This window comes from Spermophilus citellus (assembly GCF_964194105.1).
Source record: "Spermophilus citellus genome assembly, chromosome: 18".
In the NCBI taxonomy this organism is placed as follows: domain Eukaryota; kingdom Metazoa; phylum Chordata; class Mammalia; order Rodentia; family Sciuridae; genus Spermophilus; species Spermophilus citellus.
In genome coordinates this window covers 3187037-3248670 of record NC_138200.1, presented here as the reverse complement: position 1 = coordinate 3248670, position 61634 = coordinate 3187037, and the positions used below count along the sequence as shown (strand labels likewise).

The 61634-nt window shown below is 54.5% G+C and overlaps 1 protein-coding gene and 2 pseudogenes across 3 annotated transcripts; 1 reads left to right on the top strand and 2 right to left on the bottom strand.

Moving 5' to 3' along the window:
• The first annotated feature begins 24934 nt into the window (after positions 1-24934).
• LOC308637600 (leukocyte-associated immunoglobulin-like receptor 2) lies at positions 24935-30432 on the top strand. The gene is made up of 4 exons (XM_081274140.1): positions 24935-25053; positions 25456-25491; positions 27051-27380; positions 29780-30432. Exons 1-4 carry the CDS (start codon positions 25020-25022, stop codon positions 29896-29898), a joined length of 519 nt encoding a protein of 172 aa, XP_081130266.1. The 5' UTR covers positions 24935-25019; the 3' UTR covers positions 29899-30432.
• A 9104-nt stretch (positions 30433-39536) lies between these two features.
• On the bottom strand, positions 39537-41671 carry LOC308637255 (leukocyte immunoglobulin-like receptor subfamily A member 6; annotated as a pseudogene). The gene is made up of 6 exons (XR_014024353.1): positions 41638-41671; positions 41426-41461; positions 40989-41273; positions 40558-40860; positions 40110-40405; positions 39537-39847 (listed from the first exon to the last, which is right to left on the bottom strand). The product of XR_014024353.1 is annotated as a leukocyte immunoglobulin-like receptor subfamily A member 6 (transcript).
• Positions 41672-53315: 11644 nt separating this feature from the next.
• LOC308637254 (leukocyte immunoglobulin-like receptor subfamily B member 3) lies at positions 53316-57341 on the bottom strand (annotated as a pseudogene). The gene is made up of 6 exons (XR_014024352.1): positions 57230-57341; positions 56798-57100; positions 56353-56646; positions 55794-56086; positions 55115-55175; positions 53316-54542 (listed from the first exon to the last, which is right to left on the bottom strand). The product of XR_014024352.1 is annotated as a leukocyte immunoglobulin-like receptor subfamily B member 3 (transcript).
• Positions 57342-61634: the final 4293 nt, after the last annotated feature.

The window sequence follows — 61634 nt, the reverse complement described above, 5'->3', positions numbered from 1 at the left end:
TGCTGCAGGTGGGCGCAGAGCGGCAGACCCTGAGCACCTGGCTGTGAGCCAGCTGGAGCTCGTGTGGGGGACAGAGGGACGCAGGGGCCAGGGAAGAACTGGCCACTCCTCCTGTAGCTGGTTTGGGTTCCCCTGCTCATGGTCCCCTTCATGGCCCCCCTCCTTAGCCCCAGATCCCACATCTCCCTGGGGAGGAAGCTGAGCCCTTCCTGCCCGGGGAGCCCCTGTCTCCTGGGGCTGAACGCTCCTCCTGGGCCAGCTCTTGCTCTCAGTGCCCGCTCATCTCCACTGCCCTGTCCTCCTGAGCAGGGACTCTGGTCCCGCAGCCACTGCTGCCTGTGTGGAGCTCTTGTCTGCCCCTCACGGCTGGGAGTGTGGGGTCAGCAGGGCCTGGATGTGGACAGGCTCAGCCGGCTTCTCCTCCAGGGCAGGGCAGCCTGGGTTTGGGCCAGGAGAGGTGGGAGCTGGACTTGTGTGGTCCCAGGGAGGCCCCATGTGCTCCGAGCGTTCAGAGACTGTCCCTTAATGTCTGCCACCTGCAGCTCCTCTCCTCATCAGCAGAAAGTGGACTGGAAAGGTCCCCAAATGGAGAAGGAGCCACATGGAAGGGTCCTCTGGGTCTCAGATCAACCAGGGGTCATTGAGGAGGCCCTGCTCCATGTGGGGTGGGAGTGGGCTCCGGGCTCCGGGGAGGGTGGGCGCTGTGCTGTGCTCCAGGCAGGTTCCAGCCAGGCCTGGGCTGGCTCAGTCCCCTGGGCCCAGGGCAGCGCCCAGCCCTCCCTCTGCACCTCCCCTCTCCTGTCCTGTCCTCCCTCCCCTCCACTCCCCCTCTGCCTCCCCTCCCCACCTCTCCTCTCCCCTCTTCTCCTCTCTCTCCCCCACCCCCTGCTGGGGCAGAACCAGGGTCCAGCCTGGACAGTGACCTTCCACCCCAGCTTTATCCCCGTGGTTCTGATGTGTCCTGTTGTCATTTCTGTTTGTCTTGAAGAGCTTTCTGATCCCTCTCAGTGTCCTCTTTGTCCCAAGGATGTTCCAGGAGGCAGGGTCTCCCCTCCAGCCTTGGGGAGCTCTGGTTTCCGTTCAGGACCGGTTCCTAGTTTCACTCCACTGAGGCCTGAACAGACACCTGACGTGGCTTTGGTTTCTTAGGTTGGTGGGGACTTCCCTGCCACCTGCCGAGATGCGCCCTGCGGGGGTCCTGGCTGTGCCCCAGGTTGGCTGGGCTCCTTCTTGCAGCCCACTTCCTCTCTGGGGTTCCCGTCCTCCTGTCCTGTTTGGTCCTGGATGTCCTGCCTGGATGTGGTGTCCAGCATTAAAGTGGGCTGCGGCCATCTCCCGTTACTGCCCTTCTCAGCTATCCCCTGCACATCTGCCTGAATCATTATTATTATTATTATTATTATTATTATTATTATTATTATTATTATTATTATCATCATCATCATCATCATCTTGGTGCCAGGGATTGATGGCAGGGATGCGTCACCACTGAGCCACGTCCCCAGCACTTCTTACTTTTTCTCACACAGTTGCTTAGGGGTCACTAAGTTGCCCAGGCTGCCCTGGAACCTGCCGTCCTCCTGCCCCAGCCTCCCAGGTGCTGGGACCACAGGAGTGGACACTGCACCCAGCTGTGTCTCTTGTTCATCTGAGTGCCTCGTGGGTGGAAGTGTGTCCCTAATGGTCCCAGGAGGGTGATGGATGGGGTTTTCATCACTGCTAATGTCCCTCTCTGGGTCTCTAGGTGCGTGTTGAGGTGCCGTCTGTTTTGCTGATGTGACTGGAGTTTCCCCCGCTCTCTCTCTCGGTTCCTGTTGGCACAGAACATTCTCCTCCGTGCTCACCCTCAGCCTCTGTGTGTCCTTGAGCTGAAGTGTGATTCCCGAGGTGTGCCCAGTGGCAGGACCTGCAGTCCCGGCTGTGTGGGAGGGAGAGGGGAGGATCGCTGGAGCCCAGGAGTTCAAGGACGGCCAGGCAAGACAGGGAGACTCAGTCTGAGAAATAAATGAACAAAGAAAAGAGAAAATGAACCAAACAAACAAAAACACCGGATCAAGGGAATCTCTCGCAGACAGTGTGCAGTAGAACTTGGTTTCCCACATTCCCTGTTGGTGCACGGTCGTTGTACGCCTGGTGGGTGTGCAGTTCACGTTCACACATGCACACAACGCAGCACGTGACTCACCATTGCCACCCGTGTTCCCCTTTCTGTCCCTCCTCCCTCCTCCTGGCCCTGTCCTGTCCTCTGCTGACCTATCTGATTTCCAGGAGACCCCCCGCCATTCTTTTCCTTTCCCTCTCTGGCTTCCACACACACAAGAAAACACGCCACCCTTGACCTTCTGAGTTTGTCTTATTTCACTTAACACAATGGTCTCTAGTTCCATCCATTGTCCTGAAAACGCCATGTGTCCTTCTTCTTAATGTGACTAAATCTCCACTGTGTGGACCCCGCGTTCTCTCTATCAGTCACCCACGGGTCACACCAGGGCTGGTTCCACAGCCTGGCTCCTGGGAGGTGTGCTGCTGTCTGTCAACAGGGTGTGCTGTCTCTGCAGTAAGATGACCCGCACTCTTCAGGACAGACACTGAGGTGGCATAGCTGGGGCGCAGGGAGTTCCGCGCCTCGTCTTTGGAGGAAGCTCAACAGGTTTCCATGGTGGCTGTGCTCATCCTCAGCCCACTGGGGGGTAGAGTGCTCCTTTTCTGCCACCCCCAGCACTTAGTGTCACCTATTCCTGATGACGGGCATGCTGCCTGGTGGGGACGGAATCTCAGTGCAGTTTTCATTCCTTCTCCTTATCTGGTCATGGTGTTGAGTGTGTTTTCATGTGTTTGTGGCCATTTCTATTTCTTCTTTGAGAAATGATGGTTCGTTTGCTGATTCATTGGCTTTTTTCCCTGTTAAGTTTTTGAGCTCTCTCTGTCTTCTGGATATTCACTTTTGTCAGAAGAGCAGCTAGAAGGTTCTCCCCCACTCCCTGGTTCTCTCTTCACATTAAGAGCTTCGTGTCCTGCGAAGCTCTTTAATCTGATCCATCCATTTACTAAGTCTTGACATTGTCCCCGAGTCTTCAACTTGCACGGAGAAGGCCGAGGCCGTCCTGTGTGCTGCAGGGTAGACAGAGGTCTTCCTCTGTGAGTCGCACATTTCTGGTCTAATTCCGAGGTTGGACCCATTTCCAGCTGACGTTGGGCAGGGTGAGTGACAAGGGCCTAGTGTCATTCTTCTCCTGGGGTCTCCTGTTGTCCCAGCCCCGTTTGCTGCAGGCTGTCTTTCCTCCCATGTGGGTTGGCACCTGTGCTGGGCACCAGATGGCTGGGAGCATGTGGGTGCTCCGTGTCCCCTCTCCTGTCCCTCTGTCCCTGGGACTGTGCTATGTCAGGGCCATGCAGCTCTGTCCTGTAGCTCTCTGGTGTAAGGTGAGCTCAGGTGTGTGATCCCGCTAATACTGCTTTTTTTGCTTTAATTGCTTTGACTATTGTGGGTCTTCTATTCTTCCAAACAAATTCTAAGACTTTTTTTCCTAGTTTAACAGAGTCACTGGAATCGGGTGGGGAGTGCAGTGGATTTGCGGATTGTTTTTGGTGGTGGCCATTTTAACAATATCAGTTCTGGCTCTCCACGGACATGGGCAGACTCCACCTTCTTCTTCTTCTTCAGTTTATTTCCTCAGTGTCCTACGGTTTTCACTGTGGAGGCCTTTCACCACCTTGGTTACTTTTATTCCTATTTTTTTCTTCAGCTTATTTGAATGGGACAGGTTTTTTTTTTTTTTGGTGGGGGTCAGTACTGGGGATTGGACTCAGGGGCACTCGACCACTGAGCCACATCCCAGCCGTATTTTGTATTTTATTTAGAAACGGGGTCTCCCTGAGTTGCTTAGTGCCTTACTTTTGCTGAGTCTGGCTTTGAGTTTGTGATCCTCCTGCCTCAGCCTCCCCAGCTGTTGGGAGTACGGGTATGTGCCGCTGCACCTGGCTCCGACCGTGTTTTTATTATGAATGGGTGCTGAATTTTCTCAAAGGCTCTCTCTGCAACTCTTGAGATGACTAAGTGATTTTTTTCTTAATTCTATGATTTGGTAAATTACATTCATTGATTTGAATGTATTAAATCATCCTTGCATTCCTGGGACAAAACAAATTTGGTCATGATACATGTTCTTCTTAATATGTTCTTGAATATAATTCGCCAATATTTTACTAAGAACTTTTGCATCTAAGTTCATGAGAAATAGTCATCTATAGTTTACTTTCCATTATGTGTCCTTATCTGGTTTTATAGGAGTATGATATTGGCTATAGAAGAAATTTGGAAGTGCTCCACCCCTTTCTGGTTCACAAAATAATTTGAGGAGCATTGAAATCAGTTCTTTCTTAAAGGTCTTCTAGAACTCAGCTGGGAATGTATCCTGTGGATTTCTTTGTTTAAGTCTTTTTACTTCTGCTTCTATCTTGTTACTAGTTATAGGTCTGTTTAGGTTTTCTATGATTCAACATTGGCAGGTCAAATTTGACTAGAATAGAACCATTTCTTCTAGGTTTTCCAGTTTATTGGAGCATAAATCTTCAAAACAGTCCCTAATGATCCTCTGAATATCTGTGGTAATTTTTTTTTAATCTTTATTATTTTTTTAAAAATTTGGGACTTTTCTCTTTTTCTTTTGTTTAGGGTTAACTAAGGTCTCATCAATCTTGTTTATGTTTAGGGACAAGTGACTCTTCATTTCATGGATCTTTTGTATCATTATTATTATTTTTTGGTACTAGGAATTGAACTCAGGGGCACTCAACCCCTGGGCTGTTAGACCAGGATGCAAGAAAAGACCACTGACTCCAATTAAAATCAAATTAAAGCAAACTTACTATTTCTACCAGCCAGGCTGCCTCTCCCTCCCAAAACCTCGGGAACAAGACAGCACCCCAGCTTTCCTGCAGCCCAGCTTTATAGCCCAGAAAGTTACACAAAGGGGGGTTACAGATAACAGAACTCTGACAAGCATCACACTAATGGCAGTTTACATTTTTGCTGGCCCCAACATCAGAATTTATGAGGGTCATTAGAGCCTCAGAGAGGGTCGTTGTCTGGCCAGGGAAGGCCAAGATTTGTGAGGTGTCACTAAGTTTCAGAGAGGGCTGCTATCTGGTCAGAGAGCCAGGCAGGGGTGAGTTCAAGGCACGGGCAGGAATTCCAAGCAGGTTCAGAATCTGCAGTAATTTACAGTAAAGCCGAAATTATCTTTTCATGGCTTTGTGGCGAGATGGCTCCCAATTTTTAAGAAAAGATCAGGTTGGGTCTATCAGGGCCACACCCCCAGCCCTATTTTGTATGTTATTTAGAGACAGGGGCTCACTGAGCTGCTTAGGGCCTCTCTTTTGCTGAGGCTGGCTGTGAACTTGTGGTCCTCCTGCCTCAGTCTCCCGAGCTGCTGGGATTTAAGGCCTGCACCACCTCTCCTGGCTCTTTGTATCGTTTTTTAATTCTAAATTTTATTAAATTCAGCTCTGATGATGATCATCTCCCTCTTTCTACTTGCTTTGGAATTGATTTGTTCCTGTGAGTCAGGGGTCCTGAGATGAATGAGCAGGTGGTTTATTTGCTGACTTTCTGATTTTCTTCTGTGGCCATCACAGCCATGAACTCTTGTCTTAGAACCATCTTCCTAGTGGCCTAGAGTTCTGGAATGTTGTGTGGATGTTCTTATTTCATTCTAAAATTATCAAAATTTCTCCCACTTTTTCTTCTATCATCTATTCATTGTTCAAAGGTGTATTCTTCAATCTCCATTTTTATATGATTTCTGTAGGTGTTTGGAAAGGTTGATTTTTCTAAATATAGTTTTTAGTTGTTGATGAACCTTTATTTTATTTATTTGTAAGTGGTGTTGAGAATCGAACCCAGTGCCTCACACATGCTAGGCAAGCGCTCTATCGCTGAGCCACAACCCCAGCACCCCCCACTCAGGTTGATTTTTTAAAAAATATTTATTTTTTAGGTGTAGATGGACACAAGGCCTTTTATTTATTTATTTATTTATTTTTTAAGATGGACACAATATCTTTATTTTATTATTATGTGGTGTTGAGGATCTAACCCAGCGCCCTGTGCATGCCAGGTGAGCGCGCTACTGCTTGAGCCACATCCCCGGCCCCAGTGCCTTTATTTTTATGTGGTGCTCAGGATTGAACCTGGGTCCCGCTCGTGCTAGGCGAGCGCTCTACCTCTGAGCCACAATCTCAGTTCTGTAAAAGGCTGATTTTGGTTGATTTTTAAAAATTTTTCTCATAGCTTTATTGAGATACAATTGAAGTACAATACAATGTGCAGATTTTTAAGTATGCAATTTGATCAGTTCTGACCTGCACGTAAGTCATAGTCAATATATAATGCATTTCCTTACTTTTTTAATATTTGAAATCTTGTAGACCATGTCTCCTGCATGATTTATTATATTAGAAGTCAATCACCTTGAGATATAAGGAACCCCACCCCGACGTCAACTGTTTCAAAATTAAGTGGTGCACTTGTAAATATCTCTGAAGTGAGGGAAGAAAGCACAAGAGAAGTAAATTAAAGGTGCCTTTTCATCCCCAAGATCCTGATATTTTAACTAAGCTTAAAACATAGTTGGGTCTTGTTATTAATCCATTCTTCCAGTCTAAGTCATTTAATGGGAGAGTTGAGACCACTTACATTCAATGTGACTGTAGAGATGTGTTATTAATTCCCACCATTTTGATTTATCTTTAATGTCTAAGTTGGTCTTTTTTTTTATTGGTTGTTCACAACATTACAAAGCTCTTGACATATTATATTTCATACATTAGATTGAAGTGGGTTATGAACTCCCAATTTTACCCCAAATGCAGATTGCAGAATCACGTCAGTTACACATCCACAATTTTACATAATGCCCTATTAGTAATTGTTGTATTCTGCTACCTTTCCTATCCCCTACTATCCCCCTTCCCCTTCCCTCACATCTTCTCTCTGTACCCCATCTACTGTAATTCATTTCTCTCTTTGTTTATTTTCCCATTCCCCTCACAACCTCTTATATGTAATTTTGTTTAGCAATGAGGGTCTCCCTTCATTTCCAAGCAATTTCCCTTTTCTCTCCCTTTCCCTCCCATCTCAAGTCTCTGTTTAATGTTAATCTTTTCTTCTTACTCTTCCTCCCTGCTCTGTTCATACTTGCTCTCATTATATCAAAGAAGACATTTGGTATTTGTTTTTTAGGGTTTGGCTAGCTTCACTAAGCATAATCTGCTCTAATGCCATCCATTTCCCTGAAAATTCTATGATTTTGTCATTTTTTATTGCTGCATAGTACTCCATTGTGTATAGATGCCACATTTTTTTTATCCATTCATCTATTGAAGGGCATCTGGGTTGGTTCCACAGTCTAGCTATTGTGAATTGTGCTGCTATGAACATCGATGTGGCAGTGTCCCTGTAGCATGCTCTTTTAAGGTCTTCAGGGAATAGTCCGAGAAGGGCAATAGCCGGGTCAAATGGTGGTTCCATTCCCAGCTTTCCCAGGAATCTCCAAACTGCTTTCCAAATTGGCCGCACCAATTTGCAGTCCCACCTGCAATGTACAAGTGTACCCTTTTCTCCACATCCTCGCCAGCACTTGTTGTTGTTTGACTTCATAGTGGCTGCCAATCTTACTGGAGTGAGATGGTATCTTAGGGTGGTTTTGATTTGCATTTCTCTGACTGCTAGAGATGGAGAGCATTTTTTCATGTACTTGTTGATTGATTGTATATCCTCCTCTGAGAAGTGTCTGTTCAGGTCCTTGGCCCATTTGTTGATTGGGTTATTTGTTATCTTATTGTCTAATTTTTTGAGTTCTTTGTATACTCTGGATATTAGGGCTCTATCTGAAGTGTGAGGCATAAAAATTAGTTCCCAGGATGTAGGCTCCCTATTTACCTCTCTTATTGTTTCTTTTGCTGTGAAAAAACTTTTAAGTTTAATTAAGTCCCATTTGTTGATTCTAGTTGTTAACTCTTGTGCTATGGGTGTCCTATTAAGGAATTTGGAGCCCGACCCCACAATCTGTAGATCGGAGCCAACTTTATCTTCTATCAGACGCAGAGTTTCTGATTTGATATCAAGCTCCTTGATCCATTTTGAGTTAACTTTTGTGCATGGCGAGAGAAAGGGATTCAGTTTCATTTTGTTGCATATGGATTTCCAGTTTTCCCAACACCATTTGTTGAAGATGCTATCCTTCCTCCATTGCATGCTTATAGCCCCTTTATCAAATATAAGATAGTTGTAACTTTGTGGATTAGTCTCTGTGTCCTCTATTCTATACCATTGGTCCACCCGCCTGTTTTGGTACCAGTACCATGCTGTTTTTGTTACTATTGCTCTGTAATATAGTTTGAAATCTGGTATCGCTATACCGCCTGATTCACACTTTCTGCTTAGAATTGCTTTTGCTATTCTGGGTCTTTTATTTTTCCATATGAATTTCATGATTGCTTTATCTATTTCTACAAGAAATGCCATTGGGATTTTGATTGGCATTGCATTAAATCTATAGAGAACTTTTGGTAATATCGCCATTTTGATGATGTTAGTTCTGCCTATCCATGAACAGGGTATATTTTTCCATCTTCTAAGATCTTCTTCTACTTATCTCTTTAGGGTTCTGTAGTTTTCATTGTATAAATCTTTCACCTCTTTTGTTAGGTTGATTCCCAAGTATCTTATTTTTTTTGAGGATATTGTGAATGGAGTGTTTTTCCTCATTTCCATTTCAGAAGTTTTGTCGCTGATATACAGAAATGCCTTTGATTTATGCGTGTTGATTTTATATCCTGCCACTTTGCTGAATTCGTTTATTAGTTCTAGTAGTTTCTTTGTAGACCCTTTTGGGTCTTCTAGGTATAGAATCATGTAATCTGCAAATAGTGATAATTTAAGTTCTTCTTTTCCAATTTTTATGTCTTTAATTTCTTTCGTCTGTCTAATTGCTCTGGCCAGTGTTTCGAGAACTATATTGAATAGAAGTGGAGATAGAGGGCATCCCTGTCTTGTTCCGGATTTTAGAGGGAATGCCTTCAACTTTTGTCCATTCAGAATGATGCAAGCCTGAGGCTTAGCATAGATAGCTTTTACCATGTCAAGGTAAGTTCCTGTTATCCCTAGTTTTTCTAATGTTTTGAACATAAAGGCATGCTGTACTTTGTCGAATGCTTTCTCTGCGTCTATCGAGATGATCATATGGTTCTTATCTTTAAGTCTATTGATGTGGTGAATAACATTTATTGATTTCCGTATGTTGAACCATCCTTGCATCCCAGGGATGAATCCTACTTGATCATGGTGCACTATTTTTTTGATGTGTTTTTGTATTCGATTCGCCAGAATTTTATTGAGGATTTTTGCATCTAGGTTCATTAGAGATATTGGTCTGTAGTTTTCTTTCTTTGAGGTGTCTTTGTCTGGTTTCGGGATCAGGGTGATGTTGGCCTCATAGAATGAATTTGGAAGAGCTCCCTCTTTTTCTATTTCCTGAAATAACTTGAAAAGTATTGGTATTAATTCTTCTTTAAAGGTTTTGTAAAACTCCGCTGTATACCCATCCGGTCCTGGGCTTTTCTTGGTTGGTAGTCTTTTGATGGCTTCTTCAATTTCATCCATTGATATTGGTCTGTTCAGATTGTGTGTATCCTCCTGACTCAGTCTGGGCAAATCATATGACTTAAGAAATTTATCGATGTCTTCACTATCTTCTATTTTGTTGGAATATAGGTTTTCAAAATAATTTCTAATTGTCTTCTGTATTTCTGTAGCATCTGTTGTAATATTGCCTTTTTCATCCCGTATGTTAGTAATTTGAGTTCTCTCTCTTCTTCTGTTTGTTAGCATGGCTAAAGGTCTGTCGATCTTATTTATTTTTTCGAAGAACCAACTTTTAGTTTTGTTAATTTTTTCAATAGTTTCTTTTGTTTCAATTTCATTAATTTCCCCTCTGATTTTAATTATTTCTTGCCTTCTACTACATTTGCTGTTGTTTTGCTCTTCCTTTTCTAGGGCTTTGAGTTGGAGTGTGAGCTCATTTATTTGTTGGTTTCTTCTTTTTTTGAGGAATGACCACCAGGCGATGAACTTTCCTCTTAAAACTGCTTTCATTGTGTCCCATAGATTCCGATATGTTGTGTCTGTATTTTCGTTTATCTCTAAGAATTTTTTGATTTCCTCCTTTATGTCTTCTGTAACCCACTGATCATTTAGTAACGTATTGTTCATTGTCCATGTGATGTAGGATTTTTCCTTCCTTCTTTTATCATTGATTTCTAGTTTCATTCCATTATGATCAGATAAAATGCATGGTATTATCTCCACCCCTTTATATTTACTGAGGGTTGCCCTATGGCATAATATATGGTCTATTTTTGAGAAGGATCCATGTGCTGCTGAGAAGAAAGTATATCCATTTGATGATGGTTGATATATTCTATATAAGTCAGTTAAGTCTAGGTTATTGATTGTGGTTTTGAGTTCTATAGTTTCTTTATTTAACTTTTGTTTGGAGGATCTGTCCAATGGTGAGAGAGGTGTGTTGAAGTCTCCCATAATTATTGTGTTGTGGTCTATTTGATTCTTGAATTTGAGGAGAATTTTTTTTGTGAATGTCGCAGCACCATTATTTGGTGCGTAAATATTGATAATTGTTATGTCTTGTTGGTGAATGGTTCCTTTTAACAGTATATAATGACCTTCTTTATCCCTTTTGATTAACTTAGTCTTGAAGTCGATTTTATTTGATATGAGGATGGCCACCCCTGCTTGCTTACGAGGACCCTGTGCGTGGTATATTTTTTCCCATCCTTTCACCTTCAGCCTGTGTATGTCTTTTCCAATCAGATGTGTCTCCTGGAGGCAGCATATTGTTGGATTTGTTTTTTTAATCCATGATACCAGCCTATGTCGCTTTATTGGAGAGTTTAAGCCATTAACATTCAGAGTTACTATTGATATGTGGTTTGTACTTCCATCCATGTTTGATTGTTTATCCTTTTTTTAAAAAAATTTTAGTTTGTTTCTCCATGATTGTCTTTCCCCTCGCCCTCTGTCTTTACTGAGGCACTTCCCACTGATGGTTTTGGTTATTGTTTTTCATTTCTTCTTCTTGTAGTGTTTTGCTCAAAATGCTTTGCAATGCTGGTTTTCTGGCTGCAAATTCTTTTAACTTTTGTTTATCGTGAAATATTTTTATTTCGTTGTCATACCTGAAGCTTAATTTTGCTGGATACAGAATTCTTGGTTGGCATCCATTGTCTTTCAGTGTTTGAAATACATTGTTCCATGACCTTCTTGCTTTCAGTGTCTGTGATGAAAAATCCGTGGTTAACCGTATTGGTTTACCCCTAAATGTAATCTGTCTCCTTTCTCTTGTAGCTTTTAATATTTTCTCTTTGTTCTGTATATTGGATATCTTCATAACAATGTGTCTTGGCGTTGGTCTACTGTGATTTTGTGTGCTCGGTGTCCTGTATGCATCTTCAATTTGTATATCTGTTTCCTTTTTTATTTCTGGAAAGTTTTCTGTAATTATTTCATTCAGCAGGTTTCTCATTCCCTTGGTTTGAATCTCTGTACCTTCTTCTATCCCGATGACTCCTAAGTTTGGTTTCTTCATGTTATCCCATAACTCTTGGATGTTTTTCTCGTGATTTTTTACCAGCCTTTCTGAGTTGGCTAGACTCTTTTCAAGATGGTATATTTTGTCTTCATTATCTGATGTTCTGGCTTCTACTTGCTCCACTCTGTTAGTGATACTCTCAATTGAGTTTTTAATTTGGTTTATCGTTTCCTTCATTTCTAGAATTATTGTTTGATTATTTTTTATAATCTCTATCTCCTGATAAAGATGCTTAACTTCTTCTTTTATCTGTTTGTGAAATGCATTCTCAATGTGTTCTTTCGCTGCTTGAATTTGCTGTCTTGTATCCTCTTTAAGGTTCCATTCCATCTGTCTTAGGTGTTCCTTGAGTTCTTTATATGACCATTTTTCTGATGACTCTAGGTCCTCCTGAATATTTAGGCTGTCATGCATTGTTTGTACTCCTTTTCTTCCTTGTTTTTTGAAGCTGCTCATGTTGCTTCTTGTTCTGTTTGACTGCTGAGTTACTGTTTACTCCTATAAATTAGTTTGATGCTTGGGAGGAAAGGTATTTGAAGGGAAGGGAAGAAGTCTCTAAAGAGAATGAGAGTAGGCAGGTAGAATTCAAGGAAAAAGGGGGGATAAGAAAAATGAAAAGACTAAAGAAGAAAAAGAATAGAAACTAAAAAAGAAAAAAAATTAAAAAAAAATAAAATAATAATAATTAAAAAATTTAAATTAAAATTAGTAGAAAAAAAATTAAAAAAATTGTAAAAAAAATTAATAAAACAACAAGAAAGAAAAAAATGAAAATGAAAGAAAAACCCAAATCAAAAAAAAAAAAAAAGAGAAAAGAAAAAGAAAAACAAAAAACAAACAAAAAAACTAATAAATGCCGTCTTAGAGTTTGATTAACTTCTCTTCCAGTAGGTGGCGCTGTGCCCACCAGGCCAAGTTTCTCCTGTCAATACGTGGGAACCAATCACTGTGCAGCAGCTCCTCCCAGACTGGGCGAGTCTCCAATCCTGAGTGTCTAGGGCCTCCTCTTGTGTCTAGTCACTTCCCACTTTTTCTCTAGCCAGGCCCCTCTCACGGGTGCCGCTCACCACAATACTGGCTACACGCCAGGTCTGCTGCTCCCGGGAGCCCTGTTTTCATGAACGACTGGGCACACTCTTCCAGTTTGCCATTCCCTCAGACCCTAAGTTTGTAGAGCTTGGGGCTGAGAATCCTCAGTGGATTTTACTTGCCCTCCGGTAGCCACTTCCCCGTAGCTGGTGCAAGAGACCTCAGCAGTCAGCCCTGGTGGGAGCGGTAGTTCCGCTCGCGGGACTCGCACCACCTCTGATTCCCTCGGGCTGGCTGAAGCACTCACAGGAGAGCTGGGAGGGGCCCTTACGGGAGAGCTGGGAGGGGCTCTTAGGGTTTTCCCGATGTGTGGAGAGGCAAGGCTATGGGATCACACACCTGTTTCAACAAAGTTATCTCCGCAGCAGTCTGATGACACGGTTTCCCTTTGCCGGGCGACTAATTCAACGGGTGGGTCCTTCTCTCCCAAGCCCCGTTTCAAACCTGTGGCCACTACTTATGAAGGCTCGGTAGGCATTTACCTTAGTATGATGAGAAGGGCTGACCAGTTGTTTCAGCCGGATGAATTAATGCCGAGTCATCGCTGTTTGTCTGCGGGAAGCAGGTGACCGGGAGTTTGAATTCAGCGGGTCAGAGCTCAGTGCGTGTTCTCGGATCACTTGGATTTTAAATTGTCGCTCCTCTTATCAGCTGTTTCATATAATTCGGCAGCTCATTCGCGCGGTGAAGAGTCTGCTCTATGGTGCTCTGTGGGAGGCGGCGGCGGCGGCGGCGGCAGCGGCGGCGGCCGTCTGCGGGACCCCCGGGGAGGGGGTGCGGGTTGGGGGAGGGGAGGCGGCGCCTCAGGGCCGCGCGGTCCGGTACCGGACACGCAGGAGAGCGGGCGGGGTGGGGGAAAGAAATTGAGATCTAAATTTAGAGACTGAGCTTGGGAGGAGAGACAGCTGGGGAGAAAGAAGCAAGGCGGAGAGGCGGAGAGGAGAAGGAGAAGGGGCCCAGGGAGCCGGGCAGCTCGGGCTGCGGCCTTAATGCTCGCGCTGAAGTCGTGCTGGACTCCCTTCACCTTGGCTGGATTAGTGGCGGATTCACTCCACCTAGGCCCCTATCTTGACACGGTGCTGGGTTTTTGTCGACAGATCTCCTTTAATGATCTTTACCTCATCTTTTCAGACGCGGCGGCGCGGGGCACAGAGCGGCTTACTCACTTCCCGCCGCCATCTTCCCTCCACTTCCCTAAGTTGGTCTTGTTTCTCATTTGCTTAGCTACTCTTCAGATGAGGCTTACCTGTTTGTGAGCTCTGTGGTTTTTTAATGTGGTTTTTTATTTCTTTTGAGTTAAATATTTTTACAAGTATTTTCTATAGTGCCATTTTAGTAGTCACGGATTCTTTTACTTTCACTTCTCTTGGGAGGTTTTGATTTCTTATTTGATTCTGAAGGATAACATTTCTGGATCCAGCAATAGTTGTTGGCCGTTGTTTTCTTTCAGGGTTTGGGACACATGATTCAAAGTCCTCCTGGATTTTTAGGATTTGTTCTAAGAGATTGGAAGTAATTCTGACAGGGTTGCCTCTAAATGTAAACTGACATTTTTACTTTTGAAACTTTTAAAATAGTATTTGTTTCCTGTATGTTAGGCATTTAAATCACAATATGTCATGGAGAGGTTCTTTTTTTAAAAAGTCTTGGCTATCTGGTGTTCTGAGTGCCTAGTGCCTCTGGATGCTCATTTCAATCTTCATGGATCCTACTCAGGGAAAAAATAACAAAATTATTCAAACCTTAAGAATGAACATCTCTGTGTATCCCCTGTATCTACATCTTGTAAACCAGGGGAAGGCACCCAGACTGTACATATTTGCCCCAACCCACCTGTTTTCTGGTGCTGGGGATAGAATCCAGAGCCTTGTGAATGGAGCTGGCCCTGGGCCTCAGAGCGGCCTGCTCAGCCCCTGGCTCCATCCACTCTAAGGGCACCTTCCTGTGCTCATGGGCCATGGTCAGCACCTGGTTGCTGTTGTGGGTGTCCCCACCTCAGCCTTCCGCAGTGCGTCCCAGGGTCATGTTCTTACTTCCCTGTGGACCTCACGGGTGGCTGGAGTCCTTCCCCTGAAGTGAGTGAGGGGATGCTCCATGTGGATGGAGCAGATGTTGGAGTCCTTGCCCAGGGCAGCTGTGGGCCCCACGCACCCACCCTCAGCTCAGGCTTCAGCCTCAGGGGGCAGGATTTGCTGCTGTCTCCTGCTGGAGTGTGTTCCAGGGAAGGAAGTGGCCTCCAGGTGACTTGCAGGTCTCACAGATGGCACTGCATCCAGACCTCTCTGAATGTGACACGTTAGATGCTCATTCACCGCAGGTCCAAAGTAATCTAGGGACTTGGGTCCCTGTAATATTCCACCCTTGCCCCAGGGCCACTCCCTGTGTGGTCCACCCTGCATGCCTCAGGGCCAGTGCACACAGCTGGGTGAACTCTGCTGGTTGGTCCCGTAGCCCAGCTGGTCTGGTTGCCCTGCTTGGACTGTGCTCAGCTGGTGCTCACTGCTCAGGGATGGCCATGGTGGGTAGCAGGAGTCTGTCTTGCCCTCATGGGCCTCAGTGTTGGGCAGGACCCAGTGCCTGGCTGGAGGGTGGGGCTCATGTTGTGTGCCTCCCCCCTTGGCAGCTACACTTCCTTCCTGTGCTTGGTTGGTGTGGCCAACTTCCTGTTCCTTCTCCAGAGAACGCAGTCTTGACTGGAAACAGGAGGATGTTGGGGGTGCACTGGACAGGAGCTGCGCACCCACCTTTAAGTCCTGAGTAAAGGGGAACTGAAATGGTATAGCACCCATCGCAGTGCAATAGGACTCTACCTCTGCTCCCATAGAAAGGTGCAGCTCTGCGGGTGGGCGTCACCTGATGGGGGGAATCACACCCACCTATTTGTGTAACCCTACCCTTTTCCCTTTTTTGGATAGAATGTTCCGTGGATTGGCCCCCAGTAGTAAAACCTGGGTTTGAGGTGTGCCCTCTCCTTCTTGCCTGCCTTGCCTCCTGTGGGAGCTGTGGCTGAGGAGCCGTCACTGAACCCAAAGAAAAATGTATTTTCTGTGTCTGTGTCTTTATGTAGTCAGCTCAGATTGACAAGGAGTGACCCTGATTGATTTAGTCACATGTCCCTTCAGTAGGACCCTGGGCTAACTGGGGACCTGATCCTGCACCCCTGGGGCAGAGTGGCTTGTCATCTACCCTCTTCCAACCACTGGGCTCCTCACCTGGACCTGCAGGAGTCAGTGACCCTCCCCCAGGGGATTCCGACTGTCCCCAGGGAGGATGTGGCCAGAGCAGACCCCAGGCTGACACAGCAGCACCGTCAGGTGGGCCTCACCTGTGGGCTCTCGGCCCCTCCCACCTTAGTGTGGAGACCCACAGAGGCTCCTGGGCAGGGGCCTGGGCCTGGATGCCCGCTGCCTGGGTCTGACCCCAGGGCTCCTGTCCCCTGAGCTGTGTGCCAACCTCGACCCCAAGGCACCATCCCAGAGGCCGCTGGCCTGTCCCAAGCGTGTGTGGCAGAGGGTCACCCTGCAGTGCTGGTCCAGGTACATCTCACAGGGGGACCACGGGGTCCCTGAGGCCCAGGTTCCTGTGGGTCTCCTGCAAGTGGTGATGAGGGACGGTTGAGCAGCAGATGGCGTCCTCTTCTGTTTAGGTAAAGGTGAGGTGAGGTCTGTCCTTTTGGACACACCTGGAACCTGGGGAAGGCCTCCTGGAGGGGAGCTGGGAAGAGCTGCCTTCAGAACAGGAGCAGGCCCAGGGGACCTGGGGCTCCATGGAGCAGAGACGCTGGTCCCACCCCCCCCAGGTCCCTCAGGCCTGTGCAGTCTCAGAGTCGAGGTGGACGGTGGCAGGTGGCCTCGACCCACACAAGAGCAACCCGACGTCGCCCCAAAGATGGTCGTGAGTGACATCTGCCTGTGGACGGCGACTTTCCCCTGGGAGTGGACCTGTCTAGTTCCTTGTTTTAAACCCCATCAGAACTGTGGGGGCGGTCACTGAGCCCCCTGGAGTCGGCAGCCGTGTTCCCGCCCACCCTGCCCACGACTACATGGACCCTGCTCCATGACTGTGCCGTCTGTAGGGACGGCCATCGCCCTGCGTTCTAGGGACCACCCAGTCTTCCTGTGACCCATGTGTGGTCTCTCTGCCAAAGCCACTGCCTGAGGGTCTGTGGCCTGTCCTGGAGGACCCCACGCAGCATGAAGGAGCCGGTGCTCACCCTGCCCAGGGCCGCAGCGGGCTGCTCACAGGGTCACCCGGGGCCAGCCTGGTGGGTGTGTGAGGCACTCAGTGGCACAGCAGGCTTCCCCATGGAGGTGACCGCAGGGCCACGCTGTCCCTGCTGATGGTGCTGGGGATGCTTCTGAGTGTGCTCGTAAGTTCAGGTGGACAGATTTCCCTGTATAGAGGACACAGTGGGGACAAAGGGAGTCCAGGGACATTGGAGGATCCTACAGTGCGGGCTGGACAGAGCAGGAGGGGTGTTCTGTCCCACTGCCCAGCAGGGCAGCTGAGCCGACAACAATGTCCCCAGACCTCAGCACAGGGGAGAAGGTCACGAGGGTTTACAAAGCAGGGGTGAGTGTCTGCCCCAGGTGACCTCGCACCTGATTCATCACTGCTCAGGGTGAGCGGGCCTGACCCTCACAGTGTCCCCTGAGAGCTGAGCTCATCGTGTGTGGGTTGCAAATGCCAAAGAGCCGTGTGTCCCCCCGTGGCGGAGGGGCCTGAGGAGCAGGCAGGCTGCATCTCCAGCACTGAACCTGGGAGGGAGCAGCCAGGAGGGGCAGGTCCGGCTGCCCCTGATTTCCACCCAGTGACAGTGGCCGTCCTCTGCCCCTAGAGCTGAGTGAACACCAGCTCACAGGCCAGAGCCTCCTGCGTGTGTGCAGCCAGCCAGGGTGTGGGGACCTGGGGCAGCCCAGGAGCAGCTCCCAGAGGGGATGTGGAACACGGCCCCTGCTCCTCCCAATGACCTGCGTCCTGTGTGTCCTTCCTGCCACGTGGACAGCTGTCCTCCTGGACAGGGTGCAGGACCTGCATGAGAGGCGTGAAGCCCTTCTCCTGGGGCAGTGGCTGTGGTTCATGCCATCTGCTCCTCCCTGTCCATGGGACCCTGTGCTGCTCCTGGACATCTCCTGCAGGGTAGGGTCCCCTGTGTGTCCAGCAGCACCTGCCATCTAAGGTCCTGGCTGAGGTCCCCCGTCCTCCCTGCAGGTTACCGTCTCACACCCTGAGTCTCTGCCCACAAGGTCGCAGCCTCACCAAATATTGGAATGAAAGATGGGAATTCCTTACCTGAGACCAGGAGGTCCAGGGGGTCACTGGGTTCTGACCACACCTGGGGTTTGCTCCTGAAATAGCCGTAACATGTGAATGTCCACCTGTCGGTGGGGTTAACAGGCCTCACGGGGAACTCGGCCTGGAACTGCCCACTGGGTTTTCTGTGAGTCCAGGGTCCAGGTGAGGTGGTGTTCTCCTTCCTTCACCAAAATAAAGACGTCAAATTCCTTCCATGAGCCACACTGGAGGGTCACGTTCCCTCCTGAGGTCACCACAGGGCTGGGCAGGGCTGAGAGCCTGGGTTTGCTGTAGAATCCTAGGAGAGAAGGAGGCAGGCGTTCATGGCTCCCTCCTCCCCCATTAATGGGCTGTGAGAGGGACACCTGGGGGCAGACCGCTTTCCTGAGGCAGAGCCGGGGCCGGACCCCTGAGTGTCCACTCACCTGTCACCACCAGCTCTAGGCGTTCACTGTGCTGGGAGGAGCCACCAGGGCTCTGATAGTAGCATTGATACCCTCCTGCATCCTGCGCAGTCATGGTGGGGATGGGGAACGTGGCCCTGTTCCCTGGACCCTGTCTTCTGCATGTGGGCCTCATGGTCCTTTCCATAATGAGACAGTACTCTTGGGCGTCCAGTGATCCCTGACACCAGAGGGTCAGTGAGCTTCCACAGGGAATGACAGGGCCTGGTTCTGCCCACAGGTTGGGCTTGGGGATGGTCCCTGCAAGAAAACCAGAGGCTGGGTCCTGGCCTGTCCCTACCCCAGGTCCCACTGCCCTACCTTGTCACCACCCTCGGCCCAGGCTGCTCTCTTCTCTCCTGAGACCCCAGGGGCTGAGCCTGGGCAGGACGTGGGAGGCTGCAGGACACTCACCTGAAGACCCCCGGGGGCTCTGTTGCAGACTCAGCCCTGGAAGAGAGGTCCCCGTGAGGAGCTGGCATCTCAGTGTTGGGGAGGATTATTGTCCCTTGTGGTCACAGCAGCCATTAGGTACCATATGAGACTAAGACCTGAGGGCTCCCTGTGAACAGGCACCTGGGACCCTCCCCACCCAGCCTGTGTCCCTCCCTCCAACACTGACCGAGGCAGAGGAGGACAGGCAGGGTGGACCTCATGCCGCCTGCTCTGAAGACTCCAGCGTCCAGAGGGGAGAGTGCAGGCCCTGCAGGTCAGACAGCACGGAAGTGGTAAGCTGGGGCTGCTGCTGGCCCCTGATCCCCAGAGCTTTGCACCCACCAGATAGGGCAGCCACTCTTGGCCCATATCTGGTTTCCTCAAGACAGGGTTCTGGGGACTTCCGCCCCTTTGGGACATCTCAGGGGAGATCTGAGGTCCCCTGACCCTGAGGCCCTTATACACTGACCTGAATGCTGCCCATCCATGCCATGTCACTTGTTGCTGGCCAGTCCCTGTGACTGCAGCAGGGGCACCCTGACCTCAGTCCCCTGTCTGGTGGAGACCCTCAGGCAGTGCCTGGTCCCCAGGGGTCCCTGTCTCCAGCACCGGAGCTTCCCTGCTCACCAGGTGACCCGCCCACCCTGGAGACCCCAGAACGTGGTCACCTCGGCCTTTTGCAGATCTGGCTGAGGCCAAGGAGGTGTCCAGGCAGGTCTCGGAGGAGAGTGGGAGCGTCAGGGTCCAGATTCCTTTTCCTTTGCTTCCAGAGGACCCAGTGCAGAGGGTCCCAGGTCCCCTCATTGTCCCCACCCCTCCTGCTAATAGAGACCCTCGTGTTTTGCCAAAACCACAATCTGCGCCTGGGAGGATCCTCGTGTGTCCCTAGATCAGGTGGCTTAGATGGAGCACTTGTGACACCACCACACAGAGGTAACCCATGTGGACTCTCTCCCAGGACTCTGCCTGTCCCTAGTGTTGGCCGTGGCAGGTCACCCTGGGCTCCTCAGTGCATGACCTCAGCTTCCCAGGGCTCCCCCCTCCAGCCTGGGCTCTGGAGGCCCAATGTCTTCAGGAGGGACTTTCCACCATGTCCTCTGCTGCCTCCCCTTCCAGGGCCCAGCAGGGACAGGAGGTGGGTGAATTGGGGCCACATTGGGGCCAGGATGCAGGAGCTGAGCAATGAGCAGGATGTGGTCACAGGACCTTCACACCCTGCAGGTTTCTTGCCTCCTCCCCACAGCAAGGTGACCAGCTCCTCACCCCAGGAAGGGCCAGGGGTGGGCAGCTGCAGAGGAGACCTGGGTGCAACCCCAGCCCTGCAAGGCCCCGCTCCCCCTCCTGCTGCCTGCCCCTGTGTGCACACTGCAGGCTCCACGTGGCCACTTACGTCCTAGGAGACATTTCAATATGTCTCAGCACCTCTCTTGGTCTGTGGGATCAATGGATTCCCTGCCTCAGCCCAAGGTGATGAGGGTGCTCCCATGGAGCATGAACGGGTCCCTGGGTGCTCTGTGCTCCTGCTCCTGTCGTGTCCCACAAGGTGTCCAGGTCAGCAGAGGTGGGGGACTTGACCTGCTTTGCATCCTGGGCGTTCACTGTCCCAGGTCCTTCCTTTCCCATAACCTGGGAGCACGTCCCTGTTCAAGTGCCTCTGCCTTCTTGACCTCATATCCTCTCATTCCTCTCATATCTTTTGTTTGTTTGTTCTGATTCCTTTGAGGCCCTGAGGATAGAACCCAGGTCCTGGGGGTGCTCTGCAGGCCTCTCCCATGAGCTATGTCCTGTCCAGTCCTTTTTAGTTTTTACCTTGAGTCATGAGGTTCCTCAGTTCCCCAGGTGGCCTTGAACTTGCCATCCTCCTGCCTTGGCCTCCAGAGTCATTGGAGTTAAAGCCCTGAGCCCCTGTGCTGGGCTGGTCTCTGTAATACCTTTTAAGGGTTCACTGTTTCCATCCATCTCCTCCGTCTCCTACTATAATTGAAATGAGTAAAACACCCTCTTCTAACTCACAGTACTTTTCAGGTTTTGATGCTCAGTTGCTGTGTCGTCTTTGAGAGAGACTCAGGTGCATCTAGAGCTCAGAGACCATGGTACCTATTTGTCTGCATCAGCTCTGAACAATTTCTCTCCGTGTCACAGGTGCTTCATGGTGGTGCGTTCCCTGTTTCTTTCTGGAGATGCTGCGGAAGTCCAACTCTGCTCCGTGCTGAGGGCTCCCTAAGCCTGGAGGGATGAGCCCTCTGCAGAAGGCCACGGGTGCAGGCATGGTCCTGGGTGGGGCCCTTGTGACAGGGGTGGAGGGCACCTCACGTCCCACCAAACCTGCTGCTCCTGGTGCCCAGTGGCCGACTCCTCCCACAGTCCATTATCTCAGAGGAGCACGTGGACAGCACAGAGAGGGAGAAGCTCCCCCTTCAAAGCCCTGTGGGGCCTAGTGAGGCTTTGGGCTCCTGAGGTCCCAGCTACTCAGAGGCTCAGGAGCCCAGGGATGTCTCGAGTCCAGGAGGCCAGTCTGGGCAGCACAAGAGTCCTGCCTCAACAACAAGCAAACCCTCAGCAGATACAGTGTGAAGGGCAGAGACCAGCTGCTGTCCCACTGGGTGGGGCTGGGTGACCGCTCCCCGTGTTGAGGTCCTGGTGTCCACCAAGGCCCTGACAAAGACACGCCTCGAGAACCAAGTGGAACCTGAAGGCCCTGCGAGCTGTGGTCACCAAGGCACGCGCTGACGTCCGGAAGTCCTGCGTCCTGCAGAACCACACTGGGAACCCCGTTTGTCATCTCCTGAGTCACCACCCCAGCCCTGGGGACTGCTGTGCACACACCCACATCATCTACTTGTAATGTGCAGAGGGTGGATCTTCAGTGTTCTCACCACGGAAAGAAAAAACGAGAACGGTAGCTGTGGTGCTGTGGGTGTGTCCATGAGCTCAGTGAGGTGCCCATGTCACACCAGAGTCACATCCCAACACAGGAAATTGTCCACCCCAACCATGATCAATTTTTATTCATCATTAACATGACAATGAGTCAGAAGAATCTTCACCATGACCTTGGTTCCTCCCAGAGTGGACAGGCCTCAGCGTGGGTTGCTCCTTCACTTTCTCCATGGACGGTTACATTAAGGAGGGCTGGGGAGGGGCAGTGGGGAGGCCTGGACCCCACCCAGCACCAGGAGAGAAGCATGAGCCAGGTCAGGCATCTCTGGGGTTTGAGAGAAGCTGCGTGAGGTCTCCCCGTGGCCATTGCTCACCCCCTTTCTCATCCTGGGCTGAGATCAGCATCATCCCCTAGAGGGGGCAGAGGTAGGACGGGGCAGCTGCTGGGTCTGGCAAGTCCTCCTGTCTCCCCTCTAGGGTTTCCAGGTCCCCCTTGATGGCCCGTGTCCCCCTTCCTCCTCATGGCCCTGTGCTGTGGGAGGACCTGGCAGGTGGTGGGCAGCGCCTTCAGGTGTCCACACTGGGGAGAGGACTCAGAAGGAAAATGTTCCTGGAAGAGGAGCATCCATGACAATTCACATGAAAATGTAGCCATGTAGGAAAATGTCATTTTCAATCTTTGGTTCAAAATAGAGAGAAATTGTGTCTCCTTCCTGGGGAGGAAATCCTGGGCCACCTTCAGGCAGCCAGCAGGGCACTGGGTGGACAGGCGGCTGGTTGGGCCTGGGACCATCCCAGAGGCCGAGGGCCAGGTGGGGGCTCCTGTGGGCAGAGCTGTGTGCTGCAGGGGACCAGCCGGGTCAGGGGTTTTCTTGAGAATCCCAATGAGGGGAACAGGGTTTCCAAGGTGGTGTCCTCTCAGGTGTGAGGCCCTCTCTGTCCTGTACCATCTCTGAGCAGCACTGCAGGGGGGCTGCTGTGGAGTCCCCAGGCCGACCTCACCCAGGACGTGGCTGCAGCTGGCTGTCCCCTTCCTCAGGGCGTCTCAGCTCCTGCGCTCAGACTCTCCACTGTCCTGCTCACGTGGGCAGCAGGGCCACCCCGTCCTGAGTTTCCACCTTGGCAGCTGATGGGGGCACAGGACCCGCCAGCCACGCCCCCTGGATGAGGTCCCACAGGGTCACCTGGATGGTGTGGCCTGTGGGCAGGACAGAAGGTCCCTTGGGGCTGGACAGGTCACAGGGGCCCTTTAAGCCCAGCTGGGTGTTGGTCCTCTGCAGCCTGAGAGGGAATCTCCTGATGCTCCTCTCTCCGGGGCTCTGGCTGGTGGCGATGGCCCAGAATCAGGAGCTGCTAAGAACAGGGAGGGCAGAGGGAGGGGCAGCTGGGGGTGGGGACCCCTCTGTCCTGCTCGTCAGGTGACCTCGGCGCCTTCTCAGGAGGGCCTGTGTGGCCTGGCTGACCTCACGCCCCCCTGAGGCTGGGCAGCCGTGGCCCCTGCCCTTGGTTCTTCTTAGGACAGTCTCGGGGACACTATGAAGGTGGTGCTAGGAGGGAAGATCAGGGCATGAAGTGCCCACATGAACAACCAGAGAGATCCCAAATGAAAACCTAATGATTCATCAAATACCCCTCGAAGCTCAGGGACAGACTACTTCCAACGTCAGTATGAGACAGGAAACAATAAGGTTTGACCCAAAATGAAGGAAATAGACAATTAAACAAATTCAAAGCATCAATGCAACAAAGAGTCAGTTCTTCCTAAAGGTCAGCAAGACTGAGAAACCCCTAGCCAGACTGACCAAAAGAAGGACAAGGCAGACCAAAGGACACTGAAGGAAAAGGAGGTGTCACCACAGACATAGCTGGAATCCAGGGGTCACTGGAGATGACTGAGACCTTGTATTCTAATAAGTTGGAAAAGACAGAAGGTCATACGTATTTCTAAACACATTTGACCTATCAAAATGGATCCCAATGATACGGAAATCTTAAAAAACAAATATATGGTGAAGCAATTTAGCAAAAACCTTCCAACAAAGAAAAGGCCAGGAACAAATAGATTATCACCTGATTTTCCACCAGACCTTTAAAGAGAAATCAATGCAAAATTCCTCAAATTTTCTGTGAAACAGAGAGAAAGAGAGCACTCCCAAACTCATTCAGGAGCCAGTATCACCCTGATAACAAAACCAGATAAAGACACATGAAGAAAACAAAATTACAGACCAATATCCCTGATGACCATAGATGACAAACCTCATAATAAAATAATAGCAACCCACCTTCAAAACACTTTAGGAAGACTGCATACCATGATCAAGTTAGAGTCGCCCCAGGGATGCAAGGTTGGTTCAACATACACAAATCAGAAAATGAAATTCATAACACAAATAAAACCAAGGGAAAAATCACACAATTCTCCAGATAGAGCAGAAAATGCCCTGGACGAAATTCAGCCACATGTTCATGTTAGAAACAGTGAAGGGGGCTGGGCGTGGGGCTCAGTGGTAGAGCACTTGCCTAGCAGGCACGAGGCCCCGGGTTCAGTCTCCAGCACTGCAAATAACAAGCAAAAAGACACGGATGAAGCTGGGGACAGAAGGAACTTGCCTTAGCATCATGAAATCTGTATGTGACAAACCCAAAGTCCACATCATGCTGAGCAGAGGGAAACTGAAAGCATTTCCTCTGAGATCAGAAAGAAAGGATCCCCATTCTCACCACACCTGTGCAATACAGTTCTTGAAACTGTAGCCAGAGAAATCAGGCAAGAAAAGGAAATTAAAGGGATACAAATAGAAGAAGAAGGAGTCCAAATATCTTTGTTTACTTTTGACATAATCTTACACCTAAAGGAACCAAAACACTGCCCCAGAAGACTTCTAGATCCGATACAGAGAATGTGACAAAATCTTTGCCAGCTTCTCTTTCAATAGGAAATAAATAAAAACAATATTAAATAACCGAAAAAATATAACACCCGAAAAAGTAATAACTTACTCATGTAAGTTATTATAACTTACTCAATGTCCCAGCAGCCGAGGCCTCCCTCTGTCACTGTGGGAAGAGGAAGGGAGGCAGCGACCTCTTCCTCTTTCTGTGGGGCATTATGTAGACACCCCAGAGGGGCCCAGCCAGCACATCCTGTCCCCTGTGTCCTCTGTGGGGCCCAGCTCCCGACAGGGAGGCTGCAGGAGCCTGAGCCATGGCCCCCTGCTCCATTGCCCTCCTGGCCCTTGGTGAGTCCTGGAAGGTGGGGACTAGATGGGGGGAGGTGACAGGGCAGGAACAGGTCCCTTCCCTGCACAGGCCTGAGCCCAGCCAACCCAGCAGACTCTGTGTCCTCCCCCGGGGCTGCCCCTCACCTCTGCCCAGGCTCAGTGTGACCAGGAGCACTGGGTCCTAGAGGCAGACACCTGTGTTGGGGACAGGCCCAGCCTTGGGAAGGACTGGGCAGCAGAGAGCCTCTTGGAAGGGGACCTGGAGGTCTCGCAGTCACCCCAGAGCAGGAAGAAGGGAACCCTGACCCTGGGAGCAGGTGGCCTGGGAAGCAGGGAGGCTGAGTGCCCAGGCTCCACCAGGCCCTGCTGGCCCAGCTCTGGGGGAACCGGGGCGCTCTTCTCACTGGGCTTCTCTTCCAGGGCTCTGCCTGGGCCAGGCGATCCACGCACAGGAGGGTGAGTGCAGGACCCAGGGCCTCCTCCCAGGGCAGCTGTGGACAGGGGCATGTGGATCCAGGAGCCTGGGACCTTAACAGTGTCCCACGCGTGGGCAACCCCAGGGTGGTCCTCATCAGTCCCTGTGTCTCTGCCTGTCTCCTGTGGTTTCCTGGGCTGAGCACCGTGCTCTCCCCTGACATGGTGGCTGTGTGTCTGGGGACGCAGCAGGATGCTCTGACGCCCCATCTGGGAGTGGGTAGGTGGGGTCAGCAGGCCTGGCCTCTCCCACTTACCCGTGTTGGTGGAGAGCGTCCGTTCCTGCCCCTCAGCAGTTGTGCAGCCCACACTGTTACCAGCCACAGTCCCCACGCAGGCCAGTGGCTGCCCTCCAAGAGGCCCCTGGACTCCCTCCACCTCTGGCTGCAGTGTCCTGAGTGACAGGCACCTGGGCTTCTCCCACCCTGGGCCCTGTGGGTGGGGCAGGGGCCCTAAACCTGTCCTAGGTCTCAGCCAGGTGCCCCATGTCCCACGGAGCACAGTGTCACCTCCTCTGTGCCCTAATGTGCCCAGGGACACTTGTGCAGGGTCACAGCTACGGACCTGGACAGGGTCTCCACCTGCCCATCCCCCCTCCCCAGGAGGCTGTGTCTGTGCCTCTCCTGCTCCTGCAGCACACAGAGGGGCTCTGAGTGGACAGACAAGGGACAAGGACTGAGGGAGATGAGGGGAGGAGATGGCCTGGGTGGGCCCAAGGGTGGGACATTCCAGTGGGCAGAGGGGTCTGAGCAGGAGGCCAGCTGTGCAGCAGGTGACCAGCCAGCAAGTGCTAACAGGCTGAGAAGGAGGGGACAGTGTAGAGGACACCCCGAGGCAGAGGCTCAGCAGAGGCCCCTGGACCTGGCCCAGGGCAGGGAGGGGTGGGCACAGACACAGCAGGGCCAGGATGTCCAGGCTCCCTGGGGACCCCAAGCCAGGCAGGATGTACCTGGGGTCAGGTCCTCCTCACCAGGTGGGAGAGCAGCTGCCACAGCAGGGAGGATGGGCACAGGAGGGGACACTGGGAGGGGACAGAGGAAGGGGACACAGGAAGGACACAGGGAGTGGACAGAGGGAGGGGACAGAGGGAGGGGACCCAGGGAGGAGGACAGAGGGAGGGGACACAGGGAGGGGGAAACAGGGAGGACACAGGGAGGGGACAGAGGGAGGGGACAGAGGAAGGGGACACAGGGAGGACACAGGGAGGGGACACAGAAAGGGGACAGAGGGAGGGGACACAGGGAGGACAGAGGGAGGGGACACAGGGAGGGGACAGAGGGAGGGGACCCAGGGAGGACAGAGGGAGGGGACATTACGTAGGGAAATAGGGAGGGGACACAGGGAGGGGACACAGGGAGGGAGACCCAGGAGATGAGCCCAGGGAGAGGATGCAGGGAGGAGGATAACTGTGAAGCCACAGAGTGACCGCAGCTGCACAGATCTGTAAACTGCCCAAGAACCCTGGGCTGTGCACCTGAATTCAGTCTGTGGCTCAGCCACTCCTCCCAGTGGACACTGAGCCACTGTCTGCTTTGTCCCAGGGGCCCTGCCCAGACCCTCCATCTCTGCTGAGCCAGGCTCTGTGATCCCCCGGGGGAGGCCCGTGACCATCGTGTGCCAGGCCCCTGCTGGGTTTGAGGACTTTCGCCTGGAGAAGGAGGGAAGATCCCAGATCTGGAATAAGAAGAACAGTTCACCTTCTGAGCGAGAGGCCAGGTTCCTGTTCCCCTCCATGAGTGAGGACACTGCTGGGCGTTATCACTGCCTCTACCTAAAGTCCACGTGGTCTGAGCTCAGTGACGACTTGAGGCTGGTTCTGAGCGGGGAGGACGTCACCCAGGCCCCCACCCCAGTCCCAGCTCAGCCATCAGGTTGGTCCCCAGGTCCTGGACCCTGTCCCAGCTGCCATCCTGTCCACAGTCTACGGCCCCACCTGCCCCCAGGCCCCTCCCTCTGCACAGTGTCCCTCAGCCCTCATTCCCTGAGGTCCCTGGAGCCCTGGTCTCATGGCCACTTTGTGTGACCTGGGCACAGGTCCAGCATGGGGTGGGCATGGAGCCGGCCCTGCTGCTGGGTGGGGAGGGGTCCCCAGAGATGGCTGGGGGCAGACCCCTTCCAGAACAGTGTCTCTTCACTCAGATGGAGGGTTCACTGTCCTCCCCACGGGGCCAGAGCCTGGGTGGCTGAGGGTGACATCTGGTGTAGTCCCCTCCCACTGGGCAGGTCACCTGGCCCAGGGTTGGCCCTGACCTGGGCTGGAAGGGGCACTGGGGAAGCTTTGGGATGTGGTGGTCCATGTCCTGTGTGTGCTCAGTCTGGTTAGTGTCCAGGAGGATCAGCCCATCCCAGAGAGGGACAGGGGCCACTGTCCATTTATAGCCAAGTCTTCTCTCCCTTCTCTGTGAATTCTGCTGTAGCCCAGACATCCTGGGGGCCAGATGCACAGTGTCCAGGGGTGGGCCAGATGCACAGTGTCCAGGGGTGGGCCAGATGCACAGTGTCCAGGGGTGGGGCCCCAGTCAGTTCTGGGGGCACTCACTAGTTTATCCTGAGGCTCTGACAGGTCCCTAGTATCCTGGGTACTTACTGGTGGCACAGTGGCCCCTAGGTGAGGTCAGTGCCCAGACCTCCTGACCCTGTGTCCTGGTGAGGCTACCCACCCTGTCTGCCCATGACCAGGACGAGCTGGTGAGTGCTGGTGGGTGCACAGCAGGATCAGCTCAGGTGCCACCTGGGTCCCCAGGTCTCCTTGCCCACCCTGGGGTTCTGCAAAGGTCACCATAATCCAGGGTACAGGAGAGGGCCCAGGCAGGAGTTAGAGGACACTGTGGGGGGTGAGGGATGGCCCACAGGAGCCCAGAGACCTCAGGTGTGTGACTCCACCTGTGCCCCAGGCAGGCACACAGGGACTGGTGTAAAGCAGGTCAGCTCTGTAGAGACCACCGTGATCTCCACAGGTGAGCAGGCACCTGGTGGGAAGGGGCCACGACACACCCTGCACCTCTCAGGATGTGGCCCCAGGCAGGGACGTGGCTCCTGGCAGGTGACAAGGTGTGGAGTGGTCACGCAGACGCCCACCCCATCCTGTCCCCAGACCATCATGGTCACCTCTGCCTCCCTGTCCATGTGACGGGGTGGAGTGTCCCCCGCTGTCTGTCCTGTTGGTCCAGCTGTCTGGGTGGATCAGTCCCACCTGCCCCCTCTGCTGTTTGCCTGAACCTTCCAGGAGGAGGGGACCCTGTGTGGACCCTCGGTCACCCCCTCCCTGTCCCCATGCTGTGGGGACCCTGGTCCTGTCAGGGCTTCCCCCGTGTCTGTGAGGTGACGTGTCACGGTCCTGTGCACTGAGACTCCATTGGGACCTGCAGACCCAGAGCTCTGTCAATCACCAGCTCAGGAGGTCAGCTCCAGGGTGCACTGGGCTGGGGATGCACCTGGGGACCCCAGCCCCATGCACTCTGGGTCCTGCTCACTGTAGCTCAGCACTGTGTCCCCAGGTGACCCTGGGTGTTGGGGGAGGAGGGTCACCCAGTGAAGGGCCAGCAGAGTCCCTCCATCCTGCCCTAGGGACGCACACACAGGGGTCAACCACCCTGACCCCTTTCCCAAGGCCTCAGATGCTGGGGTTTGGGCTGAGAGGAGGGATGGGGACACTCAAAGGTCCAGCAGACGTCGAGCTGGATGAACTGGCAGAGCAGAGACAGCCCTGGTCCAGCCCAGGGTCACACTCTGCCCTCCCATGGCTGGTTCTCACAGTGGGCTGTGGGCACCACCAGGCCCTGAGCTCCCCTCTCATCCTCATGTGGCAGAGGCTGCTCGTCCCCCGTTTTCTCCAGGTGGCCTTGGCCTTGGACTTGGAGCTGAGTTTGATCAAAGGCAGCTGTGTGTGCTCCAGTCCCCTGTCCCCAGGGCCCTCCTGTTCACTGGGAGACCTGGGAGGGACACAGGGCGCAGGGGAGGTGGGGCAGGGTGATCCCAATGACAGGACAGTCAGGAGAAGGGCTCAGGAGGCCACGGTCAGCCTAGGGGAGAGGCTGCCCAGCCCTTCACCAGCCTCTGACTCCTAGGAGTCCCTCGTGACATCAGCCCCCACCCACAGGAGTGAGCTGCCCCACAGTAGGTCACCTGGGACTCTGCATGGGGTAGTGCCCACGAGGACAGGTTCTGGCCTGGAAAGTGGGGAGTGGCTCCTATTTCAGGGCCCCGGGTTGGGTCTTGTCCACCTGCCAATGACCTGTCCTGACAGTCTGCCGTGTCCTTCTGCTTCCAGCCTCCACCCCCCAGAACTACAGGGCACTGAACTGTGTCCGCCTGGGCCTGGCTGGGCTGGTCTTGGTGGCCCTGGGGGTAATTCTGGGAGAAGCTTGGCACAGCTGGCTCAGTTCATAGAAGAGAGCCTCCTCCAGACAGCCTGACCCCAGGGCCCAGGGGAGATGCCCACAGGACTCAGCCCATGTGGGCCCCAGGGACCCAGAGGCCACCAATGACTGTGCACTCTGGACCTGGACACTCTCCTGCGTCTGTACACGTCCTCGACCTGCACCAGGGAGCCGCGTGGACACATCCCAGCCTCCCTTGGTGTCAGCTCCCGTGTCCCAGGATGGCCTCCACGCTGGACACCCAGCACCTGGGCCCTGGCTCCACACCTTCCTGGTCTTCCGTCCCTCTTGGTGCATGATCCTGTACCACTTCCCTGTTCATGTCCCTCCCCTCCACTGTCCTCCTCCTCCTCCTTTATTGCTCTACCAGCTCCCATGACAAGCGAGGGCCATTTCCTCAATGTCTCCGTCCTGCCTTGGTGAGGTCAGCAGTTGGGGCTTCCCTCTCTCACCTGAGCAATGACCTCCAGGTTGGGATGTCTCAGCTCCCCACAGGACATTTGCAGCTGCCTGCTGGGAATCAGGAACTTGTCCCCAGCCCTGCCTTTCCCAGAAAGTCTACCTGACCCCAGCCTTAGCCACACAGGCCCCAAAACATACATCCGCTTTGATGAATTGACCCTTGTCCCCCAGACTTTGTCTCCCCTGACCGTTTTGGACTGAAAGTGTTTTCTGCCTGACATGGCGTTGGTATTTCTTCTCACTTTAGGTTTCTATTTGCATGGAATCCCTCTGTCCCATCACTCTCTGCCCATGTGGGTCCTGAGAGCTACAGGGAGTCTCTGATTGGCTGTGTGTAGTTGTACCTTATGTTTCAAAGTCTCAGTATTACTGGGTGTTTTGATCAGAGAATTTAATTCATTTACATTCAATGTAATTGTTATAAGAAAGAACTTACTATACCTATTTTGTTAATTCTTTTCTGATGTTCTTGTTCTTTCTTAGTACCACTCTTCCTCTTGTTACAAGAGGAAATTATCATGGTGATTGTGTTTTTATAAAAATACACTCATGTTTCAAGCCTTAATCTTGAGTTAAAATGGCATGTCCAAAACCATGATGGCATCAGACTTTCTGAACTAGTCTGCATTTTTGCCTTTGCAGAGAGTTTGTACCTTCATCCTTTCAGTTAATGTGCAACGTTTTACTTGGAGACCTCCACCTAACATTTTTTGAAAGGCAAATAGAGTGGTGATTACTTCCTACAACTGTATTTTTCTGGAGATTCCCTCTCCCCTTCACTCCTGAAGGAAAGTCTCAATGGTGACGGCGGTCTTGTTGGCTTTTTTTCTCTCCAGCACTTTGAAGAAATCATCCCAATCTTTCCTCCCTGCAAGATTGCTGCTGAGAAACCTCTTGGCTGTCTTTCTGGGGTTCCTATGTATGGGGTGAATCGCTTCTCACTTGCTGCTTGTGGAGTTGTCTCTGACTTTGAGAGTTTGATCATGCAGCCTCTTGGTGAATATCTCTGGGTGTTTCTTCCATGTCGGGTTTTTCCCTCTTTGCACATCTGGATGTTCATTTCTCTCTCTGGGTTTGGGGATTTGTCTTCCTTATGTATTTAAATAGCTCTCTGCTCTTCTCTCTTTCTCGGCTCCTGCTAAGACTCATAGTAATTGTACCATGTCCACTTGATGGTGTCCCATAGATTTCCCTCATTCCTTTGTGTCTTTTTTCCTTTCTACCCCTGGGTCACTTCCAACGTCTTGGCTTCGCGGTCACTGGCTCTGTCTCCTACTCTGTGAAGTCTGCTGGTGAAGCTCTCTCTAGAATTTCCACTTCAGTCCCTGTGTTCTTTATCTCCAGACTGTCTCTTTGCTTCCTCTTCATGGCTTTCATTTCTTTGTTGGACTTTCTGATTTTCTGTGTGTACATTATTTTCCTGATTTTGACTGGCTTTCCTCCTGTGGCCCACTGGGCTCCTTGAGGATAATTGTTTTGTTTTCCCCCAGGCAGTTTGCAGGTCTCCATTTCCTCAGGGTCAGTTCCTGGTCCATTACTCAGTTCCATGGGGATGCCATGTGTCTCTGACTCTTCATGATTCTTAGGTCCTTCACTGGTGTCTGCACATTTGAAGAAGTAGGCACACATTCCAGTCCTTAGATATAGGTTTTGTCAAGAAAACCCATTTACCAGCAAACCCACCTAGAGACTCCAGGTGGGTCTGATGGTGGGGACTTCATGTGGGTTTGCTGTTGGAGTCTCTGTGCAAACTTACCTGTCCCGGGGTCTGTAGGTGGGGGTCCTAGCGTCTGGGCCGTGGACCAGCCTATTGCCACAGGATGGGCATATTGACTGATGTGTAAGTAAGTCCTTGTATCTGGGACTGTGGCTCCTCTGAGGCCTGGATGCACAGGGGCCACCCTGGATCTCAGTGGGCCATGAGCCAAGTCTGCAGCACTGAGGGAGGCCTGCTGCATGAGTCCCTGGGGTGGACATGGAGTCTCACTCTGCAGGGCCAGTCCTGAGCCTGTGTCTCTGAGGGATGGCCAGTGAAGGGTCCAGTGGAGGTCATCTGGAGCAGGCCTGGGTCCCAGGCATTTTTTAAAGGAAAGCTTCCTAAGGCCATAGACCTCAAGTGACAAGAGACAGGGACCCTGAGCAAGAGGAATCAGAGAAGTTGCCCTAGAATGGCCCAAGCCCACTGCCCTGAGAGAATGTCTAGGTTTCATCGCAGGGATGGGGACTGAGACGTATTTTCTGAGCTGCTGAGTGGAGCAGAACATCACGGGAGACCCAGGCAGCTGGAGTTCCCAGGAGAGAGTGCAGGGGAGGGGAGAGCTGCTCAGAGAGAACTGAGACCGTGGAGGATCCCTGAAGGAACCTCAGAGTTCTGATCCGCACATGCGCTTCAGGAAGTTCCCCTCAGGAGGAAAGTACCACTGAACAGGAGCAGAAAAAGGTGTTATTGGTGCTGTGCAGGGCCAGGGCCAGGGCCAGGTTTTCTTCCCAGCCAGACAGGAACCCCCCCTGGACGGTGGAAGGAACGTTAGTATAGGAGTGCAGAGGGGCCTGCTGTAGAGGGGAGGACTGGGCACCTCTAGGTGGAGGCAGCTCTAGTTTGGCTTATGGCAATAATACCTAGAGGATCAGACTGCTTCCCAGGCTCTTGTCCTAGTTCTAGAACAGAGCTTCAGAGCACCGACAGGAACACGTCCAGCCCCTACAGAGTAAGGGAACACTGTCTGGCCTCCCATCAGTCATGACCAGACGGGCAGCAGGGAGGAACCACAGCACCCGTCCACAGAAACTGACCTGGGGTTGGTCTCATGAGACCTGGCCTTTGCTGAGGTCCTGGGGTTGCTGGCTCTCTGTGTGGTACCAGCTGAAGTACCAGGATGTTGGTTTGGTAAAGGAAGACAGTAAAAACCTTGTTACAGGGGCTGAGGGGGTGGCTCAGTGGGAGAGCACATGCCTTGCACGTGTGAGGCCCTGGGGTCAATCCCAGCCCCAAACCAAACCCCAACTATTTATTATAACTGTACTCAGTATTTTCAAAATTTAACAAATAAGTAGGAGTTGTTGGAAACGGGGTGTGTGTGTGTGTGTGTGTGTGAGTGACTAAATGGAACTTCTACCTATAATAGCTGCCATAGAATAAAAATATAATCCAGATGTTAGTTGATCACTGCAGTAGAAGAGAACAGTGAACTAGAACTTTAAGTCACAGCAATAGAGACATCAAAAAGTGAAAGACAGACACAGTTTAAATTTTTTTAATTAGAAAGAATGTATCACTGGGGTAGAGAGAGAAGATGGGAGGGGAGGGGAGGGGGGATAGTAGGGGATAGGAAAGGTAGCAGAATACAACAGTCACTAATATGGCATTATGTAAAATTGTGGATGTGTAACTGACGTGATTCTGCAATCTGCATTTGGGGTAAAATTGGGAGTTCATAACCCATGTCAATCTAATGTATGAAATATAATATGTCAAGAGCTTTGTAATGTTGTGAACAACCAATAAAAAAAAAAAAAAAAAAAAAAAAAAAGAAAGAATGTATCACTGTAGTTACCCGCATGAGGGACATACTGAGAGAGTGAGGTGGAACCTTAGTGCAGCTGCCTCTCCCTGCTGGCTAGAGAAGTGCAGCAGGGTGGGCTTACATTGTATTATTTTTGGCCTTTGGTATGTCTTTGGAGAAGTTTTGGTTTAGTTCCTTGTGCAGCAGAGGAAACGCAGTGGTTGAAAAATTGTGGCGGCCACCTGTGGGCAATGCTGACACTTGAACCCTAAAGGGGCGCTCAGGACAGTGCATCCCTAGATCATGACACTGACCTCCAGGAGCTCAGCCAGGGGCCTGCAGGACACACAGCAAAGGCCCTGCTGTGCCAGGGGAGGGAGGAAGCCTGGTGCCCCCTGCTGGGGCTGCCCTGGCCACAGCTCTGTGTCAGGAGAGGGGAACTAAGCAGCCCTTGGGGCCAGCTCTTCCCTCCTGGGCTGTGGCTCCTGCAGCCCCACAGGAAGGGGACAGCCCACCTCCCAGCATGGTGTTGTTTTCCTAGGAATGTGGCCATCTCAGGATGCAGTGTCTCTGCAGGCCCTTCAGACAGAGTGGGGTCTCCTCTGTCCACCCCCACGGTCTGTCTGATCTGTCCTCATCCCTCCAGGGGACACAGCACCAAATACACCTGCTGCCCTCCTGAGCCAGACCCTTCCAGGTGAGAGTGACCCAGGGCTGGGCCTCCCCTCTCAGGGCCTCCCTGGGGCTCCATCTCCCCTGCAGGCTGTCCAGGGCACAGGGTGGTGAGCCCCTTGCCAGGGCAGTCATCCCCCAGCCCTGGAGATGCTTCTGGGGAGACGCAGGCTCCCTCTTCAGGGGAGGGCAGAGCAGCAGAGCCTGAGCACCTGGCTGTGCAGCTCACCTGGCGCTTCCTGCTGGGGATGAGCACAGAGACGCAGGGAAATAACAAGAGCCGGGCATGGTGGCCCAGGGCTGTAATTCTTGTAGCTCAGGAGGTTGAGGCAGGAGGATGGCAAGATCAAGGCCAGCCTCAGCAACTTAGTGGCCTAAGCAACTTAGTGAGATCCTGTCTCAAAATAAAATATATAAAGACTGGGGATGTGGCTCCCTGATAAAGCCCCCCTGGGTTCAATCCCTGGTACAAATATATAAATAAATAACAAGTCTCTTTAAAGACTCTGGAGTGTGGTTTGTTTTCTGCTGAACTTTGGCCTCATCCACTTCCCTTTTTCCCTCCAGCACCCCCCACCCCTGTTCTCTGCACTGCATGTCCCCTTGGGCCCCATTGCTACCTCCACCCTTTGCATGTCACATCTGGGGAACAACAGTGAGTGTGAGCTCCGGCTTTGCAGAAGCTGATCTGTAGAACTTCCTGGTTACCCTGCAATCCCAGCATCTCTGGAGACGGAGGCAGCAGGATGACAAGTTTGAGGCCACCTCAGCAATTTAGTGAGGTCCTGAGAAACTGAGCAAGAGGCTCAGCCTGGGGGAGAGCTTAGTGGGAGAGGACACCTTAGGTTCAATACCTGGCAGCAGGGGAAACCCCCTGGTGGTCCTCATCGCCTGCCCATGTACCTGTGACAGGGACACCCTCGTCTGGCCCTCCGTTTCCTCGTCCTGAGGAGGTTCTCACAAACCCTCTCCACAGAGGATCTGGGTCAGCGGTGCAGGGAGCATGGAGGGGCTCCGTCCTGGTTAATCTGCAAACCTCCTTAGGAGATGGGGTGGCGAGGCTGGGACCTGAGAGAATCCTGGCTTTGTCCCCAGGGTCCAGGTGGACGATTGCTGTGTCCACTGAAGACCCAATGCTGGGCGCTCTGCCCTTGTCCCAGCTCTGCAGGAGAGGGAGCTGCACAACCCGCCTGCTGGGGCTTTAGCAGAGCCTGGCTGACCTGGACGGGATGGGCCAGCTCCTGCCCCCTGCAGCCCTCGGGTCTCCCCTATGTGGGACAGAAACCCTGAGAAGCACTGTGAAGCTCCCTGTCCAGGCACATGCTCACGGAGAGACAGAGCTGACCGTGCACTGCTGGACACGTGCCCAGCTGCACCCCTTAGGTTTCCTGAAAAGCCCATGTATAGGAACTGCCACCCCAGGGGGTGATGCCCAGGGACTGGGCCAGAGGAGATGACTCCAGGTGCACCCTGGGGGCTGCAGAAGGAACCCAGGGCCACCAGCTTGTCTTCTGCAACAGTAGGACAGGAGGAGCCCAAGGCCTGCAGGAGGCGGGCAGGGCCAGGGCCACAGCAGGGACCTGGGCTTCCTCAGAAGTATGCACATGTCCAGTGTTAGTGACAGCCCCTGCTGCAGAGCCTGCAGGCCACAATCCCCTGGCGTCTTAACCCTCTGCAACAAAGAGGGTGAAACCCTGGCCAGGGGCAATGGGGGCGGAAGGGTGGTCAGGACCCTGAGGGCTGCAGCACCTCTCCCACCTCTCAAGGGTCTGTTAGGGCTGACCCTATCCAGCACAGGTGAGCGGTCAGGAAGTGGACCCCAGGTGTCCCCAGGGGGAGAACACAGCTGGAAATACAGGGCCACCCTGGGAGCCCACAGGCAGGGAGGTGGGAGTGGAGAGAACAGGAATCTAAAACAGTCACAGAGATGCCCGGGGCTCTGCTGACAGTGAGCAGCTCTCGAGAACAGACGGGCGTCCCAGGAGGAGACTTAGAGGGCCACCAGAGGCCGGAAGGGCTGGCAGGACACGGGGAGGGCCTCAGGGGCGCTCGGATTGGCACCAGGAAGGCAGCTCTCAGCTGGAGGTTGCAGCAGCGGAAACCTCAAGACTGGAAAAGAACCAGGACTGCAAGGTCAGAGCCTCCAGGACCAAGGGACACAGGGGTCACCTCTGCACCTTGAGCACCAGGAGGAGAAAGGGGGACACAGAGACCCAGTGGGAGGACAATGACAGGGAGTCCCCAGTTACCATCAGACACAGACCCCAGACCCAGGAACTCAGAGACGCCGCCCAAGACCAGGCAGCAGAGCCACTGATCACCTGAGCTCAGGTGCAGGAATCCAGGGTGACGATGGCCACCAGCCCGCCTGCAGAGGGACGGACACAGGTCTGCAGGACCACGCAGAGACTGGGTGGGCAGGACCAGGGCCGGGACAGAGCAGGGAGGAGAGCAAAGAGCACCCGCCCCACGCTCTGCCCTGGGAGTTCCCCTCAAGGTGGAGGGAGAGAGCAGCTGCTCATGGCCACGCTGAGGGGCTCTGCCTGCAGCCCACCTGCCTTGAAATGCTAAGCCAAGGTCCTGGGCCAGGAAAGTGCACGCCATCAACCACATGCACTACCAGTGAAGGGAAGGCCTGGTGGGTGCCTTACCTTCATTGATAGTCTCTGAACTATCAGTGGACTCTGAAGTCCCTTCATTGAAACAGCTCTGTTTCTGTCACAATGGGCAGCGCATGACCTAGTGATTCCATGAAGAGAGAAACCCTGCAGGACCCAGGGAGCCATGTCAGGAGGTGACTCTATGTGACATTGCAGGTTGATACTTCTCTACACTCCAGCAGTGAGCAGAGGAATTTGGATTTGCACCAGGACCTGGTGACGTGGTGGTACTTCGGCCTGTGGAGGGTGGGAGGAAGGGACATGGACAGTAAGAGCAAACACACCGCAGGACTCTCAGGGTTTTAATGAGACTTTTTCAACAGTCATGTCCACAGGACCAGCACCTGTTACACAGTCCCTCAGACACCAGCCTGTGGCTTGCATGTCCCGTGTTTCAGGGGTATCTTCACAGCTCCCAGTGGGGACTGGCGCGTGGAAGGATGCAGAGAGCGGTGGGCCAGCCCTGGGTGTGCACAGCATGGTGGGGAAGGCTCTGCAGCCAGCACCCAGCTGGTCCTGCACCCAGTCACCTCTGCTGCCAGGACAGTCTCAGGTGCAGCCCCACCTGTCCAGGTGGTCTTCAGACTCCTGAGGGTCCTTCGTCTCCCAGCTCTGCACTCTGAGTGTGCCCTGTTCTCTCCTGTTCACCTCCTGGCTGCATCTTGGGTCCCTCTCTGGCTGTCCTGAGCCTGAAACAGCAGGATCCCGAGGACCAGCAGGACCAGGCCAGCCACGCCCATCCGGATGAGGTTCTGCACTGTGTAATCCTGGGGAGGTGAGGCTGGGAATTGGACACAGAGGTCAGAGGTTGGGGAGGCCAGGATCCCCACATGTCCACTCAGGGCAGCCACCTCCCCTGGCCAGGATGTGACCCTCAGAGTCCAGTCCTATAGATGAGAATCCTCCCGACTCCCCTGAGCTGGGGTCTGAGCTGTTCTGTTCTGGGCTGATGGTCTCAGTGGCTCCTGAGAACCAAGTAGAGGAGGGGCCTGTGACATGCGGAGCCCCGTCCTGCCTGGGACCCACCTCCTCGCCTCATTCTCACCACAGGACTCTCTGGAGCCCCTCTGCGCCCTTCCTGGTCCTCAGGGTCCCCTCTGCTCCTCTCCCTGGTCCTTCACCCTCTCTGTGCTCTGGGAGGTCAGGACTGGGTCTGAGTCACGTTGGAGCAAAGTTCAGCTGAGCCCAGAGCAACTGCACGACACCTGCAACTGTCAATCATGTGACAGGCACCAGCACCCCATCCACCCACCAAGGTATGAGGACACAGAGGCTCACTCAGGTCCCCAGCAGGAAGTAGCAGAGCGGGGCCTGAACTGGGGGGTCTGACTCCTAGTCTCCTTCTCTCCCCCAGAGCTCAGCCCTGAGCTGGAGGTAAAGAGCCTGACCCCCCGATGGCCCTGAGCCCTCCCCTGCTCATTGTCACTGTCACTGCACAGAGGGGACAGGGCCCTGCAGACTCAGGTCCTGGAGCTTCCCTGCAGGCCCCTCTCCCAGCAGGGCACAGCCAAGGTCAGCCTGAGAGGCACCTGAAGGTCAGGGCCAGGCCTCTCCTCTGCCCTGGGAGAAACTGAGGCCCAGAGGGGAGGGGCTGGTCCCCGTCAGCATCTCCAGAGGGGGCTGCTCCCCCTCAGCTCAGCCCTGCCCTGGAACCCACCTCCCACCAGAGCCCCTCACTCACCACTCTGGGGTCCTGGGTCCGTGGGGGTGAGGGGCTGGTCCTCAGGGCCTCCTGGGGTGGGTGGGAGGTGAGGGCTGGGCTGCCTGCCCCCCACTTCAGCTGGCTGCTCCTCCCCAGGCTGGGCCCAGAGTCACCTCTGCCTGGACCTCACCCTCACGCCTCCAAGCCCTGAGTCCTGGGCCCTGGGCCCTGGGGTCCCTGACCATGCTCTTTCAATGCTTTGTACACAAGTTTGGCTGAATTTGCAACTGGATTTTGTAATTCAGGATGATTCTAAAAATCTTAAGATTGCAGAAGACTTTCTGTACAGAGATCTCAGAGACTCACCAGCTGTTGACTTGGGTCCTGAGGGTGGGGGGCTGGTTCCCCCAGAGGGTCGTGGAAATGAGGAGAACAGGAGGGTGAGGGGTGCAGGCTGCCCCTGGGGACTGTCTCTGCCCATCCTCCTACACCTGCCTGGCCTCCCCAGGACCCTCCTGTGCCCACCTGCACCTTCCTGATTCCAGTGGTGGGTGGGTGCACAGGCTGGAGGACCCCGCTGGCCCCTCCTCTCTGAGGGGTGAGTCCCACTGGCCGACCCTCCCTAGGGCCCTCCCTCCCATCCCACCCAGAGCTGTCCTGGGCAGGGCCCTGGGGGAATCCTTGAGCTCACAGAGGATGGGGTCAGGGGTCACTCCCATGAGATGACCAGGTCCAGGGGGGCACTGGGCCATGACAGCAGGTAGGGGAATGAGCTGTGAGAGCCATAGCACCTGTAGGTCCCCCTGAGGGCTGGGGTCACAGCTCTCATGGAGAACTCTGCCTGGAACCATGGGGCTCGGTACTCTGCTCTCAGACGCAGGGGGGGATCAGCTGCCCCCTCCTTGCACAGGAGGAAAGTGTCCATCTTGATCTGTGACTGACACAGCAGGGTCACGTTCTCCCCTGAGGACACTGTGGGACCAGGCTGCACTGAGAGGGAGGGTGTGACAGGGAGCTGTCCTAGAGAGAGGAAGGAGGGTGAGGGTGGCCCCAGCTTGTTCTGAGCTGAGACCTCCCCAGGCCTCTCTCTGAGGACCCTGTGCTCTCTGTCTGTCTCATTGTCTCTGATTCTTCCTGTCCCTGTGTCCCCCTGTCTCTGTCCTCTCTGCCCCTCCCTGTCTCTCTCCTGAGACCCCACCTCACCCTGCCCATCACCTCCTGGGGCTCCCCAACAGGGCTGTGCGGAGTCTGGGTCCCTGACTGCACCCTCTGAGTTCCTCACATGAGACCAGGATGTCCAGGGGGTCACTGGGGGCTGACCACTCAGAGGAGAGGCTGTGTCCTCCGTAGCACCTGTACCGACCCCCGTGGGAGCTGCTCACAGGGCCCAGCAGGAAGTCGGCCTGAGAGAGCCCAGCCTGGGGCTGCTGGGCAGGGCGCTGGGGGAGGTCCTGTGCCCCCTCCTTGGACAGAGCAAATTGGTCATAGCCAATGTCAGTGTGACACTGGAGGGTCAGGTTCTCTCCAGGGGCAGGACAGGGGCCTGCTGGGTCAGGAGGGAGGGCTTCCTGGACACCCCTAGAGGAAGAGGAGCCTGGGCTGAGGGCTGGATCCTGCCAACCCCCTGCCTCTCCCCGTCCTGCCTGCAGGTCACCCTCTCTCACCCTGAGTCTCTGCCCACAAGGTCGCAGCCTCACCAAATATTGGAGTGAAGGATGGGAATTCCTTACCTGAGACCAGGAGGTCCAGTGGGTCACTGGGTTCTGACCACACCTGGGGTTTGCTCCTGAAATAGCCGTAACATGTGAATGTCTACCTGTCGGTGGGTTTAACAGGCCCCACGGGGAACTGGGCCTGGAACTGCCCACTGGGTTTTTGCTGTGAGTCCAGGGTCCAGGTGAGGTGGTGTTCTCCTTCCTTCACCAAAATAAAGCCGTCAAATTCCTTCCATGAGCCACACTGGAGGGTCACGTTCCCTCCTGAGGTCACCACAGGGCTGGGCAGGGCTGAGAGCCTGGGTTTGCTGTAGAATCCTAGGAGAGAAGGAGGCAGGTGTTCATGGCTCCCTCCTCCACCATTAATGGGCTGTGAGAGGGACACCTGGGGGCAGACCCCTTTCCTGAGGCACAGCCGGGGCTGGGACCCCTGAGTGTCCACTCACCTGTCACCACCAGCTCTAGGCGTTCACTGTTCTGTGAGAAGCCAGCAGGGCTCTGATAGTAGCATTGATACCCTCCTGCATCCTGCGCACTCATGGTGGGGATGGGGAACATGGCCCTGTTCCCTGGACCTTGTAAGGGTCTTCTGCAAGTGGGGCTCCAGGGTTTTTCCTTACTGAGACAGTTCCACTTGGCGTCCTGTGATCCCTGACACCAGAGGGTCACTGACTTTCCACGGGGAATGACAGGGCCTGGTTCCGCCCACAGAATGGGCTTAGGGATGGTCCCTGCAAGAAAACCAGAGGCTGGGTCCTGGCCTGTCCCTACCCCAGGTCCCACTGCCCTACCTTGTCACCACCCTCGGCCCAGGCTGCTCTCTTCTCTCCTGAGACCCCAGGGGCTGAGTCTGGGCAGGACGTGGAGGCTGCAGGGCACTCACCTGAAGACCCCCGGGGGCTCTGTTGCAGACTCAGCCCTGGAAGAGATGTCCCCGTGAGGAGCTGGCATCTCAGTGTTGGGGAGGATTATTGATCCTGGTGGTCACAGCAGCCATTTGGTACCATATGAGACTAAGACCTGAGGGCTCCCTGTGAACAGGCACCTGGGACCCACCCCACCCAGCCTGTGTCCCTCCCTCCAACCAACACTGACCGAGGCAGAGGAGGACAGGCAGGGTGGACCTCATGCTGCCTGCTCTGAAGACTCCAGCGTCCAGAGAGGAGAGTGCAGGCCCTGCAGGTCAGACAGCACGGAAGTGGTAAGCAGGGGCTGCAGCTGGCCCCTTGTCCCCAGAGCTGCGCACCCACCAGATGGGGACGGCCCCTCCTGTCCTGTCTCTGGTTTCCCCAGGGCAGGGCTCAGGGGGATCCCACCCCTTGGAGACATCTCAGTAAAGAGCTGAGTTCCCCCCCGACCCTGAGGCCCTTCCATACTGACCTTGATGCTGCCCAGCCAGGCCAGGCCCCAGGCCCCACCTGAGTCAGCCCCACAGAGGCTGAGTCCAACCCAGGATTATGTCCTCAGAGGATCCAGGAAGGGAATGTGGGGGTCACTCCTAGACCAGGTGAAACATGATCAGCTACTGGGCAGGTGGTGCCAGGCTGCAGAGGCCCAGCATGGTGGAGGCCTGCACCCTGCCCTCTGGGAGCTGGACCAGCTGAAGGAGCTCAGGGCTGATTTCCCAGTGCAGCCCACCATGGCGCAGCCTGTGCAGGAGCAAACCCCTCCCTCAGTAGCTCTGGTCTGTTTAAGTTGGTGGTCTCTGGTGTTTTGTTGCAGTAGCGCAGAGCTGACTGACACAGCAGCTGAAAGGAGCAAGCCCTCCTCCTTGTGCCAGGTCCCCGGGCTGCACGTGAAATGCTCTGTTCTGGGGTGTGGGGAACGATCTGTCCCATCTGCTCTGGAGTCCCTCACTCCAGCCTGTCCCACCAACAGAGCAGCTTGGCTGAGAGCTGAGGTGGGCGTCACCAACCCTGGAGCCTGTCTGTCCTTGTAGGAAAATGCTCTTCATCCTAAACTGAATGCTCCACACTGTGCCAGGTGGGGAGGGACCCTCCTGTGGTGTCTTGGGAGCTCTACCTGGCTCATCACTTCCTGTGTGTCCTTGGCTGCAGGGTCCGCACAGCAGGGAGGGGACGGCTGAGGGTGAGACTGCACAGGGGATGGAGGCCACAGGACTAGGGTGGCAGCTGAGGTGAGGGATGCAGATGTCACCTCCTGTCCTTCACGGGGTCCTCCCTGGGCTCTGGGTCTTCAAGGCAGATGTGTGGGGTGAAGGGGGAGCGAGGCCCTGGGCATGTTCTCCTGGTCTTCCATCAAGACCAGAATGGGGCAGGGGTGTGCCTGAGGTTGCTCAGCCCTCCCCCCTAGATCTGACAACTTACCCCACATCCCCCAGGCCAACCTCCTCCTCCCCATTGTCCCCTCTAATCCATGCCCCATCCTGCTGCATCGCCCTTCCACCATCTCCTTTTGCAGGTCACAAACCCTGGGCCTGAGGAGCAGGGAGGTGGGCAGCCAGTTAAGAGAAGTCCAGGGTCCTGGTGTCCACCATGGTCCTCAACACCCCACAGGTCAGCCTGGGGAAGGGGACCCCCACCTCTTCACCATTCACCCCATTAGCTCTATGACCCCGTCCTGGCCCCTTTGGACCTGGGTTTGATGGAACACCAGTGACAGTTAGCACAGAGGACAGTGCCAGGGAGACCAGCTACCCCATGTCCACTGAGGGAGTCAGCTTGGTGGCCCATCCTGGAGGACCTGGTGCGTCTGCCATCAGCACACCCCTGAGCACCTGTGCTGGTGGCTGTGTGAGGGGACCCCAGTGGCCTGCAGCGTGTGCTGGCTCCTGAGTCCCCAGCCCTCACCCCCCCAGCCACTCTCTCTATTCCAAGATGCACCCCCAGGTCCAGGAGCAGTGGGCACATCTGTGCAATCAGGGAGCCAGAAAGGGACGTGGACGTCTAGCCCAGGTCCATCCCACACCCCAAGTGCTCTTTGCTGCTGCCCTGGGAAGAGGCGGAGATTCTGGCCAGAGCAGGAAGGTCGTCCATCTCCTGTGGCTGAGCACTGTTTCCCCTGCAGCCCCTCAGCCCCCAAGGGTGCACCTCCTGGGAGCCAAAGAGTAGGTGGCCAGAGGTTGGGGACAGGTTCAGTGTGGGCTGCTGTGATCTCAGCTTGCTCTGAAGCCTGCTCCCTGCCGGAGTGGCCAGGGTGGGGCAGGGGAGGATCAGGGGCAGCAGGAGAGGGCTCATGTGGACACATGCTGAGCAGGGCTGCTCCTGGACCCTGCTGTTATGGGAGGACATCTGAATCTGTGAGCCCTCCCCAGCTCAGGGTCAGGAGGAGGCGTCTCAGCCTCACGTCCTGGTCAAGGAGTGGATTCTCCCTGAGTTCACTGACTAGGACACCAGCCCCAGGACTAGAGTCCAGTCTGTCTCTGACCCTTCCATGTTCAAGGTCTCTGTCACCTCGGCTCCCTGCCAGCTCCACTGCTGTGGCTCTGGTGGGGTGCCCTGTGGACACTGCGTGGACATGGAATGGGCTGGACCTCTCCCACCTGCGACCCTGAGCTCCAGGGGTCTCTGTGTGAGGAGCTCTGCGAGGGTGAGTCCTGGTGAGGAACCACTCACTGCAGGTGCCCGAGGGCCAGGGCACAGGCTCATGGGAGCTGTTGGGAAAGTCCCCTCCGGAGCTCAGCAGGAGGCCCACCTCCTTGGAGTAGCTCCCCCAGGACACCCTGTGGTGGCGTGGACGGGGCAGGGTCAGGGCCTGTGAATTCTGATAGAAGACCAGGAACCAGCGAAAGCGCTAGAGTGACATCCCCCAAATCAAGCAAAACAAGACAAAACTGAAGCCCATTTAAGATTCTTCTTCATCAGAAAGTGCTCAAGGTCTGGAGGTCACTTGCTGCTGGCCAGTCCCTGTGACTGCAGCAGGGGCACCCTGACCTCAGTCCCCTGTCAGGTGGAGACCCTCAGGCAGTGCCTGGTCCCCAGGGGTCTCTGTGTCCAGCACCAGAGCTTCCCTGCTCACCAGGTGACCCGCCCACCCTGGAGACCCCAGAACGTGATCACCTCGGCCTTTTGCGGATCTGGCTGAGGCCAAGGAGGTGTCCAGGCAGGTCTCAGAGGAGAGTGGGAGCGTCAGGGTCCAGCGTCCTTTTCCTTTGCTTCCAGAGGACCCAGTGCAGAGGGTCCCAGGTCCCCTCATTGTCCCCACACCTCCTACCTGGGAGAAACCCTCGTGTTTTGCCAAAACCGCAATCTGCGCCTGGGAGGATCCTCGTGTGTCCCTAGATCAGGTGCTTAGATGGAGCACTTGTGACACAACCACACAGAGGTAACCCATGTGAACTCTCTCCCAGGACTCTGCCTGTCCCTAGTGTTGGCCGTGGCTGGTCACCCTGGGCTCCTCAGTGCATGACCTCAGCTTCCCAGGGCTCCCCCCTCCAGCCTGGGCTCTGGAGGCCCAATGTCTTCAGGAGGGACTTTCCACCATGTCCTCTGCTGCCTCCCCTTCCAGGGCCCAGCAGGGACAGGAGGTGGGTGAATTGGGGCCACATTGGGGCCAGGATGCAGGAGCTGAACAATGAGCGGATGTGGTCACAGGACCTTCACACCCTGCAGGTTTGCTGCCTCTTCCCCACAGCAAGGTGACCAGCTCCTCACGCCAGGAAGGGCCGGGGGTGGGCAGCTGCAGAGGAGACCTGGGTGCAACCCCAGCCCTGCAAGTCCCCGCTCCCCCTCCTGTTGCCTGCCCCTGTGTGCACACTGCAGGCTCCACGTGGCCACTTACGTGCAAGGAGACATTTCAATATGTCTCAGCACCTCTCTTGGTCTGTGGGATCAATGGATTCCCTGCCTCAGCCCAAGGTGATGAGGGTGCTCCCATGGAGCATGAACGGGTCCCTGGGTGCTCTGTGTTCCTGCTCCTGTCGTGTCCAACAAGGTGTCCAGGTCAGGAGAGGTGGGGGACTTGACCTGCTTTGCATCCTGGGTGTTCACTGTCCCAGGTCCTTCCCTTTCCCATAACCTGGGAGCACGTCCCTGTTCAAGTGCCTCTGCCTTCTTGACCTCATGTCCTCTCATTCCTTTCATATCTTTTGTTTGTTTGTTCTGATTCCTTTGCGGCCCTGAAGGTGGACCCAGGCCCTGGGGGTGCTCTGCAGGCCTGTCCCATGAGCTACGTCCTGTCCAGTCCTTTTTAGTTTTTATGTTGAGTCATGAGGTTCCTAAGTTCCCCAGGTGGCCTTGAACTTGCCATCCTCCTGCCGTGGCCTCCAGAGTCACTGGAGTTAAAGCCCTGGGCCCCTGTGCTGGGCTGGTCTCTGTAATACCTTTTAAGGGTTCACTGTTTCCATCCATCTCCTCCGTCTCCTACTATAATTGAATTGAGTAAAGCATCCTCTTCTAGCTGATGATATTATTGCGTTCTTGTTGCTGACTTACTGTGTCGACTTTGAGAGATTCAGTTAGATAACCGCTCAGAGACCAGGGTGCACATTTGTCTCCGTCAGCTCTGGAGGATCTGTCCTCCTACCCTAGGTGCTTCATGGTGCTGTGTTCCCCTGTGTCTTTCATGAATGCCGGGGAAGTCCAACTCTGCTCAGTGGTGAGGGGGTCCCTTTGTCTGGAGGGATGAGCCCTCTGCAGGTGGCCACAGGAGTTGGCATGGTCCTGGGTGGGGCCCTTGTGACAGGGGTGGAGGGCACCTCACCTCCCACCAAACCTGCTGCTCCTGGTGCCCAGTGGCCGACTCCTCCCACAGTCCATTATCTCAGAGGAGGACGTGGACAGCACAGAGAGGGAGAAGCTCCCCCTTCAAAGCCCTGTGGGGCCTAGTGAGGCTTTGGGCTCCTGAGGTCCCAGCTACTCAGAGGCTCAGGAGCCCAGGGATGTCTTGAGTCCAGGAGGCCAGTCTGGGCAGCACAAGAGTCCTGCCTCAACAACAAGCAAACCCTCAGCAGGTACAGTGTGAAGGGCAGAGACCAGCTGCTGTCCCACTGGGTGGGGCTGAGTGACTGCTCCCCATGTCCAGGTCCTGGTGTCCACCCACCCTGACAAAGACACGCCTCCAGAACCAAGTGGAACCTGAAGGCTGTGAGCTTCAGAATCAGAATGAGACAGGAAATAATAAGGTCTGAACAAAAAAATAATGAAATAGAGAAATAAACAAATTCACAGTATCTATGAAACAAAGGGTCAGTCTTCATAAAGATAAACGTGGTTGACCAACCCTTTGCCAGACTGACCAATATAACCAGAGGGCAAGCCCAAAGGTGGACGAGGACACATCAGCACAAACACAGCTGAAATCCAGGGATCATTCAGGATTATTTTGAAAACTTATGTTCTAATAAATTGGAGGAAATAGAACATACAGACATATTGCTAGACACATTGGACCTACCAAATAGGAACCCACGGCTATAGAAACCTAAAAAGGACAATATCATGTGAAGGATTAACAAAAAACCTTCCCAGAAGGAAAAGCCCAGTACCAGATGGATTCTCCGCTCCCAGACCTTCAAAGAAAAACCAATGCAAAGTTCCTCCAACTGTTCTGTAAAATAGCGAAGGGGGCAGCCCTACCAAACTTAGTCTATGACGCCAATATTACCCGGATCACAAAACCAGATAAAGACACACGAAGAAAATAAAACTGTAGACCAATTTGTATGATGAACATAGATGCAAAACTTGGTAATAAAATAATAGCAAACCATATTCAAAACCCCTTATAAAGGCTGCATACGATGATCAAGTTAGACTCAACCCAGGATACAAGCTTGGTTCAATAGCCACCAGTCAATCAACATAGTTCATCACATAAGTAAAACCAAAGACAACAATCACATGATCATCTCAATAGCTGCAGAAAACCCTGGGGACAGAATCCAGCACACATTCACTGGCTCAGTGGTTTAATGATGGCTAGCATGCGTAGGCCCCAGGTTGAATCTCCAGCACTGCAAATAACAACCAACCAAACAAACAAAACAAAACTCTGATGAAACTAGGGACAGAAGGAACTCACCTTAGCATCATGAAATCCCTATGTGAGAAATCCAAAGCCCACGTCATACTGAGCATTGCCTCCAGAGTCAGAAACATGACAAGGATCTCCATTCTCACCACTCCTATCCAGGATCGTTCTTGAGAGTGTAGCCAGAGCAATCAGGCAAGACAAGGACATTCTAGGGATACAAATAGGACAGAATAAGTTCAAATATCTTTGATGACTGATGCTTAAAGGAACTGAAAACTTCACCAGAAACTTCTAGATCTGGTAAACATAATGTGACAAGGAATTTGCCAGCTTCTCTTCCAATAAGGAATTAATAACAAGGATATATAAAGAACTAAAAAGCGTAACACCTAAAAAACTAACAACCTACTCAATAAACGGCCAAATGACCTAAAGAGGCATTTCTCAGAAGAAGAAATGTGAGTGGCCAACAATCATAGGAAAAAAGGTTCCACAACTCTAACAATCAGGGAGATACAAAGCAAAATCACATGATCATCAAGAATACAAATAACAATGAATAGAGGCAAGAATATGGGGAGAAAGAACACGCATACCCTGTTGGTGGGACTGCAAAATAGCACAACTACTTTGGAGAACACTATGGAGATTCCTCAAAAGACTAGGAATAGAGCCACATATGACCCAGTGACCCCACTTCTTGGTGTTTATCCAATAGAACTTAAATCAGCATAGTGTAGTGATTCAGCCACATCAATGTTTATAGCCAAATTATGGAACCAGCCCAGGTGCCTGTCAACAGATACATGAACAAAGAAAATACGATTGATACACAGTGGAGTTCTACTCAGCCATAAAGAAGAATGATATTACAGCATTTGCTAGATATGCTAAAGATAAAAAAGGAATAAAAAAGAGATCTCACAAAAATAGAGGGAGACCAGTCGAGCAGAGTTGGGGACCAAGGATCAGGAAGGAGGGAGGGCAACAGGGAGAACCTAGGGAGGGAAGTGGACCGGGTCATGCTGTGTGCAGTGTGAACAGACCTGGATGCATATCAATTCATATGTAAGAGAAACGCACCAACTAAAGGTAACTTAGTAGAAAGAAGACCGACCAGTAGAGTGAAGGAAGGCAGGGGAGGGGGGTGGGGGAGGAGGGAGCCCTGGGGACTGACGTGGGCAGACTGCTGTGTGCACTATGAACATGTCAAATGAACCTCACTGTGGTGCCTTCCTACACGGCACTGGTGGATATTACACACACGGACTCCACAGCCCACGCAGGTTTGCAAGAGCTTGAGCTCACTGTTACCATGCAGCAGGGGCTTCTGAAACCTGGTATGCAAAGGGTGGGGGGTCTTCCCTGATCCTCAGCCAGGCTGAGCCCTGGGCTTCCTTCCTGCCCTGGGATCCCCGAGGCCCTGACACAGCTCAGGTCTGCACCGCCATCAAGGTGAGACCAGGGCTCTGCTCAGGGCACTTGGGGACTGTCCCTTCCACTCTGGCCTGCTCCTCCTTGGTCTAGTCTTTATCTACACTGGGACACCCTCAAGGTGTTAATGTCCTGTTTGGACTTTGGCAAATGCTCCCTTAGAGGCTCAGCAGGAGTGCGGTTCCCACACTGAGCACGAGGACACCCAGCTTTCAGGGTCTAATGTCTTTCCCAGGACAGACAGTGGCTCTTTGTGGAGCTGGTGGGACCCAGTCAGTCTGTAGCACTGTCCCCTAGATTGACAGTGAGGCCCAGGTCAGGGGACACTCAGCGCCTGTGAGCACAGGTCAGAAATGTCCCAGCAGCCGAGGCCTCCCTCTGTCTCTGGCTTTGCTCTGTCTCTGTGAGCTGGGTCATGACAGCCAAGGTTCGTGGTCGGAGATTAAAATGCACACCCACAGACAGCAGTGACAAAGATGAAGCACTTTATTGCAAGCTGCTGCTATCTTATAGAGAAAGTGAGAGTCAGTTATCTTAAACCAGGAAGCTCCTGGGGCCAATCATAGTAAAGGTCAGGTCATCACCTACGGCACACGCATATCCGCCTTGCTTAAGATTCATGGGGATCATGAACTGTCCACAAGTGCGGAAGATGGGAGGACCAATTAGAGAATTTTCAAAACCACTTTTTATCTGCCCACTGGCCATTTCCCTGCTGCCATATTGCATTAGGGGCTCCTTATCTGAAAGACCTGGGGAGTTCTTAGGGAAACTCCCAAGAGGTCATACATTCAGGACACACAGCACCTGCTCAGCCTCCTACCTCGGGGAGGGTAGGCCCAAGGTGGACCTCTCATCAAGGACAGGCAAAGCAAGGCCTCCCCCAAGGGCTGTGAGCCCTTGCTCTTACTGGCCTGTCCACTCCTCACTACAGAAATCCCACAAAAACATCACCAGTAAAAAGAAATGAAATGAATCCTTGTCCTGCACACTTACGGAAAACAAAACAGCAGCTTTCGTGACTGTTCACACCCCGTCCTGTGAACCTGTCACTCGCTCACCTGTTCACATGATGTGTGTGTGTCATAGCAGGTGCTCACCAGTGGTGTGTGCTTCCCCACGTGAAGATGGCCATTTACCCATAAATGAATTATAAGGAAAATCACTCTAACACATTACTATTAAATATTTTAATCTCTCATTATTTGTGGTGAGATAAATGCAAAATATTTCCATCCCTAATATTCTATTGACCAGTCCTTGACTACACACACCAGAGACACCTCCAGTATTAACAAAGACCAAATAGAAAACTTGCGGTTATTGAAATTTTCTATGAAATTCTTAGGGGTCAAAAGAAGAGCATTTCCCTCTCCCTCCCTCCCTCCCCCTCTCTTTCCCCCTCCCTCTCTCTCCCTCTCTCCCCCCTTTCCTCTCTCTCACCCTCTCTCTCTCCCTCCCTCTCCATCCCTCTCTCTCTCCCTCTCCCCCTCCCTCTCTCTCTCTCCCCCTAGCTCCGTCCCTCTCTCTCTCCCTCCCTCTCTCTCCCTCTCTCTCTCCCTCTCCCCCTCCCTCCCTCTCTCTCCCTCCCTCTTTCCCTCACTCTGTCTCTCTCCCCCTAGCTCCATCCCTCTCTCTTTCTCCCTCTCCCTCTCTTCCTCCCTCTCTGTTTCTCTGTTTTAAGGTGGCTGTTTAAGTCACCTTTTGCATCACTGTGACAAAGACCTGACATGAACAATTAGAGGAGGAGAGGTTTATTTGGCTCACAGTGTCCAATGCCGCAGTCTGGCTGGGCACAATTCACAAGCCACTTCTCAAGCAGAAAGGAACTTTATTTTTAGAACACACACACCACACCACACAGCTCTTCAGGAATCCCCTCAGAGCCCAACTGCCACCACCAGCTTCCCACAAGCCTCTCAACCCCGCCCCCTCCTCCTGTTTGGAGGCCGATTGGCTGGGTCACGTGGGCGGAGACAAAGGAGTCCCCCAATGAGCAGCTCCGGGGTCTGAAAGGGCGGGGGAAACAGCCCAATGAGCATCACCGCAGAGGAGCCAATCAGCTGGCAGCTGGAAGTTTGCTGGGGCCCCTTGGGCTGTGGCTCTCAACAGTCAGAGGCCTCAGTTCCCAGTGGCCAACCCCACTGCTCTGGGCCCCAGAGGGGGAGGGCATCATGGCAGAAGGGCCTGGGGCAGGAAAGCAGCTCAGGATGCAGCAACAGAGCAGCAGACACAGCGACTGCCCACCAGGGACCACATAGAAACCCCCAGGACAGCCCCAGGGACCCCTCCTCCAGCTGTGCCAACCTGCCCACAGTTATTGCCCAGTCACCAATCAGGGCATTAAGCCTGGATCAAGTTACCAGGTGCCACAGGACTCCTCCCCTGATCATGTCCCTCTGAAAGCTCTTGCATTGTCTCCTACGTGAGCTTCTGGGGACAAGTCACATCTAAACCATAACAAGTGCTGGAATTCTTGACTTCAGTCTTAAGAACAGTCTGCGTATGCTCATTCTGGAGACTAAGAGGTGTAACAGGCCGGCCACCAAGAAGGAGGCTGGGGCCTGGGACACGGGAAGAGAGTTTCTTGATCCTGAGCTGAGACCAAGACTGAACCAAGGAAAATATAAGAGTCAAACAGACTTAGAACATACTTTCATATCTGCTTTTTGAAATGATTCCTGCTAAGTGTGAATGTGGTCCATCAAGAGAAATAAGCCTGGGAGGTTAGGACACAGGGAGGTATGGCCTTGTGTTCTAAGGACTCCAACTTTGAGGTTTTCTTGTAGGGTCCCTACATTTGCTAGGGAAAGGGAGAATTCACGTTTGGATGATTTTATGCACTTGAATTCATGCCCATAGAAATAGAGCCCCAAAAGCAGCCTCAGAAAAACCATGAGGAGTGTGAGAAGGTAGAGGGAGAGTGAGTCAGTGAAGGGAAAGGGAAAGGAGGAGGGGAGAGGAGGGATGATCACAAGGGGATGCACCATCCTGCAGGGGGAGGAGGGGAGGGGGAGGGGAAGGGAATGGGGAGGGGGACGGGAGGGCGAGGGAAGGGGAGGGGGAGGGAAGGGGAGGGGGAGGGAAGTTAAGGGGAGGAGGAGGACAGGGGGAGGAGGGAAGGAGGAGGGACAGAGAATAAGGGAAAGGAGGCAATGGAGGAGGGAGGGGAAGAAGGAGGAGGAGGAAGAGGAGAGAAGGAGGGAAGGAGGGGAAGAAGAAAAGAGGAGGAGAAGGAAGAAGGAGGGCATTAGAGAGAGGGAGGAGGTGGAGGAAGAGGAGGGGAGGAGGAGGAAGAGAGGGAGGAGGAGGAGGGGAGGAAGAGAGGGAGGAGGAGTAGGAGGAGGAGGAGGACAGGGCAGTGGGAACCAGAGCCCCCGCAGGAGCATCTGGAGGGGGGTTCTCTGTGGACCCTGAGGACAAGGAGGTGTGAGCTGGGGACTCCCCCTCCCCCCTGGGAGCTGGGGGAGTGAGGTCGCCCTGCCGTCTGTCTGTCCCCTCCATGTCTCCATGCCCCTGGGTGTCCATGCCCCTCGCCCACCCCCTGCACCCCCTGTCCCTCCCTCTGTTCCTCTGTCTCTAGGTCCCCACGCTCTGCTCCCACTGGGCTCCTGGGTGGCTCCAGGTCTGCTGTTCCCCTTTCCACTGACCTTTCCTGAGGTGGGCAGGGGACCCCTGCAGGCTGCCACTCAGCCCAGGTCATGCTGCTGGACAGAGGGGTCCCAGCCAGATGTGAAAATCAGCAGGAAGCCAGGTGACATGGACCCCCAGGGTCACCCCAGCACATTTTGAACTTTATTGTAAGTTTCCTTTGATCAAAGTCACTTCATTTCTGTGCGTCACCAGCTGGATGCACTTTCCCGTCACACATCTGCTCACTTGCCTTGTGACTCCGCCCCTTGCCTGTTGGTGACTAGGAGAATAAAATGGCCCAACGTGGCACATGGTTGGGGACCAGTTGTTGTGACTGGGAATCAGGTGACGTCCAGCAGGTCTCAGATGCTGCTGGCCATGCATGTCAGGCCCCAGGCTGGCCGTGACACCCAGCTGCATGTCCATGGGCTGTCTAGTGCCTGCTGGGGTCTCCGTGTCCCTGTCCTTGGAACGTGGGATCTGAGTGGTGTCCTGGGCTAGTGGAAGGCCAGGGTGGTGTAGACACTGGACTCAGCTGGACGCTCCTGTCCCTGGGAGGAAGGAGGAGTGGCTGTCCCCTGCATGAGCTTGAGGTAATTCAGCTGGGCGTAGGTCACACCCTGGGGGTCACCAGATGCAGCCACCTGGAGAGAGGACAGAGTGGTGACAGGTGAGGGTGGTGCCTGGGGAGCTGGGGCCTAGATGGGACAGGACCCACATGACACCCTTCAGGCTGTCCTCTCCCTCTGATGTGTCCTTCATGACCAGGAATGGCCCTGACTCAGGGGATAAGTGGACACCCCACAATGGCCCTGATTCTGGGCACAGGTGACACCACAGGGGTCTTCATCTGCAGGGCTCTGTGGAGGAGACAGAGGCAGATGATTCCTGAGTCCACTCTGGCTGTGCCCCTCACCTCCCACAGGGAGCTGGAGGGACCTGCAGCCAGCAGTCAGCTCTCCATGCCCAGCAGAACTTCCAGGGGCTTCTCAGGCTCTGCCAGAGCAGAGGCACCTGCAGGACTGAGCCCTGCCCACCTCTGTCCTGCCACCTGTCACAGCTGCTCCTCATGCATCACCTGCAGCCACCTGGACTCGAGCCTGCTGGACAGGTCAGCCTGTGCCCACTGGCCTCACACTGCTGCTCCCTTGGCAGGACCCTCTTCCTGAGATGCTCTCAGGCCTGTCCCTGTGATGAGGGCTCTGTCCAGGTCCTCCCCAGGGAACCCTCCTTGACTGTCCAGTTAACCCTCCTGCTCCTGCCCATGGCCCCCGCCCCACCTGGCTCTGTCCTGGGTTCACAGCCGTCGCCCTGCCTGGTCTCCCCACTCCTGTCTGCCTCTGCCCCGTCTGTCTGTCCCGGGGCTGTCCTGTATCTGAGCACCAGACTGTGTTTGCTGCTGCTGTCCCAAGCCCCCAGTAGAGCCTTGCCAACAGCAAACCCCCAGGAGTCGGCCATCTGTGTGGCTGGGAGGGGGCCAGTGCAGGGCAGGGCTGTGGCCAGGTCCACGTCCTCCTCAGGAGCAGGTGCAGCCAGCTCAGCAGGGGGAGGAGGCAGAGGAGAGAGGCCAGCGCCCAGGCCTCAGGGCAGGAGGCCGACCAGAGTCCATCAGCACAATCAGCTGGGAGGAGAGAAGAGGGCAGCGGGCAGAGAGGAGGGCGGAGGAGACGACAGGTCACCTGGTGGCCTTGGGTGGCCTCTGGGGAGGTGACAGCAGTGCTGAGCCCTGTGTGACGAGAAGAAGGCAGACCTGTGAGGCCCACACGGGCTCTTGCTGGGTCACCTGGGTGGTCCTGCTGGTCGGGGTGACAACCAGGACTTCCCATCCTGTGTGCCCTGAGCACAACTTGCTGATTCCCTGGGACGCCACCACGTCTCCCCTCCCCACTCACCTGCCTTCCTGCATGGTCCCCGACACTGATGTCCCAGGAGGAGGAAGAGGGGCAGCAGGAGGAGGGGAACCGAGACCCCCACCAGAATCTTCAGACTCCTTCCCAGTCCTGGGCACGGTGTGGACGAGGAGCCACGCTGCTTACCTGAGCACCTACTGTGTGCCAGCCCTGCTGGTCTTTCCACCCGTCACCTCCAGCCCTGTCACTCAGGCATCATGGCACTGCCACCCACTCCCCAGGACAGATGAGGAAACTGAGGCTCAGAGGGGGGTCCCCTGCCCAGTCACCCAGCAGGAAGCAGCAGAGCGGGGCCTGAACTGGGGGGTCTGACTCCCAGTCTCCTTCTCTCCCCCAGAGCTCAGCCCTGAGCTGGGGGAAAGAGCCTGACCCCCCGATGGCCCTGAGCCCTCCCCTGCTCAGTGTCACTGTCACTGCACAGAGGGGACAGGGCCCTGCAGACTCAGGTCCTGGAGGCTTCCCTGGAGGCCCCTCTCCCAGCAGGGCACAGCCAAGGTCAGCCTGAGAGGCACCTGAAGGTCAGGGCCAGGCCTCTCCTCTGCCCTGGGAGAAACTGAGGCCCAGAGGGGAGGGGCTGGTCCCTTCAGCATCTCCAGAGGGGGCTGCTCCCCCTCAGCTCAGCCCTGCCCTGGACCCACCTCCCACCAGAGCCCCTCACTCACCACTCTGGGGTCCTGGGTCCGTGGGGGTGGGGGGCTGGTCCTCAGGGCCTCCTGGGGTGGGTGGGAGGTGAGGGCTGGGCTGCCTGCCCCCCACTTCAGCTGGCTGCTCCTCCCCAGGCTGGGCCCAGAGTCACCTCTGCCTGGACCTCCCCCTCATGCCTCCCAGCCCTGAGCCCCAGGGCCTGAGATCCTGAACGTTCTCTGCAGTGCCCTGGACACAGCTGAGCTGAGTTGGTAACTGGACTTTGTAGCTCAGAGTGATGCTTGGTGGCCCAAGAATGCAGGACACTGTCTGCACAGAGGCCCGTGAGACTCACCAGCTGTTGACTTGGGTCCTAAGGGTGGGGGGCTGGTTCCCCCAGAGGGTCCTGGGAATGAGGAGAACAGGAGGGTGAGGGGTGCAGGCTGCCCCTGGGGACTGTCTCTGCCCATCCTCCTACACCTGCCTGGCCTCCCCAGCACCCTCCTGTGCCCACCTGCACCTTCCTGATTCCAGTGGTGGGTGGGTGCACAGGCTGGAGGACCCCGTTGGCCCCTCCTCTCTGAGGGGTGAGTCCCACTGGCCGACCCTCCCTAGAGCCCCTCCCTCCCATTCCACCCAGAGCTGTCCTGGGCAGGGCCCTGGGGGAATCCTTGAGCTCAAAGAGGATGGGGTCAGGGGTCACTCCCATGAGATGACCAGGTCCAGGGGGGCACTGGGCCATGACAGCAGGTAGGGGGATGAGCTGTGAGAGCCATAGCACCTGTAGGTCCCCCCGAGGGCTGGGGTCACAGCTCTCATGGAGAACTCTGCCTGGTACCATGGGGCTTGGTACTCTGCCCTCAGCCGCAGGGGGGGATCAGGTGCCCCCTCCTTGCACAGGAGGAAAGTGTCCATCTTGATCTGTGACTGACACAGCAGGGTCACGTTCTCCCCTGAGGACACTGTGGGACCCGGCTGCACTGAGAGGGAGGGTGTGACAGGGAGCTGTCCTAGAGAGAGGAAGGAGGGTGAGGGTGGCCCCACCTTGTTCTGAGCTGAAACCTCCCCAGGGCCTCTCTCTGAGGACCCTGTGCTCTCTGTCTGTCTCATTGTCTCTGATTCTCCCTGTCCCTGTGTCCCCCTGTCTCTGTTCTCTCTGCCCCTCCCTGTCTCTCTCCCTCCTGAGACCCCACATCACCCTGGCCATCACCTCCTGGGGCTCCCCAACAGGACTGTGCAGAGGCTGGGTCCCTGACTGCACCTATGGGCTCCTCACATGTGACCACAATATTAAGGGGGTCATTGGGGGCTGACCACTCAGAGGAGAGGCTGTGTCCACCGTAGCACCTGTACCGACCCCCGTGGGAGCTGCTCACAGGGCCCAGCAGGAAGTGGGCCTGAGAGAGCCCAGCCTGGGGCTGCTGGGCAGGGCGCTGGGGGAGGTCCTGTGTCCCCTCTTGGACACAGCAAATTGGTCATAGCCAATGTCAGTGTGACACTGAGGGCCAGCTTCTCTCCAGGGGCAGGACAGTGCCCTGCTGGGTCAGAAGGGAGGCCTTCCTGCACACCCCTGGAGGGAAGAGGTATCTGGGCTGAGGGCTGGATCCTGCCAACCCCCTGCCTCCCCGTCCTACCTGCAGGTCACCCTCTCATACCCTGAGTCTCTGCCCACAAGGTCGCAGCCTCACCAAATATTGGAGTGAAGGATGGGAATTCCTTACCTGAGACCAGGAGGTCCAGTGGGTCACTGGGTTCTGACCACACCTGGGGTCTGCTCCTGAAATAGCCATAACATGTGAATGTCCATCTGTCTGTGGGGTTAAGAGGCCCCACGGGGAAGTGGGCCTGGAACTGCCCACTGGGTTTTTGCTGTGAGTCCAGGGTCCAGGTGAGGTGGTGTTCTCCTTCCTTCACCAAAATAAAGCCGTCAAATTCCTTCCATGAGCCACACTGGAAGGTCACATTCCCTCCTGAGGTCACCACAGGGCTGGGCAGGGCTGAGAGCCTGGGTTTGCTGTAGAATCCTAGGAGAGAAGGAGGCAGGTGTTCATGGCTCCCTCCTCCCCCATTAATGGGCTGTGAGAGGGACACCTGGGGGCAGACCCCTTTCCTGAGGCAGAGCAAGGGGCTGGGACCCCTGAGTGTCCACTCACCTGTCACCACCAGCTCTAGGCGTTCACTGTGCTGGGAGGAGCCAGCAGAGCTCTGATAGTAGCATTGATACCCTCCTGCATCCTGCGCAGTCATGGTGGGGATGCGGAACATGGCCCTGTTCCCTGGACCTTGTAAGGGTCTTCTGCATGTGGGGCTCCAGGGTTTTTCCTTACTGAGACAGTTCCACGTGATGTCCTGTGATCCCTGACACCAGAGGGTCACTGACCTTCCACGGGGAATGACAGGGCCTGGTTCCGCCCACAGAATGGGCTTAGGGAGGGTCCCTGCAAGAAAACCAGAGGCTGGGTCCTGACCTGTACCTACCCCAGGTCCCACTGCCCTACCTTGTCACCACCCTCGGCCCAGGCTGCTCTCTTCTCTCCTGAGACCCCAGGGGCTGAGCCTGGGCAGGACGTGGGAAGCTGCAGGGCCCTCACCTGAAGACCCCCGGAGGCTCTGTTGCAGACTCAGCCCTGGAAGAGAGGTCCCCGTGAGGAGCTGGCATCTCAGTGTTGGGGAGGATTATTGATCCTGGTGGTCACAGCAGCCATTGGGTACCATATGAGACTAAGAACCCTCAGGGGTTCCCTGTGAACAGTCACCTGGGACCCTCCCCACCCAGCCTGTGTCCCTCCCTCCAACACTGACCGAGGCAGAGGAGGACAGGCAGGGTGGACCTCATGCCGCCTGCTCTGAAGACTCCAGCGTCCAGAGAGGAGAGTGCAGGCCCTGCAGGTCAGACAGCACAGAAGTGGTAAGCAGGGGCGGCTGCTGGCCCCTTGTCCCCTGAGCTGCGCACCCACCGGATGGGGACGGCCCCTCCTGTCCTTTCTCTGGTTTCCCCAGGGCAAGGCTCACAAAGATCACGCCCCTTGGGGACATCTCAGTAAAGAGCTGAGGTCCGCCCTGACCCTGAGGCCCTCATGACTGACCTGAGTGCTGCCCAGCCAGGCCAGGCCCCAGGCCCCACCTGAGTCGGCCCCACACAGGCTGAGTCCAACCCAGGATTATGTCCTCAGAGGATCCAGGAAGGGAATGTGGGGGTCACTCCTAGACCAGGTGAAACATGATCAGCTACTGGGCAGGTGGGTGCCAGGCTCCAGAGGCCCAGCATGGTGGAGGCCAGCATCCTGCCCTCTGGGAGCTGGACCAGCTGAAGGAGCTCAGGGCTGGATTTCCAGTGCAGCCCACCATGGCGCAGCCTGTGCAGGAGCAAACCCCTCCCTCAGCAGCTCCGGTCTATTTAAGTTGGTGGTCTCTGGTGTTTTGTTGCAGTAGCGCAGAGCTGACTGACACAGCAGCTGAAAGGACCGAGCCCTCCTCCCTGAACCAGGTCCCCGTGCTGCACATGAAATGCTCTGTTCTGGGGTGTGGCGGACGATCCGTCCCATCTGCTCTGGAGTCCATGCTCCAGCCTGTCCCACCATCAACAGAGCGGCCTGGCTGAGAGCTGAGGTGGGCGTCACCACCCCTGGAGCCTGGCTGTCCTTGTAGGAAAATGCTCTTCATCCTAAACTGAATGCTCCACACTGTGCCAGGTGGGGTGGGACCCTCCTGTCGGGCCTCAGAGCTCTACCTGGCTCATCACTTCCTGTGTGTCCTTGGCTGCAGGGTCCACACAGCAGGGAGGGGACGGCTGAGGGTGAGGCTGCACAGGGGAAGGAGGCCACAGGACTAGGGTGGCAGCTGAGGTGAGGGCTGCAGATGTCACCTCCTGTCCTTCCCGGGGTCCTCCCTGGGCTCTGGGTCTTCAAGGCAGATGTGTGGGGTGAAGGGGGAGCGAGGCCCTGGGCATGTTCTCCTGGTCCTCCATCAAGACCAGAATGGGGCAGGGGTGTGCCTGAGGTTGCTCAGCCCCCCCCTAGATCCTGACAACTTACCCCACATCCCCCAGGCCAACCTCCACCTCCCCATTGTCCCCTCTAATCCATGCCCCATCCTGCCACATTGCCCATCCACCATCTCCTTTTGCAGGTCAGCAACCCTGGCCCTGAGGATTAGGGATGTGGGCAGCCAGTTAAGAGAAGTCCAGGGTCCTGGTGTCCACCATGGTCCTCAACACCCCACAGGTCAGCCTGGGGAAGGGGACCCTCACCTCTGCACCATTCACCCCATTAGCTCTATGACCCCGTCCTGGCCCCTTTGGACCTGGGTTTGATGGAACACCAGTGACAGTTAGCACAGAGGACAGTGCCAGGGAGACCAGCTACCCAGGTCCACTGAGGGAGTCAGCTTGGTGGCCCATCCTGGAGGACCTGGTGCGTCTGTCATCAGCACACCCCTGAGCACCTGTGCTGGTGGCTGTGTGAGGGGACCCCAGTGGCCTGCAGCGTGTGCTGGCTCCTGAGTCCCCAGCCCTCACCCCCCAGCCACTCTCTCTATTCCAAGATGCACCCCCAGGTCCAGGAGCAGTGGGCACATCTGTGCAATCAGGGAGCCAGGAAGGGACGTGGACGTCTAGCCCAGGTCCATCCCACACCCCAAGTCCTCTTTGCTGCTGCCCTGGGAAGAGGTGAAGATTCTGGCCAGAGCAGGAAGGTCGTCCATCTCCTGTGGCTGAGCACTGTTTCCCTGCTGCCCCTCAGCCCCCAAGGGTGTACCTCCTGAGAGCCAAAGAGTAGGTGGCCAGAGGTTGGGGACAGGTCCAGTGTGGGCTGCTGTGATCTCAGCTTGCTCTGAAGCCTGCTCCCTGCAGGAGTGTCCAGGGTGGGGCAGCGGAGGATCAGGGGCAGCAGGAGTGGGCTCAGGTGGACACATGCTGAGCAGGGCTGCTCCTGGACCCTGCTGTTATGGGAGGACATCTGAATCTGTGAGCCCTCCCCAGCTCAGGGTCAGGAGGAGGCATCTCAGCCTCATGTCCTGGTCAAGGAGTGGATTCTCCCTGAGTTCACTGACGAGAACACCAGCCCCAGGACTAAAGTCCAGTCTGTCTCTGACCCTTCCGTGTTCAAGGTCTCTGTCACCTCGGCTCCCTGCCAGCTCCACTGCTGTGGCTCTGGTGGGGTTCCCTGTGGACACTGCGTGGACATGGAATGGGCTGGACCGCTCCCACCTGCGACCCTGAGCTCCAGGGTCTCTGTGTGAGGAGCTCTGCGAGGGTGAGTCCTGGTGAGGAGCCACTCACTGCAGGTGCCCGAGGGCCAGGTCACAGGCTCATGGGAGCTGTTGGGAAAGGTCCCCTCCGGACCTCAGGAGGAGGCCCCACCTCCTTGGAGTAGCTCCCCCAGGACACCCTGAGGCTGGCGTGGACGGGGCAGGGTCAGAGCCTGTGAATTCTGATAGAAGACCAGGAACCAGCGAAAGCCCTAGAGTGACATCCCCCAGATCAAGCAAAACAAGACAAAACTGAAGCCCATTTAAGATTCTTCTTCATCAGAAAGTGCTCAAGGTCTGGAGGTCACTTGCTGCTGGCCAGTCCCCGTGACTGCAGCAGGGGCACCCTGACCTCAGTCCCCTGTCAGGTGGAGACCCTCAGGCAGTGCCTGGTCCCCAGGGGTCCCTGTGTCCAGCACTGGAGCTTCCCTGCTCACCAGGTGATCCGCCCACCCTGGAGACCCCAGAACGTGATCACCTCGGCCTTTTGCGGATCTGGCTGAGGCCAAGGAGGCGTCCAGGCAGGTCTCAGAGGAGAGTGGGAGCGTCAGGGTCCAGCGTCCTTTTCCTTTGCTTCCAGAGGACCCAGTGCAGAGCATCCCAGGTCCCCTCATTGTCCCCACCCCTCCTGCTAATAGAGACCCTCGTGTTTTGCCAAAACCACAATCTGCGCCTGGGAGGATCCTCGTGTGTCCCTAGATCTGGTGGCTTAGATGGAGCACTTGTGACACAACCACACAGAGGTAACCCATGTGGACTCTCTCCCAGGACTCTGCCTGTCCCTAGTGTTGGCCGTGGCTGGTCACCCTGGGCTCCTCAGTGCATGACCTCAGCTTCCCAGGGCTCCCTCCTCCATCCTGGGCTCTGGAGGCCCAATGTCTTCAGGAGGGACTTTCCACCATGTCCTCTGCTGCCTCCCCTTCCAGGGCCCAGCAGGGACAGGAGGTGGGTGAATTGGGGCCACATTGGGGCCAGGATGCAGGAGCTGAGCAATGAGCAGGATGTGGTCACAGGACCTTCACACCCTGCAGGTTTGCTGCCTCCTCCCCACAGCAAGGTGACCAGCTCCTCACCCCAGGAAGGGCCGGGGGTGGGCAGCTGCAGAGGAGACCTGGGTGCAACCCCAGCCCTGCAAGGCCCCGCTCCCCCTCCTGCTGCCTGCCCCTGTGTGCACACTGCAGGCTCCACGTGGCCACTTACGTGCAAGGAGACATTTCAATATGTCTCAGCACCTCTCTTGGTCTGTGGGATCAATGGATTCCCTGCCTCAGCCCAAGGTGATGAGGGTGCTCCCATGGAGCATGAACGGGT

Excerpts from the sequence above, each read along its gene's own strand:
- LOC308637600 (XM_081274140.1), top strand. The coding sequence starts at position 25,020 with ATGGCCCCCTGCTCCATTGCCCTCCTGGCCCTTG. Across the intron at positions 25,054-25,455 it reads CATTGCCCTCCTGGCCCTTG|GGCTCTGCCTGGGCCAGGCG; the intron begins GTGAGTCCTGGA and ends CTTCTCTTCCAG. Across the intron at positions 27,381-29,779 it reads AGTCCCAGCTCAGCCATCAG|CCTCCACCCCCCAGAACTAC; the intron begins GTTGGTCCCCAG and ends TTCTGCTTCCAG.